At 49.6% G+C, this 71,492-nt stretch overlaps 5 protein-coding genes across 9 annotated transcripts in view; all 5 read right to left on the bottom strand.

Annotated features, from left to right (window-relative positions):
• Positions 1-13,038, bottom strand: part of LOC133357485 (von Willebrand factor A domain-containing protein 5A-like) — a 40,323-nt gene extending 27,285 nt beyond the window's left edge. For 2 of the 4 annotated variants that reach the window (XR_009756972.1, XM_061575439.1), the window contains exons 1-3: positions 12,921-13,038; positions 5,081-5,175; positions 2,657-2,862 (exon numbers count right to left, since the gene is read on the bottom strand). Coding sequence is in view for 3 of the 4 variants with exons in the window: in XM_061575439.1 (XP_061431423.1) it covers positions 2,657-2,862; positions 5,081-5,123 (249 nt within the window). In the remaining variant the exon portion in view is untranslated. Of the gene's footprint in view, positions 1-2,656; positions 2,863-5,080; positions 5,176-5,454; positions 5,478-8,320; positions 8,342-12,920 lie in introns of those variants that run through there. The other 2 variants (XM_061575440.1, XM_061575441.1) reach the window with 2 other exon arrangements.
• Positions 13,039-22,780: 9,742 nt separating this feature from the next.
• Positions 22,781-28,013, bottom strand: LOC133357514 (uncharacterized). The gene is made up of 2 exons (XM_061575480.1): positions 27,101-28,013; positions 22,781-23,283 (listed from the first exon to the last, which is right to left on the bottom strand). The coding sequence occupies exons 1-2, from the start codon at positions 27,965-27,967 to the stop codon at positions 23,269-23,271; spliced, it is 882 nt and encodes a 293-aa protein (XP_061431464.1). The 5' UTR covers positions 27,968-28,013; the 3' UTR covers positions 22,781-23,268.
• A 2,692-nt stretch (positions 28,014-30,705) lies between these two features.
• LOC133357525 (14 kDa phosphohistidine phosphatase-like) lies at positions 30,706-37,832 on the bottom strand. Of its 2 annotated transcripts, none has more exons than XM_061575496.1 (4): positions 37,734-37,832; positions 34,703-34,853; positions 32,163-32,287; positions 30,706-30,928 (listed from the first exon to the last, which is right to left on the bottom strand). In XM_061575496.1, exons 2-4 carry the CDS (start codon positions 34,836-34,838, stop codon positions 30,836-30,838), a joined length of 354 nt encoding a protein of 117 aa, XP_061431480.1. In that variant the 5' UTR covers positions 34,839-34,853; positions 37,734-37,832; the 3' UTR covers positions 30,706-30,835. The 2 variants fall into 2 exon arrangements, with proteins under 2 accessions (XP_061431480.1, XP_061431481.1); XM_061575497.1 differs by having other exon boundaries at positions 32,181-32,287.
• A 4,691-nt stretch (positions 37,833-42,523) lies between these two features.
• On the bottom strand, positions 42,524-53,038 carry LOC133357518 (mpv17-like protein 2). The gene is made up of 5 exons (XM_061575486.1): positions 52,834-53,038; positions 49,862-50,023; positions 46,261-46,337; positions 45,085-45,213; positions 42,524-43,363 (listed from the first exon to the last, which is right to left on the bottom strand). The coding sequence occupies exons 1-5, from the start codon at positions 52,997-52,999 to the stop codon at positions 43,211-43,213; spliced, it is 687 nt and encodes a 228-aa protein (XP_061431470.1). The 5' UTR covers positions 53,000-53,038; the 3' UTR covers positions 42,524-43,210.
• Positions 53,039-56,407: 3,369 nt separating this feature from the next.
• Positions 56,408-70,095, bottom strand: LOC133357501 (T-complex protein 1 subunit eta-like). Its single transcript, XM_061575465.1, has 12 exons — positions 69,975-70,095; positions 67,094-67,247; positions 66,220-66,326; positions 65,571-65,696; positions 65,137-65,189; positions 64,149-64,320; positions 63,417-63,581; positions 62,749-62,937; positions 60,783-60,880; positions 59,113-59,245; positions 57,923-58,129; positions 56,408-56,890 (listed from the first exon to the last, which is right to left on the bottom strand). Exons 1-12 carry the CDS (start codon positions 69,975-69,977, stop codon positions 56,666-56,668), a joined length of 1,632 nt encoding a protein of 543 aa, XP_061431449.1. The 5' UTR covers positions 69,978-70,095; the 3' UTR covers positions 56,408-56,665.
• Between the last annotated feature and the right edge of the window lie 1,397 nt (positions 70,096-71,492).

Here is a 71,492-nt window from a genome sequence, read left to right as displayed (position 1 = left end):
TTTAGATCGCGTTATTTATAAATGTGTCGTAACCCTCCACCACCCGACACGGCCAATCAGTAAAAAAGTGTCACATTGACAAAAAGACAAATAGTTCACTACTTTAGCCCACCGGTGCGTTGACACTTTTTTACTGATTGGCCGTGTCGGGTGGTGGAGGATTACGACACATTTATAAATAACGCGATCTAAACCCAAAAACGTTGATTATGAATAATATTGGTCGCGAAAGCCTACGTGTTAAACTGAGGGAGGTCCAGACCTCCCTTTCCCTGGTGACAGACTCTAGCATTACTACACACTACTACACTTTACATTACTATACACCATGTACGCTATACATTACTATACATTGCTTTACACTACTTAACTTTACATTACTATACACTACACTACTACACTTTACATTACTATACACCAAGTACGCTATACATTACTATACATTGCTTTACACTACTACACTTTACATTACTATACACTACACTACTACACTTTACATTACTATACACCAAGTACGCTATACATTACTATACATTGCTTTACACTACTACACTTTACATTACTATACACTACACTACTACACTTTACATTACTATACACCAAGTACGCTATACATTACTATACATTGCTTTACACTACTACACTTTACATTACTATACACTACACTACTACACTTTACATTACTATACACCAAGTACGCTATACATTACTATACATTGCTTTACACTACTACACTTTACATTACTATACACTACACTACTACACTTTACATTACTATACACCAAGTACGCTATGCATTACTATACATTGCTTTACACTACTACACTTTACATTACTATACACTACACTACTACACTTTACATTACTATACACCAAGTACGCTATACATTACTATACATTGCTTTACACTACTACTCTATACACTACACTATACACTACTATACAAAGACTCTACCCTTGCTGGGTAATTCCCAGGCGTTCCCAGGCCAGCCGAGCGACGTGGTCCTGCCAGCGTGGTCCTGAGCCGGCCCCGGGGTCTTCACCCAGTGGGACTTGCTGCCCGATAGACTTCCAGGGGGTTCCTGTTTCCTCTTCATATTCCCATCGCATGGCTGTCACTCATTAACCCCATTCATTCAATCCAATTTTGCTTTCACCAAATTCACGCATCGCAGGTCCGCCCCCCTATTGCTTCCTCTCGTCTATTTCACTCGCCTCATCTCCGCCATTACGTTCACACACACGCGTTGTTGCGCCATTGGTAATTCTCTTAAAATACATTACGTTACGATGAGAATACATCTGCAAGTCTGTGCTCGCAGATTAAAAACTCATTTCTTCAGAACTGCTTTTTCATGTTTAAGTTTTGTTGTCCGTCCCCCCCACCCCCCGCACCTCCGGTTTAGCAGGATTTTCTATGCACAGCATCAAAGAAGTTCAACACACACACATACATAGACTCAACTAAAGACCATGGGCCTGTCTTCGGGTGGAGCAGAGAAACCTGCAGTCTTGTTGCAGCCTCATGCTCCACAGGCAGCGAAGAGGAGTGAGTAAGTAAGTAATACATGCATGCATGCTTACAGGCATTACCATCGGCTTGGAGTTTTTGCGCCTTTGTGTGTGAAGAAGACCACACCCCGGACGTGTACGAAACCACACCAGTAGCTTGACGATGTACATGTTGAAGAGTAACCTCGAAATTCGTGCTACGTGTTATGTGTGAAGTGGGGTTAATGAGTGCGTAATTGAAAATTATTTGAACGAGGAAGGGGGTTAGATTTTGGTGGTATAATTCAAAGGTCCCCCCATGCAGCTTTTTAACAGACTGTTAGCGAAGCGCTTATTCAAACCGGCATAGCATACGAGGGCATGGTGTGGCCAGCTGCCCGGCAGCCTTTGTCTCCCCAGTGCAGATAGTTACACGCCATGCCAGGTGCTTATTTCAAGTCAACCTAGGAGAGAAGTAAAGTCCAGTTTGGATATTCGCCAAGCGGGAATACAATTCGGTTCGCAGGGTTCGTTGCGCTGTGCACTAACCGCACCCTACCACTCCCCATGGCGTCACTCGCGCGAGCACACACGCACACAAATACAAAGGATCCCTCCCCACGTACGTAGCCTTAGGGGACTGTCGTGGCAAGCGCTGTTAGCGAGCGCACGCACGCACGCAAATGACGCAGATCCCCCGTGTAGCCCAAACACAGTTGGGCAAGTGCTGTTAGCGAGCACCTATGAAGGCCGGCACGGCACACGAGGGGGTAGGTGGCCAGCGTCACGCCCGGCCGCCTTTGTCTCCGCAGTGACGATGTTTTTATACACCGCACCAGGTAAGCATTTGAGGCGGAGTCCACCTAGGGGAGGCCCAGGACCGGTTCAAATAACCGTCACTGGTGTTGGCCGTGGGCGCGAATCGAACTGGGGGTTGCTGGGTTCGTAGCGCAGCGCGCTAACCGCTACACCAACAACAACCGCCATTCACCACTAAGTGATGGTGACGTCACCACGACGCTTGTGCCAGGCCATGTGCACCTTGAGGCCACGTGAAGTGTCGAACGCCCGCTGGCAGGAGGTCACGGGGCAGACCCAGATGCCACAGGTCGACTGACACCACCGCTCCCTACACACACACGCGCGCGCGTGCGCGAGAACGCACCTCCATTTTTTCCTTCAGCGCCGCGCTCATCTCTCTGTCGGCGATGCGTGCGCGGAACGCGTGCACGGCCGAGTCGTCGTCAAGAGGGAAGAAGAAGGAAGGCTCGATGGGGAACGCTTCGTCGTTGCGGTAGACCATGGAGGCCTTCACGTCAGCCACGAAGCCCCGCACCAACACCTTCACTGCGATGCTTTTCAGCGGCACCACTGGGGCAGGAGACCGCGTGGGGTAGTAAAAAAGTAAAAGTTAAAAGAACAATAAGTATAACCCGTAAAAACAAAGTTTTTCACTCTAAATCCTTTATATGCGTGGCGGCTATAGTCCTCTCGTCCTCTGGCTTGAGATGGTTGTCACCTATGGGTCAGATGATTGCATGGCACCATTAAGCAATTGGTAATTAAATATAATATTTTTGTCTTAAAAAGTGTAAAATTTTGGAAAAAAAATTTCACGAACATTAATTGTCACGCACAACGAGTCGGTGTGGAAAATGTCAGCTCGATTGGATCACGGGAAGTGGGTTAAAAAACGACCGAAAGATTTGCTCGGTCCTAAGCAAGCAAGCGAACTTAATATAAAGGATTTAAAAACACCCAAAACCTCAGCGGACTCATCGCCAGCAGAACCGTCACGGTCGGCAACAAGTACGTACGTAATCTATGGTGACCTTTTTTTGCGAGTACTTACGAATTCTAGATTTGAAGCTTTCGTGACTGCAAGGATTGATACTCTTAGTTCTTTCGGTAAAGTCACGTAGGAAAAAAATGAAATAAAAATTAATAAAAATAAAACAATAAAATCACGACGTTTCGGAGGCAACACAAGTCTCTGTCATCAGGTGGGACCGTCACAGCCAGATTTGCTGCATCTGGCTGTGACGGTCCCACCTGATGACGGAGACTTGTGTTGCCTCCGAAACGTCGTGATTTTATAGTACTAACGAACTTTCAGCGATATCAACAAACCACTGGTCCGTATGTCCAGGTGCCCGTTCTGTCCAAGAGTCGCAAGTTCAACGGCCGCGCAATAGATGACGGTGGTGGCATCTACATCTGCAGAATGTGACGAAGCGGTGGCATCTACATCTACTGGCGATTATACAACTTTTAAAGCCATTCCCCGTGTTTAGTGCACATGCCGTGCAGCGTGTTTGGAATTAACGGGAGTAAAGGTAGACTTACGAACAAATCGACTTACGCACGGGACCTCTGGAACCTAACTCGTTCATAAGTAGAGGAGTCCCTGCATCAAAAAATGATGAAAAAATAAGAAGAGGTTTTACCCCTTTTGGCGTTCTCTGTGCTGACACGGTGAGACTAGGCCATAAAAAAGTATAACCCGTAAAAACAAAGTTTTTCACTATAAATCCTTTATATGCGGCTATAGTCCTCTCGTCCTCTGGCTTGAGATGGCTGCCACCTATGGGTCAGATGATTGCATTGCACCATTAAGCAATTGGTGATTAAAAATAATATTTTTGTCCTAAAAAGTGTAAAATTTTGGAAAAAAAATTTCACGAACATTAATTGTCACGCACAACTAGTCTGTGTGGAAAATGTCAGCTCGATTGGATCACGGGAAGTGGGTTAAAAAACGACCGAAAGATTTGCATGGTCGTAAGCAAGCAAGCGAACTTAATATAAAGGATTTAAAAATAATGCCTCTGGTTTAGGCCAATCAGGTTCAAAGACAGTGTTTACTGTACTTTGTTTTTTTCGGTAAAGTCACGTAGGTAAAAAACAAATAAATAAAAATAACTGATTTAATTTAGTTGTTTTCATTTTAATTAATTTTGTTTTTACCTCCGTGCAGTCACGAAAACTTCAAATCTAGAATCAGAGCATATTTGTTTGCATGTTTTACCACAATGTGTAGTTAACACAGACTTGATGCCTTGCAAATAGCATTTATTTGGTGTTTGAACATCTTAAAATCTCCTGTTTCACTGCCATAAAGGGTAAAAGCTATTGTTATTTTTTGTCACCAAGTATGTAATGTGCGTACATAGAACTACTTTCGCACTGCACGTAGCCAACCGTGCCCATCGGAGGTGCGGGAAATACGGCAAGACCTCGTTTAGCGCGCCAGCAGACGCGTTCCCATAAAGTGCCGCGTCAATCGTTCAAGCGAAAACAATCTCCCCCAACAAGAATGCAACGATGAGGTTTGGCGACACAGAATGTACAACTACGCCCACGCAGTGCGACAGCGGGACACATCGCGGTGGGTACGCCACCGCGTTACTCACTCACAATTATCACCGTCGCAAACCTACCCGAGACAACTTGCAGTTGCCAACGCAACGTACGTATATGGGGAGATAGCATCTTACTACTCAAAAGCACAAGTGGGAGAATTACGCCTACTTTGCTAAAGTGCGTGACGGCTGTTTCGATGAGGTCGCAAGCTGCTCACACGGCTCACCTTTCCGCGAGGACGCATGGTGATAGACGAGGCCACCTTCCATCCCGTCAGCCAAGACGTCCCGTTCAGTGAAATATCGGCCTCCTAGTTGCACACTAAGAGAGAATACACACACGGATCAGGCGCAATGCCCGTCTTGACTTTGTTGTACATCGATCTGCATGGTCACTCTTGTGCGGTGACGTCACATAAGAGAACAGGTTCAGGTGTTAGGATGTTGTTTTAAATAATGGAAATAAGTTACACCTGGTACACCAGATTTAAAAGAATTTCTTTAGAACCGATTTTTGTGTTCAGATTGTTGTCCCCCCACCCCGCACCTCATATTAGGGCGGTTGGTTACGTACGGTGCGAAAGAAGTTCTACATACATACATCAGAATATTTATTTATCCTGGAGGAATCCCATGAGCGAGGTAGCTCTTTTTCACACATGTCCACTAGTTCACATACGGCTATCCAGGACGCTTGGCTAGGGACGATGGGTCATGACACCTGGAGGCACATTTTAAATGGCCCTATTGATTGCTATAGCAACTACCACTCAGTAAGCCCGAAATAAATTTAAAGGTGAAATGCGTTGGTATCACCTACACGTGCCGAAGGGGGGAAAAACCCCACTTGGAATGTACCCGATCCTGTCAGACATCGCGAGCCAAGAAGTGAGTAACCACCGTGCGTGAATCGTAGGCATTGTCGAGGCGATTTGCATCAACGCCCAATGCTGCTGTCTACTTCCCCATCGTTGTGAAGAATGGTCAGCTGACCTTCCCTGCCCGCACGGCACAAGGAGGGCCCCTTTATCCAACATTGGGCTGACAAACGGGCTGTACCTGCAGGCTGTGCTTATCAACTGGGATGAGTTCAGCCACGGTCTCAGTGACTTTAGGCGGATTCACGGATGCTAATAAAACGGACCGACAGAGAGTTGGGTAAGGCGGGTTGATAAGTTTAGCAAGCCTCATAATGCAGCCACTAACCCAGTGCACAGGCACTGTTCAGCTGGAGGAGTGTGTAGTGTAGTCACCGTTTACGATTCGTCTATGTTTACGTGTCCGGTGCTGTTTGTCAATCGGTGATGATAAAGCACAGTTTGTCATAAAAAATGACATTACCAGTGCCAGGTACAGGCCTAAAAAGCCCAAAAAGCCGAGCAAAACACAGCACGATTGATGGTGCAATAGATAATAGTTTCTACGTTTCTTTAATTGAGCAAAGTTATAAGAAACTGTGAATGACACAGGGCTGTATATCCAAAGCGGAATATGGTTGCCAGTTTACGAACTTCCCCGCGCAAGAAATGCAGCTTGACGCGAACGCCAAGGTCTTAAATAATGAGAAAACTCATGGTTCTTCAGGTCGGCTAGTCCCACGGAGAGTAGCAATTCCTGTTGTGCATTTACAATGTTCTGAGTGCGCAAGACTCATGGGCCAAGGGGCCGAGGTCACGGTGATCGTAAATTTGTATTAAGTCCGAAGCTAAACCCTGGATATGGTTTTAGGACCACATCGGTGTTTGACGCTCCCGTTTATTTTCTTTCAAAATTGCCCCCCCCTCTCCACGTCATCATGTGCCGAAAATGCAAATCTGTGCTTAAGTAGACCCTGCAGAAGCGGCCGTAAGAGGCCAAGGGAGGGTGATACTGCCATACGCCTGCCCCCATGCAAACTCGGGGGCTTCTCATAGTTCAACTCTTTTTGAAGATTTATGCAAATCCCCCCCCCAGCAAAAAAATTATGAAATCAATAATCCGTTTGATTCATTTTTGTTCACGTCTAAAATATTATCATTAATGTTTATTTTATTATTTCCATTCTACGTGACTTTACCGAAAGAACCAAGAAGATGAATACAGGTTTTGTTGGGTTAGATCACGTAAATGTGTCGTTAAACCCGCCACCACCAATTAGTAAGGTTTGTCACGTAACCATGCCAATTCGTTACTCGTGTAAAGACGACTTCGACGCACTTGTACGGTTACGGAATTCTTTATACTGGTAGGAACGAAGTGGACCAGACACCAATAGATTATATCGTCCGTCCGTTTGTCCGTCCGTCCGTTCGTGTAGCAACATCGCCCCCTACAGCAAACACTTGGCAGGACCCTACAAAAACCTTTTGACTCAGTGGGGCTTTCCTGGCTAAACAAGTGTAATAATACATTATGTCTATATTCTTTGGTTATTCGTTCCTACCAGCCAACCCCGCAGGGTCCTGTTCAAGGGAGCCACGTGCTTACATCAAAAATGGCGAAGACGCCACTGCAGCAGCGCCGAGTTTCTCTGCGTATTTCCTTCATACTACACGGTGCGTCCTCGCCCCTATATGCCGATCCTTCTCGCTGGCCCTAGATCACTCGGCCCTACAGGTTGACTACACGGTCCTATTACATCACCTGGCCACGCTCCTATCCTCGAACATTATCGTGGCCACTAGTCCACTCGCGCTCTGGGTTGACATACGCACATACAATACTGTGCAAATGTAATCATATAAACACGCGTATTAAAAAAAAACTCATGTCTTTACATACACACGCGCATATAGAAATGTTATAGTTGTACATACACGCGTATTAAGGACACATACCACACACAAACCAGTGTACTCATACACACACATGTATACAAAGATCCCCCGTGTAGCCTTAACAGACTGTAGGGGCAAGTGCTGTTAGCGAGCACCTGTTAAGGCCGGCACGGCACACGAGGGGGTGGGTGGCCAGCACCACGCCCGGCCGCCTTTGTCTCCCCAGTGGCAATGTCTACACACCGCACCGTGCTACAACACATTTGAGGTCGAGTCGACCTAGGAGAGGCCCAAACACCGGCTCAGTATGCTCGTGGGTGTATGACGCAAACATACGCAGATGTGGCCGTACGCCTCCACACGTATAGTGTATACAGTACATACAGTATATACTGTATATACAGTACCACAGTATATACCGTACTACAGTGTAGAAGTGCTACAGTATATACAGTGCATACAGTCCCACAGTACAGACAGTATCACTTTATACAGTACATACAGTGCAACAGTATCACAGTATGTACAGTACTACAGTATATAGTACTACAGTATATACAGCACTACAGCACGTTCAATACAGTATGTACAGTACTAGTGTACACAGCACTGCAGTATGTACAGTACAACAGTCTATACAGTACTACAGTACACACAGTATCACCGTATAATTTTTTTTGCATTTATTTATTTTTACCTACGCGACTTTACCGAAAAAAACCAAAGAGTATGGGATGGACACATCATCCCAAGACGTTCACCATCCCTCGTCTGTTTTGACCATACTTCACCACGCCGGTTAGCGCCCTGCGTGTGTGTTGTTGTTGTTGATGTTGTTGTTGGGAGCGACTGCGACACGAATCAGACCACCACCCCTCCGAGTTCGACCCCCGTTCAAGGCCAACCCCAACACAGGCCTCACACGTCACTTCAGTATCCACGGTTACCCCTTCCCCCCCCCCCCCCCCTTTAGGTCGACTCGGCCTCAAATGAGTTCCCACCTGCCCCCCAAGGCAATAATAATAACAATAACAACTCCATGTATTTTTCGATTTAAAGCTTTCGTGACTGCAGGGATTCATCTTCTTGGTTCTTTGGGTAAAGTCACGTAGAAAGGAAATAATAAAATAAAATAAAATATTTTATTATTTTATTTTAAAAAAAGAAAAATAAATGAAACAAAATAAAATAAAATATTTTATTATGTATCATTTTTTTTTATTTTTTTATTTCCCTTCTACGCGACTTTACCGAAAGAACCAAGAAGAACTCCATGCAAAGCGCTGTATACAGCAGCACTCGGCATGAAAATATAATCACATTACAAATACAGTAAAAATAAATACATCTACTAAATGAACCAAAGTGAAACTAATAAGCGGAAACGTGTAAAAATAATATATTTTAAGAGACTGGTGGGAGATCGTTCTCATATCGAGAGTAGTGGGGAGTGGCAGTCTCGGGTTACCACCTGCCATAGATCGGAATAGAAGAGGAGTCTCGACTTGGGATCACAGGGAATGAGAGAGAAAGATCTACACCATCACCCCCCCCCCCCCAGGTCCTAGACACATCGAGGGGGACAACATTCGGGGGGCAGCATGTCAACGATGTGGATACCAAGGCCGTAGCCATGCAGTCAACATTGGGGGGCCCAAATCTTCCAGGGGATCTGGGCCCCCCCCGCCCCCAGAGAAAAAAATAAAATCTAAATTTGAAAACTATTTTCCTGTCATTTCCTGCCTACAATATTTTAAAAAAATTCACTAACACGTAGGATGGATTTTTTTAAATAATAGCATTAATAATAACATTTTTGTGGTTAATGCAGACATGAATCCTTGTAAAAAAAGATTTAAGTTTTGTTGCCAGAAAAGAAAGGGAAAACCCCTATTATTATATTTAGGTACTGGCAAATGAGGTCTAATGATGTAGATGGACTTTTTATTTATTTTTTACAAGTGTCTAATAGTGTATTGTATTACTTTTTTTTACACCTTTTCTTGTTTCATTGTATGTAATGGCAGCGATTAGGGATTAATAAAGTACAACCATAACCACAATCATATAAACAGAATTCTATTTTATATCAATATATTGGAGGGGACATTGAGCATATTTGAATATTGGGAATATATTGAGTTCAAGTTCATTTATTATGTATAGCCCTGTGAGCCATTCGGCTCTTGAATCGGGTGCAACCGCAAAAAACAAAAACATAAACAAGAAAACATCTTAAAGTGAATATGTGACTAAGTGCAAACAGAAAATCCAAGAAAAGACAGCAAAATATTGCAGAAAAATCACCGTACACCAACGCTCTGTGCAAAAATCCCAGTGGGATGCAAGTCAAACAACAACAACAACAACCACAACTTATATTAAGGCCATCAGTCTAACAATATAGACCGGGACATCGGCGTGGTTCGCCGATTTGTAATTTAACGAGAGGGACTTTTCAATTGGATTCTGTGGTTGGAAACTGGAAGGAAAATAATGTCAGGGAGTCCTAAGCGGATGTGATATGATGAGGATGCGTTACGTTCAACGCCGATGAATTCGAAACCAAAGTTGTCTCGTCAAATACGACATTGACATCGTGTGCTGTAAACATTAAATAACACTGGTCAACACAATTTTTTCTGGCATAAGGTATTCCAACGGGTTTAAGGTAATTTTGGGGTGCTGAGTCCAAATCTGGCATCAGTTTTTGTCCATCACATCAGGTTTTTGAGATATCAAATATTGCATTTTCAATAAAGACTGTAGAAGAAAAATATTAAATAAATGTGGATATCTACATAAAATTATATTATAAACACACTATCCTAAAAATACAGCACCATGTTTTAACACTAAAGCAGTCACCGACTCGCAACAACTTGCAATCATAAGCGACAGAGTTAATTTCGGGTAAAATCAATGAAAATGGGGTATGCCGATAGCATAAAAATGAGATGTGATAGAGCAAATCTGAGATCAGATTTGGAATCAGCACCCTGAAAAATTTTACCCGTAAAAACAAAGTTTTTCACTATAAATCCTTTATATGCGTGGCGGCTAGAGTCCTCTCGTCCTCTGGCTTGAGATGGGTGCCACCTATGGGTCAGATGATTGCCTGGCACCATTAAGCAATTGGTAATTACATATAAAAAAAAATTCCTAAAAAGTGTAAAATTTTGGGAAAAAATTTTCACGAAAATAAATTGTCTCGCACAACGAGTCTGTGTGCAAAATGTCAGCTCGATTGGATCACGGGAAGTAGGTTAAAAAACGACCGAAAGATTTGCACGGTCGTAATCAAGCAAGTGAACTTAATATAAAGGATTTTAAAAATTAGTCTAAAACAGCTGCAAAAGTCCAGGCCAGAAAAAAATTTGTTTTTTTTTGTTGACCAGTGTTATAATTTTTCGATTTAAAGCTTTCGTGACTGCAGGGATTCATCTTCTTGGTTCTTTCGTTAAAGTCACGTAGAAGGGAAGTAATAAAATAATAAAAATAAAACACAATAAAATAATAAAAATAAAAATAATAAAATAATTCTCACGACGTTTCGGCCACAACGCAAGCAGCCGTCCTCAGGTGAAGAACAGGTCTGTCGGAAAGACAACGTTTTATTTTTATTATTTTATTATGTTTTATTTGTATTATTTTACTATTTCCATTCTACGTGACTTTACCGAAAGAACCAAGAAGACAGTGTTATAATAATTCGTCGCCACGGTCACTACATATGCAGCAGCAGCAACTCACAGACAAGAATAAGAAGCGAACAACATCATGTCCGAGGCTCATTGCCATCAACAGAGGATCCAACAACAACAACCGCAATTCGCCACTAAGTGGCGGTGACGTCACCAAGACGCTTGTGCCAGGCTATGTGCACCTTGAGGCCACGTGACGTGTCTTCTCACACACACACACTGACACACACACACTGACACACACACACACACTGACACACACACACAGACAAGACAAAGATCCCCCGTATAGCCTGAACAGACTGTAGGGGTCAGTGCTGTTAGCGAGCACCTATGAAGGCCGGAACGGCACACGAGGGGGTGGGTGGCCAGCACCACGCCCGGCCGCCTTTGTCTCCCTAGTGGCGATGTTTACTACACACCGCACCAGGTACTCATTTAAGGCTGAGTCGACCTAGGGGAGGCCCAGGACCGGTTCAGACACACACACACACACACTGACACACACAGACACACACACACTGACACACACACACTGACACACACACACTGACACACACAGACACACACAGACACACACACACTGACACACACAGACACACACACAGACAGACACACACAGACACACACACACAGACACAGACACACAGACACACACACACAGACACAGACAGACACACACACACAGACACACACAGACAGACACACACACACAGACACACACAGACAGACACACACACACAGACACACACAGACAGACACACACACACAGACACACACACACAGACACACACACACACAGACACACACACACAGACACACACACACACAGACACACACAGACACACACACACAGACACACACATACACACACACACACAGACACACACAGACACACACACACACAGACACACACACACAGACACACACACACAGACACACACACACAGACACACACAGACACACACAGACACACACACACAGACACACACAGACACACACACAATACACACACAGACACACACACAGACACACACAGACAGACACACATACAAGGTGGTAAAGAAGCTGCACATCTACAGCATGGAGCATGCAAGGAGAGGACGATTTAAATGTAAACAGCGTCACCCTTCGAGCACTCGTTCACTCCTTGCCGAAGACGACTTCCTTCACCTGTCCGCGTGCTACGTACAGCCGTACACGTGCAGTGTGATACGTGCAGTGTGATACGTGCAGTGTGTGTGTAGTGTGTGTGTGGTACGTGCAATGTGTGTGTGTAGTGTGTGTGTAGTGTGTGTGTGTGGTACGTGCAGTGTGTGTGTGTAGTGTATGTGTAGTGTGTGTGTGTGCTACGTGCAGTGTGTGTGTGGTACGTGCAGTGTGTGTGTGGTACGTGCAGTGTGATACGTGCAGTGTGTGTGCAGTGTGTGTGTGTAGTGTGTGTGTGTAGTGTGTGTGTGTAGTGTGTGTGTAGTGTGTGTGTAGTGTGTGTGTGTAGTGTGTGTAGTGTGTGTGTGGTGTGTGTGTGTGTGGTGTGTGGGTGGTACGTGTGTAGTGTGTGTGTGGTACGTGCAGTGTGTGTGTGGTACGTGCAGTGCACTACTTACCGTGAGTAGTACGTGCAGTGTGAGTAGTACGTGCAGTGTGTGTAGTACGTGCAGCGTACTACGTGCAGCGTACTACTTGCCGTGTGTGCACTGCGTGCAGTGTGTGTGTGTAGTGTGTGCGTTCAGTGTGCGTGTTTATTTATAGGAGTTTCCGTACCACGTGATGATTATAGGCGGGGCTCTGTGGGAGGCACATCCCATAGAGGGGATGGGCAGCCCTTGCAAAAAGACTTTAGACTTTTTAGTTTACTGGAGTTTATAGGAGTTTCCGGACCACGTGATAATGATTGGCATGGCCCTATGGGAGGAGGGGGGCAGCCTATAGGGGATGATTCTTATAGGGGTCGTAACCCAAATCTCAAGATTTTATTTCACAACATAAAAAAGACTAGACTTTTTTGGTTACTGTTCCAGGTAAGGAGTTTATAGGAGTTTCCGGACCACGTGATAATGATTGGCATGACCCTATGGGGGGGGGGGGGGCAGCCTATAGGGGATGGTTCTTACAGGGGCCTTAACCCAAATCTCAAGGTTTTATTTCACAAAATAAAAAGACTGGAGACTTTTTTAGTTTACTGTTCCAGGTAAGGAGTTTATAGGAGTTTCCAGACCACGTGATAATGATTGGTATGGCCCTATGGGGGGGGGGGGAAGAGCAGTCTATAGGGGATGGTTCTTACAGGGGCCATAACCCAAATCTCAAGATTTTATTTCACAAAATAAAAAAGACTATAGACTTTTTAGTTTTGTGTTCCAGGTAGCGAGTTTATAGGAGTTTCCAGACCATGTGATAATGATTGGTATGGCCCTATGGGGGGGGGGAGGGCAGTCTATAGGGGATGGTTCTTATAGGGGCCGTAACCCAAATCTCAAGATTTTATTTCACAAAATAAAAAAGACTGTAGACTTTTTTGGTGACTGTTCCAGGTAAGGAGTTTATAGGAGTTTCCAGACCATGTGATAATGATTGGTATGGCCCTATGGGGGGGGGGGAAGGGCAGTCTATAGGGGATGGTTCTTATAGGGGCCGTAACCCAAATCTCAAGATTTTATTTCACAAAAATAAAAAGACTAAACTTTTATTTTATTTGACTGTGCTAGGCAAGGCGGCCACAGATCTACGTATCTCTTTTTTTTCAGAAACTTATCATCATCATCTTGTGGGAATTTATACTATAGCAGCCAAATTACAATACTCTCAAACGCGTGGTGATGTTGATTCCATAGCTGTCAACCCCATACGGTTTATCAGCCCGTGTTCTTGTGCAAGGACATTGAGTTTTCAGGTCCATACGACGTACATCCGTTTCAACACGGGCAACATTTTTTTGTCTATTTGTTTGAAGGGCCGTCCATAAATGACGTCACGCGACTTTGAACGATTTTTGCCCCCCCCCTCCCTCTCGTCACACGGCGTCACAAAAAGTCAGACCCCCCCCCCTCAAATATGACGTCACAAAGCTCTGCCCCCCCCCCCCCCCAAAAAAATCGCTTTAAACTCTTGTCATTGTAGTGCGTATTTAATGTGCCGCTGCACTCTGATGTTGTAGGAGAAAATATTTATAAAAAATTATATTTAATTATGTAGAACGTGTTGTCTATATTTATTTAAAGTTGCGCAATTTGATGTGACGTCACATTTCTCAAACACCCCCCCCCCCTCGTCCCACATCGTCACAAATGTCTGACCCCCCCCCCCCCCCCAGGTGCGTGACGTCATTTATGGACGGCCCCTTATGTTTCTCCTTTGTGATGGAACTTTGTGGGATGAACATTGAGATTTCTGAGGGTCACGGGGTGACCAATAAGGTCTAAATTGGTCTGTAATACGGGTAGGGCACCGATAAGGGGTTGACAGGTTTGTGATCCTAAATGTGGAAGGGAAAAACCAGACAAGCTCGGAGAAAAATCCACGCGACCACGGTGAGAGAGAGACACGCAAACTCCAAATATACAGCAGCAGGCGTCGGGGTAGAGATTGAACCCACGACCTCCTGTGTACCAGGCGAGGTAGTTAACATCTCCTAGCCACCGTGATGATGATGAGAGAGAGAGACACGCAAACTCCAAATGTACAGCAGCAGGCGTCGGAGTAGGGATTGAACCCACGACCTCCTGCATACCAGACGAGGTGGTTAACATCTAAAACGACGATAAAACAAAGCACTCGACAAACGAAATACGTGGGAAGATAAGCGGTGTCATTCTGTCTTCTTGGTTCTTTCGGTAAAGTCACGTAGAAGGGAAGTAATAAAATAAGTATAACCCGTAAAAACAAAGTTTTTCACTCTAAATCCTTTATATGCGTGGCGGCTAGAGTCCTCTCGTCCTCTGGCTTGAGATGGCTGCCACCTATGGGTCAGATGATTGTCTGCAGTATTAAACAATTGGTAATTAAATATTTAATTTGTTTTCCCTAAACAGTGTAAAATTTAGGAAAAAAAATTTCACGAACATTAATTGTCTCGCACAACGAGTCTGTGTGCCAAATGTCAGCTCGATTGGATCACGGGAAGTGGGTTAAAAAATGACCGAAAGGTTTGCACGGTCGTAAGCAAGCAAGCACGCAAGCAAGCAAGCAAGCGAACTTAATATAAAGGATTTAAAAATAATAAAAATAAGATGTAATAAAATTTAAAATAAAAAAATTCTCACGACGTTTCGGCCACAACACAAGCGGTGTTATTCTGGATATATGTTCTTATTATCACGACTTACCCCTGTGAATGACTTTACAGGATATTTAACGCCGACTGTGATCGGCACGGTTGGATGTGTATGGTGCGAAAGAAGTTCAACATACATCCCTTCAAATTTCACAATCGATACATGGGTGGCAAGGGTCAAAGTTACAAATCACATTCGTAGAGGTGGATGTATCAAGTACTAATCTTCTGCATATATAGCAAGCCGTCATTATAATATATATTTGGGGGGGGGACATCACCCCCACCAATATTTAAATATGCTCAAAACATCCCCCCCAATATTCATAAATGCTCAAAATATCCACCCCACAATATATTGCTATAAAAAATATTTAAAAATAATCATTGCGATGCTATGTCAATAAAAACAACAATTTGCTAAACCTTGGCCACAATATCTGGACTTGTCTTCATATAACAATGCATAGATTTTTGTTCATATGATTGTGGTTATGGTTGTACTTTATAAATCCCTAATCTCTGTCAATAAAAGGTAAAAAAGTAAAACAGAGCAATGCAATACAATACACTATTAGACATTATTGTAAAAAAAAAGTTCATCCCATGTGTTAGTGAATTTGTTAATATTGTAGGCAGGAAATTCGTTTTCAAATTGAGTTTTTTTTTCTGTAAGATTTGGTCCCCCCCAATGTTGAGTCCTTGGCTACGGCCTTGGTATATAGTACGTACAGCATTGTGCGTACAAAACGATCCTAAATGGTTAGAAATAGAAACTCACGGTATTAATTGGGGAAGGCCAACGCGACCAGAACCTTGAACCTCCTGCATCAACAATGATGTAGCTGTCAACCCCTTATCAGTGCCCTACCTTCTCACAGACCAATTCAGATCTTAGTGGTCACCCCGTGCCCTTTATAAATCTCAACGTTCATCCTACAAAGTTCCATCACAAGGGAGAAATACAAAGAGACAATCACCACTAGTACACTCACCATTTGTACACTCACCACTATTTAACTCATCACTAGTACACTCACCACTATTTAACTCATCACTAGTACACTCACCACTATTTAACTCACCACTAGTACACTCACCACTCGTACACTCACCACTAGTACACTCACCACTAGTTAACTGACCACTAGTTAACTCACCACTACTACACCTACCACTAGTACACTCGCCACTAGCACACTCACCACTAGCACACTCACTACTAGTACACTCACCACTAGTACACTCACCACTAGTACACTCACCACTAGTTAACTGACCACTAGTTAGCTCACCACTACTACACCTACCACTAGTACACTCGCCACTAGCACACTCACCACTAGCACACTCACTACTAGTACACTCATCACTAGTTAACTCACCACTAGCACACTCACCACCAGTACACTCACCACTAGTTAACTCACCACTAGCACACTCACCACTAGCACACTCACCACTAGCACACTCACCACTAGCACACTCACCACTAGTACACTCACGACTAGTACACTCACCACCAGTACACTCACCACCAGTACACTCACCACCAGTAGACTCACCACTAGTACACTCAACACTAGTTAACTCACCACTAGTACACTCACCACCAGTACACTCACCACCAGTACACTCACCACCAGTAGACTCACCACTAGTACACTCACCACTAGTTAACTCACCACTAGTACACTCACCACTAGTACACTCACCACTAGTACACTCAACACTAGTACACTCACCACTAGTTAACTCACCACTTGTACACTCACCACTAGTACACTCGCCACTAGTTAACTCACCACGAGTACACTCACCACTAGCACACTCACCACTACATACCTGTCAACCCCTTATCAGTGCCCTACCTTATTACAGACCAATTCTGACCATATTGGTCACCCCGTGCAGTTATAAATCTCAACGTTCATCCTACAAAGTCCCATCACAACGGAGAAACACAAACAAACAAATAGACAAAAACATTATGTCACTAATAATAGTGTTTTTCTTGTTACCCGTATTGAAACATGCTGTGTGCCGTGTGGACCTGAAAACTCAATTTCCCTGCACAAGAATACGGGGTTATGTAATTAGTAGGGTACGTTGGGTCTGGATGTTGCAATCAGGGCCGGATTAATATTTTGAAGGCCCCTGGGCTACAGCTACTGTTGAAGCCCCCAGTAACATTTTCAAAAGGAAAATAACGTTTTTAAAAAATATATTTTTCCAAGGCTAACAACAAAGAAAATTCTGCATTCACAAATGAAATAACTTTTCACTTCATCTCTGGAGGCCATCCAGCTGGCGGATGCCCCTGGGCTTGCAGCCCCTAAAGCCCCCACGCCTTGACCCGGCCCTGGCTGCAATGGGATTTTTTCGGAGCACCTTGACGTAGAATCGACAGGCGGTGGGGGAGGAGGTGGAGGGGTGTAAGAATGACTCCACGACATTGAAACATTTGCATAAGGCGAGGTTGCTGAGCTATATATGTGTTTGTGACGCGGAGATGCTTCGTGAAAATTGACCTTAAAACGCTACAACCTCCAAAGAACGTCTGCCAAGAAGTCACGGGTCGTGTGAGCGTAGACCTTATATTCTCATTCCGAAGGGCTTGTCATTTGCATGCAAGTTCTCCCCCCCGCCACCAGCACCTCCGTTTAGCACGGTTGGTTACAACATACATTGACTCAGAGACTCATAGACTCGCATGGAGACCCATAGACTTTCACAGAGACCCATAGACTCACACAGACCCATAGACTCACACAGACCCATAGACTCACACAGAGACCCATCGACTCACACAGAGACCCATAGACTCACACAGACCCACAGACTCGCACAGAAACCCATAGATTCACAGAGAGACCCATAGACTCACACAGACCCATAGACTCACACAGAGACCCATAGACTTACACAGACCCATACTCACACAGACCCATAGTATCACACAGAGACCCATCGACTCACACAGAGACCCATAGACTCACACAGACCCACAGACTCACACAGAGACCAATAGACTCGTAGAGACCCATAGACTCGCAGAGACCCATAGACTCACACAGAGACCCATAGACTCACACAGACCCACAGACTCACACAGAGACCCATAGACTTGCAGAGACCCATAGACTCGCAACAGAGACCCATAGATTCGCACAAAGATCCACTGTAGTTCCACTGCTGGATTATATTTTTTCCGCCTGAGGACGACTGCTTGTGTTGCGATCGAAACGTCGTGATTTATTTTATTTTCTACCTACGTGACTTGACCGAAAGAACCAAAGAGTATGGATTCCTGCAGTCACGAAAGCTTCAAATCAAGATAATGTATAGTATAATAGTGTAGTGTATAGGGTAGTAGTGTATAGTGTAGTAGTGTATAGTGTAGTAGTGTATAGTGTAGTGTACAGTGTAGTAGTGTATAATCTAGTCGTGTATAGTATTGTATAGTGTAGTAGTGTCTAGTAGTGTATCATGTAGTAGTGTATAGTAATGTATAGTAGTGTATAGTGTAGTGTATAGTAGTATATAGTGTAGTAGTGTATAGTGTAGTGTATAGTGTAGTGTATAGTAGTGTATAGTGTAGTAATGTATAGTGTAGTAGTGTATAGTGTAGTGTATAGTAGTGTATATTGTATAGTAGTGTATAGTGTAGTGTATAGTAGTGTATATTGTATAGTAGTGTATAGTGTAGTGTATAGTGTAGTAGTGCTAGAGTCTGTCGCCAGGGAAAGGGAGGTGTGGACCGCCACTACTCAACACGCTGCCACCACGACCCTCACCAGGACACGTGGACTGAGAAACGAACGAACGTGAGCACAAGCTTCATTTTTCAAAGTATCATCCGTATGCCAGCGTTGTTCCTCTTAAAACAAACGTAAACGTTTAATTAACTCTAGAAATTAAGGGAAACATGAAAAAAATTGGAAATGGAAAGTGAACACATTCAGACGCTTTCTTCCCGACAGACCTGTTCTTCACCTGAGGACGGCTGCTTGCGTTGTGGCCGAAACGTCGTGAGAATTGTATTTTATGTTTTATTTTTATTATTTTATTATTTCCCTTCTACGTGACTTTACCGAAAGAACCAAGAAGAAGGGTAAATGATGTTTTGTTGCTACTGATGACGACGACGACGCTGTATTTTTGTGCGCAGGTGTTTTGCGTTTGGGATTGGCCAGAGTGTCTCCACTGAGCTCATCAAGCAGGTGGCACACGCTGGAAAGGGCCTCTCGGAGTTTGTCACAAGCTCTGACCGTCTTCAGGCCAAGGTGAGGCACAGAAATCGTGTGCCTGTGTATGTACGTTGAACTTCAACATACAGTAGAACCCGTCTTAACGACCACCCCTGTTAATGACTAATTGCTTTATGACGGGCCTCAATAGAACCCAATGTGTAGTATATAGTAGTGTATAGTAGTATAGTGTATAGAAGTGTATAGTAGTGTAGTGCCTCTATAGAGCCCAATGTGTAGTGTATAGTGTATAATAGTGTAGTGCCTCTATAGAACCCAATGTGTAGTATATAGTGTATAGTAGTGTAGCGCCTCTATAGAGCCCAATGTGTAGTGTATATAGTAGTGTAGTGTATAGTAGTGTAGTACCTCTATAGAGCCCAATGTGTAGTGTATAGAAGTGTATAGTATATAGTAGTGTAGCGCCTCTATAGAGCCCAATGTGTAGTGTATATAGTAGTGTAGTGTATAGTGTATTGTAGTGTAGTGCCTCTATAGAGCCCAATGTGTTCGCTTACCGACCATGTTTTATTTTTATTATTTTATTATTTCCCTTCTACGTGACTTTACTGAAAGAACCAAGAAGATGAATCCCTGCAGTCACGAAAGCTTTAAATCGAAACATTTGAGAACTTGAATATATTTATGTAAAAAAAAACATCATCTTTTTCCCCCCCAACAGATTTCCAGCAGAAACACGATTCACGCGTCAGCTGAACATTTAGTCCAACAGCTTTTTAAGGCTGGCAGAATGAAAGTCACAATCTCACTCCGACATCCAAATCTAATACTCGTAGTTTTTTCGGTAAAGTCACGTAGGTAAAAAATGAAATTAAAATTAATAAAAATAAAATAACATTTTCGTTCTTTTCTATCATGTGCACCAACAGGGGCTTGCGCACAAACACGTCCACGTCTACCCATCGTGCTCTTTTAGCCCCCCCCCCTCCCAATACGTTCCATTCATTGGCTACCACATTCTGATAAGCTCCTCCCCCCTCCTCCCCCTTAACTTGTATTTAAGAGCTTGCATCTTGGAATCCCTGCCTCACTTGATGCAGCAAATCTGGCTGTGACGGTCCCACCTGATGACGGAGACTTGTGTTGCCTCCGAAACGTCGTGATTTTTATTATTTTATTTTTATTAATTTTATTTAATTTCATTTTTTTCCTACGTGACTTTACCGAAAAAACTAAGAGTATGAATCCTTGCAGTCACGAAAGCTTCAAATCTAGAATCCAAATCTGAACTCGTCCCTTTGTCTCCGGCAACATTTAGCCTGCCGTACTTCAACGACAGATCTCGGGAGATATCCCCGCGAACGCCGACACCATCACGGTGAGATCAGTCGGTGAAGCTCAACCGGGCAGAATAGGTGCAGCAGGAGGTGTATAGACTGTGAGTAGAGTACGGGGGGGGGGGGCAAGCAGGACAACATTCTGCAGCCTCTGACCCTAAATCCTCCAACAGGGCTTGGGAGCAGACGAATGGGATTGGCTGCAGGTTCAGCCGAACACACGTGCGTGTGCGTGTGTATGTATGCAAGCCTCAACGTGCACATAGCCTGGCACAAGCGCCGTGGTGACGTCACCGCCACTTAGTGGCGAATGTTGTACGCGAGCTGGAGTGTAGCGGTTAGCACGCCAAGCTATGAACCCGGCGATGATTACCTTAACCGGTTCCGTGCCTCCCCTAGGTAGACTCAGCCTCAAATGAGTACCTGGTGCTATGTGTATAAACATCGTCACTGGGGAGACAAAGGTGGTCGGGCGTGGTGCTGGCCACACACCCCCTCATGTCCCGTGCCGGCCTTCATAGGTGCTACTCGCTAACAGCACTTGCCCCAACAGTCTGTTGAGGCTATACGGGGGATCTTTGTCTATGTATGTGGTTGTGTGTGCATCTCGATGTGTGCATTGTACGTGTTACATATGTGTGCGCGCGTGTCTGTGTGCTGTTGTGTGTCTGTGTCTGCGTCTGTAATTCTGTGTAAGGAGTGGCGTTGGCTTGGGTTTGCGCACTGTGCTACGAACCTGCCAACGGCAGTGATAATCATCCGAGCCGGTTCTTGTCCCTCTCCTAGGTCAACCCGGCCTTAAACGAGTGCCCGCTCTCTGTGTCTATTTGTTATTTGACTTCTTTCGCACCGCACGTAGCCAACCGTGCGCTCATGTCGTCGTATGAGCCCTTTGCACCGCACGAACACACCCTCCGTGCTGTACACGAAGAGAGGGGTGACGTGGAACTCACAGCCGAAGCCGACCAGTTCCTGGAGAAGCTTCTAGCGTGTGGAGCGAAACGTCGGGGGCGTCACGCCGAAAGACGCGCGGCACGACTGCAAAACGCATCGGAGAAGTTTCGTTTTGTTTTTCATTTATTTTTCATCGGAAAAGCAACTCGGGGATACGCTCATTACGTTGTCATAGACTGCCTTTATTTCCAATTGCAAAAAGGTGGACATCAACACACCTGTTAACGTTTTAGCCGTATTCTTGTACAGGGAAATTGAGTTTTCAGGTCCATATGGCGTACAGCCGTTTCAATACGGGCGCAAAAAAAAATGTTGTCTATTTGTTCGTGTTTCTTCCTTGTGATGGGACTTTGCAGGATGAACGTTGAGATGTATGCGGGCACGGGGTGACCAGTAAGGTCTGAGTTGGTCTGTAATACGGCAGGGGGCACTGATAGGGGGTTGACAGGTATGTAGTGGTGCGGGTTGGTAGAGGAGAAGTAGACAATTCCCTGTCGTGATCTTTAGCCACCTCGGTACGCCTGTTCAACGCGATTAATCAGCGCTTCATAAACGCACGCACATGCCGACGCGACAGCAGAGGTCGCAAACGGGTTTTGATTCCTTACCCGTGTTGTATCGTAGACGGAGGTACTCGGAGACGGAGGTTGAGTTAGGGGCTTCCGCCAGGGTTTATTAACACTTATCACTATCCCTGGTTCCCTCTGGTGACCCCGCTTACGTTACGGGGTCTCCCTTATATACCCTCGGAGGGGTGATGTCGCGTGCACTGCCCAGCGCGCGCGACCCCACGTCCCGTGAGGTCACCGCACCTGACAGCGCACACGACGCCACCACTCTCCACTACTCCTCTACATCACCCCCCCCCGTAAAAAAAAAACAGCCGACCCGGCTGCAATCAACCTTAGGGCAGCACGGCCCTTCAAGCAGAACAGTAACAACAAAAAAACAAAACAAATAGAGCCCGAAGGCCTCATCCGCCGGATAGCGCCGAACGGGCGCCAGGGGCTAGGCCCGCTGAACGGCCATCAGGGCCGTCACCGGAGCCGCACCCCCCTCGAGCGGGTATGCGCTGCTGGCCCGCTCCCTCGTGCGGTGTCCGCCACCCGTGCAGGTGGGCCGTCAGCGGGCAACAGGCCCACCGCCGTGGCCTCCGGTGCCTGGGGGGTCTCTGTCGGCCTCACTCGGGAGGGGCCTGGGGGCACACACACAGGTCGGACGTCACCTCCGTCAACGAGACCCGGCCGGTCAGGCACGCCGGATACATCATCAGCCGGCCGCTCCGGAATTGGGGGTGGATCCCCCAGGGTAGATGGAACATAACGTTTGAGCCGGGACGGGTGCACTATCCACTGCCTGCGACCGAATCGAATCCGGACGCATTGCGGCCGGCGGACCTCCACAACCTCCACGGGTCCCTGCCAAGGGCGATGCAATTTGGCCGATGTGCCAACGGGGACCTGGGGACAATGCAGCCACGCTTTTTGACCCGCTACCCACGGGAGGCCAGCTGCCTGGTGTTTTGGCAGCCGCTCATTAGCCGCCTGCCGGCTTGCGGAATTCTCGGCAGCGGCCTGTCGCGCCTCGCGCAGCCGGTCAAGTGCGACCTTCAAAGGGGTCGGCACCGACGACCCCTTCTTGGAGGAGCCAACGTCCATCTGGACGTGCACCGGGGGCTCCGGTTCCCTACCGTACATTAAATAAAAAGGCGAAAATCCCGTGGAGGCATGAGGGGCCAACCGATACGCCGCCAAGACCCCCGGGACGAACAGGTCCCAGTCTGACTGGGACGTGTTCACCTGGTGGCACAGCATGGACGTAAGGGTGCGGTTCAAGCGCTCTACCATCCCATCTGACTGGGGGTGGTAGGGCGAGGTGCGGATTTTCTTGGTGCCAAGGAGGTCACACACCTCCTTGAGCAACCTAGACGAGAAATTCCGCCCCTGGTCAGTCAACAATTGTTCCGGCGCGCCCTTGTCAAACACGTATCCCTGGACGAAGGCCTCGGTGATAGAAGAGGCCAACTGATCGACCAAAGGCCATGCCATGGGCCAACGTGTGAGGTACTCAACGCCCACCAAGAGGTATTTGTGGCCCCGTTGGGATGCAGGGAATGGCCCCAAAATGTCGAGCGCCACGAGCTCATTAACGCGAGAAACCCGGATGGACTGCAGCGGGGCCCGGTCCTGGACAACTGGGGCCTTCCTCCGCGCGCAGTCGTGGCAACCCTTCAAAATCAGTGCTACGTCACCCTCAACACCCGGCCAGTAATAGTCCCGCTTAAGGGTCAATAAGGTCTTGTGGTAGCCAAGGTGCATAAGCTTCTCGTGAATGGCTCGGGTTAATTTACCACGCAGGCTAGTGGGCACAACCACACAATAGCGTTCCAATTGGGCATCCCAACGCATGAGTAGTCCGTCATGCACGGCGATCGCCGGGGCAGCCGACGAAGCTAAGCTCCGGGCGTTATGTCCGACACGGCGCCGTAGCTTCAGCAGAGAGGAATCCTCCATCTGCAAGCCGGACCATACCTCCCGGGGAAGTCCAAGGCCGAAATCTGCGGTCGACGCCGCACCTGGAGGGGTGTCCGCCTCGGCCGACGCGACCAACTGGGCCGCGGCGTCCCCTGGGGCCTTGCAACGGCTAGAGCCCAGGGCGCAAGCACACCCGCCGCCTGCCGGCAATCGGGATAAACCGTCCGCATTTCCATGCTGTGTCCCCTTCCTATGGATTACATCAAAAGGGTAATCCTGGAGCACTTCGAGCCAGCGAGACAGCTGACCCGAGGGCTGACTAATCTTCAGCGAATATTGCAGGGCCGCGTGGTCGGTTCGGACCGTAAACAGCCTACCGTACAAATATGGTCTATACAACTGAACAAAATAAACTATGGCCAAAAGCTCCCTCCGGGTCACACAATATCGCTGTTCCGTCGAGGACAGAACGCGACTGCCATAGGCTACCACCCTCTCAACCCCGTCGACCACCTGGGCCAGGACAGCCCCAATTCCCGTGTCGCTGGCATCGGTATCGAGCAGGAAGGGTTTCGTAAAATCCGGGTACCCCAAGGGCGGCGCATCCGCCAAGGCCGTGCGAAGCGCCGCAAAAGCCGCCTCCTCCTCCGCGCCCCAGTGAAACCTTTGTCCTTTGGCGGAAAGGGCGTGCAGTGGCTTCGCAATTGTCGCAAAATCGCGGACAAACCGGCGATAGTACGATGCGAATCCAACGAAGCTACGCACCTCCGCGACAGATGTGGGAGTCGGCCACGTCCGGACACAAGCCGTTTTATCCGGGTCCGTGGCGACACCTGACGTGCTAACAATGTGTCCCAAATACCTCACCGATGGTTGTAGCAAGTGGCATTTCTGGGGTTTGAATTTCAAGCCAGCAGCACGCACTTTGACGAACACCGCCTCAAGGCGTTGCAAGTGCTCGCCAAACGTACGGCCAAAAACAATAACGTCATCCAAGTAGATTAGACAAGACTCCCACTGCAGCCCCGCCAAGACCATCTCCATGAGACGCTGGAAGGTGGCCGGGGCCGAATGGAGACCCATAGGAAGCCGATTGAACTCGAACAACCCCTGGGGCGTGCGGAACGCTGTTTTGGGTCTAGAGGCCTCATCCAGTGGCAATTGCCAGAAGCCGGAGAGCAAATCTAAAGTCGAAAAGAACCGCGCGCCCGAGAGGGCGTCCAAGGAATCATCCATGCGAGGCAATGGATATGCATCAGCCACCGAGATCTTGTTCAATCTACGAAAATCGACGCAGAACCGGAGACTCCCGTCCCGTTTCTTGACTAGCACAATGGGGGCACCCCAAGGGCTAGTAGATGGGGAGATGATGTCCGCCGCCAACATTTCCTCGACAGCCGAGCGGACATGATCTTTTTCCGCTGGGCTAAAGCGGTGGGAATTAAGTCGAATGGGGGCCGCGTCGCCCGTGTCTATGTGGTGGTCCAAAAGAGTAGTGCGACCCAGATCAAACTTACTTTGGCTGAACACATCGGTGAACCGTTCGATGAGGTCGCGGAGTTGCCGACGTTCCCCGAAGGACAACGAGGCATTCTCGTCGCACAACGTGGCGATCCATGATGCGTCGGGGTCCCCCGTGCGCATCACGCCCGCCACGACCCCTCCATCCGGGGCAGCGCTCTCGGGTGGAGGAGCCGGGGTTGCGTGTGCCAGGACGGCGCCGGCCGGGACTATGACCGGCAAGGGTCCCGAATTGAGGACCTGCAAAAAAAGGTCCTGGCCCCCCGACACGGCTGTCAAGGCGCCCACCAACCCCTTCGTCCTTGAAAAGTAGCTTGACGGGGACAGGAGGATACCCGTCTCCGTGGAGCCCATTTCGAGCGGTTTGCGCAACCTAAGGGGTATCAGGATTTGTGACGCCGGTGGTACGGTCACCGGCACTTTATTCAAGGCCCGTACACCGGCGACCAAGGGAGACAGGACGGTAGGTGATTGTAGGAATTGCAGCCGCCTCCCTGACGGCATTTCCACACAGCCCTGGTCAACGAGAATTCGGATGGGCATCCTAGACAAAAAGTCGGTCCCCAAGAGGCATGGCACTGCCAAGGTCCTGGAGACCAAAATCGGCCCGGCCAACTCAATCTCGTCAACCCGAACCGACGCTACAACGTGGCCCAGGATGCCCAAACTGCCGCCGTTCGCGGCGACACAAGCCCCGCGAACCGGCCTTAATGGACCCACGCTGCGGGGTAGCAGCCCAAAAATGGCCTCAGAAATAATGGTGGCCGACGCCCCCGTATCCACCAGGAGGCGAACGTGCACCCCTTGCACATATCCTGCCACCGCTGAGGAGCCGGCAGCTGCCGCCACCATCCTATGCGCAAGCGCATCCCAGTGGCGGGTCTGTCTGGGCCATTGAGGGGGTGATGACGATGGTGCACCCGACCCTTCGAGGACAACCCCATGACGATGGGCCCTAGCCCCGCTAGATGCATGAGGTGAAGGGAGCGGCCGCGCAGATGATGCGTCGCGACTCGCCTGGGGCCCCGAACCCGATGCCAAGGAGGGTCTGGGAGAAGGTGGAGTCCCTTTTCCAAAGGCCCCCGGGGCATTCCGGCAGCCCCGCTCAATGTGGCCCCGCTGACCACAGCGGAAGCAGGCCACCGTGTCCGCCTCCTGTGGACGGGAAGGTCCCGGCCGCCCCCGCTGCTCCGGACGGCGACCACCCGTCCCCCTTCCTCGACGATCGGGCATCGCCAGGGCCGCGAGGGTGTCCCCCCCGTCCGGCGCCAGGATCCCCGCACACGCCGCCATCTGAGGCCGTTGGCGGAGGGAGAGGTGCGCCTGAATGTTTTCTGCGACCGCCAAGGATGTGATCTGCCGATCATTGTTGATCGACAGAGCAATTCCTAGCTCCCTTGCCAGGTCAAGCAGCTTCCCCAAGGCCATAGAATCAAGTGCCCTGCCGTACAGGTCAGGGTATGCAGCCTGCGCCAGGGCCAGGAGCGAGCAGCGGAAGGCCAGCGGCAGTTCCCCCTCCTCCCGCCGCCGCAATGAAAACTTTAGCTGCGCGGTGGACGGCGGCTCAAAAACGTTGGCCATTTGGATATAGGCCGCCGGGAGTGTAGCCCGATTGGCCGGATGGATGGACTTGAAGGCCTGCAGAGCCCTTTCGTCCAAGCAGGTCGGAAGCGCCGGCAAGGCCTCCTCCATGGACCAGCCGACCGACATGTATGCCGCGTCGAACCGGTCCTGGAAGGCCGACCAGTCGCCCCCTTGCGCGACAAACGGCGCAACGTCGGGTAACCTGCGCTGCCATTGGCCGCGCGGCGCCGCGAGGTGTGGAAGCCAAGCGGCACCTGCGGGCCACCCAGCGGACGCGACGTGTTGCGGCGGTGGCAGCATTGCGGCTCCCGCGGGCCACGCCGAAGACGCGGAAAGGTGCGGTGGTGCTGCGGCCCCATGGGCCACGCCGTAGGCGCAGCGAATTGTGGCTGAGTTGCGGCCCCCATGGGCCACGCCGTAGGCGCAGCGAATTGTGGCTGAGTTGCGGCCCCCATGGGCCACGCCGTAGGCGCAGCGAATTGTGGCTGAGTTGCGGCCCCCATGGGCCACTCCGTAGGCGCAGCGAATTGTGGCTGAGTTGCGGCCCCCTTGGGCCACGCCGTAGGCGCAGCGAATTGTGGCTGAGTTGCGGCCCCCATGGGCCACGCCGTAGGCGCAGCGAATTGTGGCTGAGTTGCGGCCCCCATGGGCCACGCCGTAGACGCAGCAAAGTGTGAAGGCGCCTGCGCTTTCGCGACCCACCGGTCAGCGGCGGCGTACGAAGCCACGGCGTCGTCCCGCGACGCGGCGAGGGACCACGGCGTTGCAGCCTCAACGGGCCACGCCGAAGACGCGGCGGTGTAATTCGGGCCTGCAGCGGCCCCCGCGGCCCACCCCGCCGGCGCAGCGAGGTGCGGGACAGCGGCCGCAGCCGCGGCAACCTCTCGCGATGCGGCGAGGCACCACGGCGTTGCGGCCTCCCCGGGCCACGCCGTAGACGCGGCGGTAAAACACGGAGCCGCGGTGGCCCCCGCGGCCCTCCCCGCCGGCGCAGCGAGGTGCGGGACAGCGGCCGCAGCCGCGGCAACCTCTCGCGACGCGGCGAGGCGCCACGGCGTTGCAGCCTCCATGGGCCACGCCGAAGACGCGGCAGAATAACACGCAGCTGCGGCGTCATCCATGAGAAGGGACGCAGGCACGGCGAGGTGCAGAGCCGCGGCATCGCCGGTGTCCGGCCCCGTGAGCGCAGCGACAGGTTGAGCCGCGGCAGCACCCGCGGCCCATTCCGGCGGCACAGCGATGTACGGGGCAGCAGCAGCCGCCGCTGCCCACCCCGGCGGCCCGGCGAGGACGGCACGCGCGTACTTACCCTGGGCCCCCCCGGCGGGCGCCGCTTGATGTAGAGCCGCGTCGTCGCCGGCGGCTGGTCTCGCAGGAGCGGCGTGCCGAGAAATCCCGGCCGCGTCGGTGGAGAGACGCGGCGTCGCGGTCGCCATGGCAGCCGTAGCAGCGGCCGCATATGGCTCCCGAGCCAACATGGCCGCCGCGGATTGCGTCGCAGCCAACATGGCGGCCATTTCCGGTGGAGCGGTCGCTGGGGCCCCCCCGGCGGGTGCAGCTTGATGTAGAGCCGCGTCGTCGCCGGCGGCTGGTCTCGCAGGAGCGGCGTGCCGAGAAATCCCGGCCGCGTCGGTGGAGAGACGCGGCGTCGCGGTCGCCATGGCAGCCGTAGCAGCGGCCGCATATGGCTCCCGAGCCAACATGGCCGCCGCGGATTGAGTCGCAGCCAACATGGCGGCCATTTCCGGTGGAGCGGTCGCTGGGAAAACTGCGGCGCTTTCAACGTTGGCAGTTGACAGTTGCTCCCGTCCCGCGTGCGGGGCGGTTGGCTGCGTCCGCGCCTCCACCTTGGCCAACCTGGCTGTCAGCTGCCCCACCGCCTGCAGGAGCTGCTGCAGCAGAGCTGCGGGGACGCTCTCCGTCTCTGGCGGCGGCGGTGAGCTGGCACTCCCCGCAGCCGACTCCTCCCGCTCCGGCCCGCTCGTCTCCACGGGAACCGTCACCGGGGTCCCGGGCTCCGGGGTCACTGCTGGAGCCTCCTCTCCGCCTTCGGCACCCTCCAAGTCATGTGCCGGTGGGTTCCTACGCCGTGCGCCCGCTTTATACATGTTGGCGACGGTGTAAACTTCTGACACCAGTTGTTGTATCGTAGACGGAGGTACTCGGAGACGGAGGTTGAGTTAGGGGCTTCCGCCAGGGTTTATTAACACTTATCACTATCCCTGGTTCCCTCTGGTGACCCCGCTTACGTTACGGGGTCTCCCTTATATACCCTCGGAGGGGTGATGTCGCGTGCACTGCCCAGCGCGCGCGACCCCACGTCCCGTGAGGTCACCGCACCTGACAGCGCACACGACGCCACCACTCTCCACTACTCCTCTACACCCGTACCCGGCCGCACCAGGGTCGCAAACAGGTACCCGTACCCGGCCGTACCCGTACCCTACCCGTACCCGGCCGGGTACGGGTAGGGTACGGGTATCGGGTACCCGATTGCGACCTCTGGGATGAAGCCATGTTGCAGGCGCGGGTGGGTTGATTCTAGGAACTTGAATTGTGAGAAGAGACAAGACGTTGGGAAATGAGTGACAAACGGTGACTCACCAGTGACTCACGGCCTACCCGTACCCGGCCGCACCAGGGTCGCAAACGGGTACCCGTACCCGGCCGGGTACGGGTAGCCGGGTATCGGGTAGGGTACGGGTATCGGGTACCCGGTTGCGACCTCTGCGCGACAGCAAACGGGGAGAAGTGCATTGAAAATGCAAAACGTCAAAGTGTAACGAGAAAGAAAGGCCGTTTCAGGAGTGGTTGAGTACGGGGCAGCGGATGCTTAAGCGCAATGCCTTTTCTTGGTTCTTTCGGTAAAGTCACATAGAAGGGAAGTAATAAAATAAAAATAAAACATTATAAAATAATTCTCACGACGTTTCGGCCACAACGCAAGCAGCCGTCCTCAGGTGGAGAACAGGTCTGTCGAGAAGACACCAGCGAAAAGTCTTCTCGACAGACATGTTCTCCACCTGAGGACGGCTGCTTGCGTTGTGGCCGAAACGTCGTGAGAATTATTTTATTATGTTTAATTTTTATTATTTTATTACTTCCACTCTACGTGACTTTACCGAAAGAACCAAGGAGATTTACCACTATCACCGGGGGGGTTCCACGTTAATAGCCCTCATCGGAATGAGTGATGGTGTAATCCGGATACTTGGCCTTCAGCTTCTCCGTGGTCACCGAATGGTCAGCTTTCCCAAATCCCTGTGCGCACAGGGGAGACACAATTACAGGAGTTGCGCGCAAACGGTCAAGACCCTACACCATGAGGCCTCCTTTGCCAGTACCAAAATACAGGTAGTCCCCGACTTACGATATTTCGATCTTACGATATCGATATGACAAAATTGTAAAATATTTTATCAGAGTTATGTTTTTTGTTTGCATTATGACTGCAGGTATTGTGGTCTATGCAAACATGACTCCTTGTAAAAAAAAGGTGTCAGTTTTGTTGCCAGATAGAAGGGTAAAAAAACAATTATCATATTTTTTACTGGCAAATGAGGTTCCAATGGTGTAAATGTTCACCAATCTGATCGGTACAGGCTGATGAAGTGGGGAGAGGGCTCAGAATCGGTTCGGAAAACCCACCACCATCGGTGTAAGCCGTGGCAGGAAATCAAACTCGGGTGGCCAGGTTCACAACCCCCACAAAACCGCTGCTCTGGGCCAGGCCACGCTGGTGAGTAGGTGGGAGCCCCAACAGAACGGCTGCCAACGTACGGAGCCTAGAGATCGTCACACGAAGCCCTCGTCAAGTGGTCACGCGTACCGGGACGTTCAGGAGTCCATCGCCCGGGTAAATAACCACCCATTGAGCCACCACAGCGCTTCGTCAAGGGCGGCCCGGCGAGCAGACAAACACGGCAAGCAGAGATCACGGATTCATCTTCTTGGTTCTTTCGGTAAAGTCACGTAGAAGGGAAATAATAAAATAATAACAATAAAACATAATAAAATAATTCATCTTCTTGGTTCTTTCGGTAAAGTCACGTAGAATACCGAAAGAACCAAGAAGATGAATCCCTGCAGTCACGAAAGCTTTAAATCAAAATAAAATAATTCTCACGACGTTTCGGCCACAACGCAAGCAGCCGTCCTCAGGTGAAGAACAGGTCTGTCGGAAAGACAGCGTCCGACAGACCTGTTCTTCACCTGAGGACGGCTGCTTGCATTGTGGCCGAAACGTCGTGAGAATTCTGTTTAATTTTTATTATTTTATTATTTCCCTTTTACGTGACTTTACCCAATGAACCAATAAGATGAATCCCTGCAGTCACGAAAGCTTTAAATCGAAATTCAGACATCACGGGTTGGGGAAACTGCCGCGAACACGGCAGTCAAACCTGGCGGCGCGCGCGGACCCCCCCCCCCTCCCTCCCCCCCCCTTCTTAGCGTGGCCGCACGGGGAGACGCGGTTGGTCTGGCCGGGACGTACTATAGAGTGGCCGTACACCTTGATGGTCTTGGTGGCGGAGTCGTGCTGGATACGACCGCCACCCAGGCACTCGCAGTCCAGGCCCAGCCTCTCCACCTCGGCGCTCAGTTTGTCGTAGATGTCCGCTGCACGGCGGGGCGGAAGGGGGCGGCACCCGGCACGGAAATTAGAATCGTCAAGACGAACCGCTGCCCATTAAAACCGTCTACGAAGAAAAAAGATCCCCTGAATAGCCTCGACAGACTGTTGGGGCAAGTGCTGTTAGCGAGCACCTTTGAAAGCCAGAACGGTGCACAAGGAGGTGGGTGGCCAGCACCACGCCCGACCGCCTTTGTCTCCCTAGTGCAAATGTTTTTTTTACATAGGACGGGTGTATTGCAGTAGATCGCAATGTGTTATATAATACTACCGTAGACTATAGGAGTGTAGTATGTACAATGTAAGAGTGGATATAACATACCTGTCACCCCCTTATTAGTGCCTATCTTATTACAGACCAATTCAGACCTTATTGGTCACCCCGTGCCCCTTATAATACTCAGCGTTCATCCTACAAAGTCACATCACAAGTGAGAAACACAAAACAAATAGACAAAATATGTTTTTGGCCGTATTGAAACGGCCGTACGCCGTATGGACCTGCAAAAATAAATTTCCCAGTACAAAAATACGGGGTAAACCATATGGGTTGATATAAAGTCTATATAAATGTACACAAATGTGTAATAAAGTACGGTAGTGCACAGTAAATAATTCGCTATTCACCGGTAGCATCCGGGTCAGATAGAACACTAGATATTTTATTAACACTATATAAATAAGTCTAGATTATTAACACTATATATAAATAACACTATTTAGAACACTAGATATTGCTTTGGACTCGTTTCTTGCGCCTGGTGATAGAGTTACACGCCGTCAAACCCATCGCTCGCGTGATGGCAGGGGCGGTGATTTGACTCCTCGCTTCTCGCCCCGTGCGTGTAGCGAAAGTACGAGTCACAAGGTGTAAGTGTGAATCGGGATCGGTCACGTATGTGCGGGTCCGCGTACTCTGACACCTTACTCTGTAAGTACAAATTGTATAAGTGCATTAATTCCCGCGCAGTGGATGGACAGAACCTGCAATCACCTGGCTAGATACACACCCAGGATCCGAGACATGCATGGCGGGACAGGCTTAACGGAGTATACTCTTTGGTTCTTTCGGTAAAGTCACGTAGGTGAAAATAAAAATTAATTGGAATGAAAACAACTAAATTAAATCACGACGTTTGGGGCGCAACACAAGCGTCCGTCATCAGGTGGTGACAACCAACAGCGAAAACACTCGCTGAGGTATGCCAAAGAGATAATTTAATTGAGTTATTTTCATTTAATTTATTTTTATTTTCACCTACGTGACTTTACCGAAAGATCCAAGGAGTATGGATCACGAAAATAGAAAATCGAGAATTAACGGAGTATTTTGTAAAATAGATTGTAAATTAGTGTAAAACTATCGAACAAAAAAGGAAATAGGCCAAACACTCCCAATATAGGAGGACACTTGTGAAAAAGTCTCATAATTGAGTGAGGCTTTCCCTGAATCAAAAAAGGCATCATTAGTAATGTTATACGTTGTTGAATTCAAATCATGAAGACTGAATAACTGAAGCAGTCTGTGCATTAAACACACACACCCACACTTTCGGAAGACCTGCTTCAACTAAAGTTAGCAAGGTCGCGAGTGTCAGTATATCTTTAGTCTTGCCTAAAATAACCCCCCTCGCCCGCCGCGTAGCATCGCAATCACTTTGGGGAGTGCCACCACGTTCACGAGCAGAAATCTCACAGCTCCAGTGAGTTAGAGGCATGCGAATTGAAGCTTAAGAACCCCCCTGGGGTCAGGTGCATCAAATATTCAAATCAATGTCTTGCTTTATTTCGTCACGTAAAAAAAATCGGTGTGAGCCAGAGGTCGCAAACGGGTTTTGATTCCTTACCCGTACCCGTACCCGGCCGCACCAGGGTCGCAAATGGGTACCCGTACCCGACTGGGTACGGGTAGCCGTTCCCTACCCGTACCCGTACCCTACCCGAAATGAGTGACAAACGGTTACTCACCAGTGACTCACGGCCTACCCGTACCCGTACCCGGCCACACCAGGGTCGCAAACGGGTACCCGTACCCGTACCCGGCCGGGTACGGGTAGCCGGGTATCGGGTAGGGTACGGGTATCGGGTACCCGGTTGCGACCTCTGGTATGAGCCAAGTGAGACATCTCCCTTCGGAGGCTGGACTTTGCAAACCGGCCACCTGCATCTGACTAACGTTGCAGGTTAACGTTTCCGATTGATGGACGGTAGGGGTGGCGCGCAGTGGTGCCCTCCGCATCCCGGGTTCGAATCCCGACCCGGGCACCTTTCTGCACGGAGTCTGCACCTTCCCCCCTGCCCTGCACGTGCTTCCTCCGGGCTCTTCCGTTTCCTCCACCGTAACGCAAGCTCGGTCAGCAAGGGGTGGCGGCACGGGGTCGCAACGCGACGGCATTCCTCACCGTGGAACTCTGCCGAGGGGAAGCCTCGCACCACGTCCTTGTGCACCGCCCCATCCTGCGCGTGGACACGCACCAGGACGTACTTGTAGATGGCGTCGTGGGACACCTCCACATCCTGCACGGCGCTCAAGGACATCTCCAGTGGGTGGTGCTGGCCGCGGACAACGAAGAGAAGGGGGAGTGGGGGAACCCAGAATAAAATACGCTCGACCACGGTGAGAGAGAGACGCAAACTCTAAATATACAGCAGGCGTCAAGGGTCGGGATGGAACGCACGACCTCCTGTACACCAGGCGAGGGAGTTAACATCTCCTAGCCACCGTGATTATGATGAGAGAGAGAGACACGCAAACTTTATATATACAGCAGGTGTCAGGGTCGGGATCAAGTCCACGACTTCCTGTACACCAGGCGAGGGAGTTAACGTCTCTTAGCCACCGTGATGATGATGAGAGAGAGAGAGACACGCAAACTTTATATATACAGCAGGTGTCAGGGTCGGGATCGAGTCCACGACCTCCTGTACACCAGGCGAGGAAGTTAACGTCTCTTAGCCACCGTGGCGACCTCCACTAGCCCCACAGTACACAAAGACAAAGACTCCCTCCCTCTCCCCGGTATAGCCTCGACAGACTATTGGGGCAAGTGTAAATAAAGCGAGCGAGTGAGCACGTATGAAAACTAAACTATGAAGCAATTTTATTTTATTTTACCAGGTAAGGCGCACTGAGCTGCTACATATCTTTTTTTCAGAAGCGACCTGGCGACCACAAATGATAGCTCAACGAAGTTGGCTCATCATCAGGTGGAAATGTACAGCAGCCAAACAATCCAAGCGCACGTTGATAAATGCGGAGGGAAGAACCAGAGGACCCGGAGAAAAATCCACGCGACCACGGGGAGAGAGACACCGCAAACTCCAAATATACAGCAGCAGGCGTCAAGGGTCGGGTTCAAACCCACGACCTCCTGTAGACCAGGCGAGGTAGTTAACATCTCCTAGCCACCGTGATGATGATGAGAGACACGCAAACTCCAAATATACAGCAGCAGCAGGCGTCAAGGGTCGGGTTCGAACCCACGACCTCCTGCATACCGGGCAAGGTAGTTAACATCTCCCTACCGTGAAGACCGGCACGGCGCAAGCGGTGCTCTTTTATACACCGCACCAGGTACTCATTTAACTGAGTCGACCGAGGGGAAGCCCGGAATCGGTTCAGATTCACGTCACCGATGCTGGTGACGTGGCCTCTGGATTTGAAGTGCATCGCTGTGGCAGCTTCCACATACTCAACTAAAGAAGCACACAGCACACACAGTACATTATCACAGTACACACATCACCAATGAAATACACCGTACACACACAGCACACACAGTCCATTATAACAGTACACACATTACCAATGAATGACATCGTAAGCACACATCACACACAGTACGTTAACACAGTACACACAGCTAATTATCACAGTAGACCACAGAGTGCACATAGGCAGAACACAGAGGCAGTACGCAGGGATACAAGACACATTCAGTACACAGCACAGACAGTACAACATCATAGAGTACACACACACCAAACACAACACACACACCGCACCCACACAACAAACACACACCAAACACAACACACACACCAAACACAACACACACACCAAACACAACAAACACACACCAAACACACCAAACACACACACACCCACCAAAAACACCACACACACACCAAACACAACACACACACACCAAACACAACACACACACACCAAACACAACACACACACACCAAACACAACACACACACCAAACACACCCACCAAACACACACACCCACCAAACACAACACACACAACAAACACACACAACACACATACAAAACACAACACACACACCAAACACAACACACACACCAAACACACACACACACACCAAACACACACACACACACCAAACACACACACACCCACCAAACACACACCAAACACACACAACACACACACCAAACACACACATACAAAACACAACACACACACCAAACACACCACACACACAACACACACACCAAACACAACACACCAAACACAACACACACACACCAAACACAACACACACAAAACACAACACAACACACACAACAAACACAACGATCAATCCCGTGTAGCCTCAACAGACTGTAGGGGCAAGTGCTGTTAGCGAGTAGCAGCAGCAGCACCTATGAAGGCTACCGGCACTTTGACACACGATGGGGTGGGTGGCCAGCACCACGCCCGGCCGCCTTTGTCTCCCCAGTGGCGATGTTTTTTACACCGCACCAGGCACTCATTTGAGGCCGAGTCGACCTAGGGGAGACCCAGGACTCAGCGTGTACAGACAGTACACACTGACAGGATATATACAGTACACACTGTATAGAAGGTACACACTGTGTAGACAGTACACACTGTACAGACAGTACACACAGTATTATAGACAGTACACACACTGTATAGACGGTACACACAGTATTATAGACAGTACACACTGTACAGACAGTGCACACAGTATTATAGACAGTACAAACTTTATAGACGGTACACACACAGTATTATAGACAGTACACACTGTACAGACAGTACACACTGTATATATAGTACACACACAGTATTATAGACAGTACACGCACAGTATTATAGACAGTACACACTGTATAGACGGTACACAGTGTATACGGTACACAGTGTATACGGTACACATACTGTACAGACAGTACACACACAGTATTATAGACAGTACACACACAATACAGACAGTACATGCACAGTATTATAGACAGTACACACACAATACAGACAGTACACACACAGTATTATAGACAGTACACACACAATACAGACAGTACACACACTGTATAGACAGTACACACACTGTGTAGACAGTACACACACAGTATTATAGACAGTACACACACAATACAGACAGTACACACACACTGTACAGACAGTACACACACTGTATAGACAGTACACGCAGTGAGACAACACGTGTCTCTCACCTCTCAGAGTTCGCAGCGGCCGATTCCGCACTAAGGGACCGCGGCAAAGCGGCGTTCAGCTCGCAGGGACCACGTGGTAGGAGGGGCCACGTGGGGGGGGGGCGGGCCACGTGGGGGGGGCGGGCCACGTGGGGGGGGGCGGGCCACGTGGGGGGGGCGGGCCACGTGGGGGGGGCGGGCCACGTGGGGGGGGGGGGGCCACGTGGGGGGGGCGGGCCACGTGGGGGGGGCGGGCCACGTGGGGGGCGGGCCACGTGGGGGGGGCGGGCCACGTGGGGGGGGCGGGCCACGTGGGGGGGGGCGGGCCACGTGGGGGGGGGCGGGCCACGTGGGGGGGGCGGGCCACGTGGGGGGGGGCGGGCCACGTGGGGGGGGCGGGCCACGTGGGGGGCGGGCCACGTGGGGGGGGCGGGCCACGTGGGGGGAAGGCGGGGCCACGTGGGGGGGGGGCGGGCCACGTGGGGGGGGGGCGGGTCACGTGGGGGGGGGGGGGGGTGGCCACGTGGGTGCCACTCACCGCTTCACGAACAAAACCGACTTGCTCCCCGCCTGATGATGCCGGTTGTAAATGACGGCCGGCAAAACGTCGTGCGATTCGGGGCCACGTTATGTACACGCGACACTGACCACACTACCGTTTTCTTGGTTCTTTCGGTAAAGTCACGTAGAATGAAAATAATAATTCTAGATTTGAAGCTTTCGTGACTGCAAGGATTCATATTCTTAGGTTTTTTCGGTAAAGTCACGTAGGTAAAACATTAAAATTAATAAAAGTAAAATAAAATAAAAAATCACGACGTTTCGGCCACAACGCAAGCAGCCGTCCTCAGGTGAAGAACAGGTCTGCTTGCGTTGTGGCCGAAACGTCGTGAGAATTATTTTATAATGTTTTATTTTATTATTTTATAATTTCCATTACTACGTGACTTTACCGAATGAACCAAGAAGATGAATCCCTGCAGTCACGAAAGCTTTAAATCGAAATGTCACGACACAACATTTGTGTTTACGCGACTCTAATTCCCCCCCCCCCCCCCCCAAAAAAGAAACTCTATGATGGATGATATTGGTCGCGTGCTTAATTTGTGTTTTCGATTATTTGCCTTCTAAATAAACAATCTTGCCGTGTCTCGCAACCCGGGTTAACGACCACTGGTGTAGTGTATAGTGTAAGTGTATAGTAGTGTAGTGTATAGTCGTGTAGTGTATAGTGTATAGTAGTGTAGTGTATAGTATATAGTAGTGTAGTGTATAGTGTAGTGTATAGTGTAGTGTATAGTAGTGTAGTGTATAGTGTAGTGTATAGTGTAGTGTATAGTAGTGTAGTGTATAGTGTAGTGTATAGTAGTGTAGTGTATAGTGTAGTGTATAGTAGTGTAGTGTATAGTGTCCCGGCGCGTGGCACGCTGCCGTCACCACGATCTCCTTGGCCTACTCTTCCACGTGGGCCACACATCTCGGAGTTACCCACACTTCACCACACCACAAGCGACTTGATGAGCACCTGCGGTGGTGGTGACATGACCCGTTGCGGGGAGCGGTGGTGCAGCGGTTAGCGCGCTGCGCTGTGAACCCGGCGACACGGGTTCGATTCTCGCTCACGGCCAACACCGATGACGATTATCTGAAGCGGTCCTGGGCCTCTCCTAGGTCGACTCGACCTCAAATGAGTACCTGGTGCGGTGTGTAAACATCGCCACTGGAGAGACAAAGGCGACCGGGCGTGGTGCTGGCCACCCACCCCTCGTGTACCGTTCCGACCTTCATAGGTGCTCGCTAACAGCACTTGCCCCAAATCTGTTCAAGGCTATAGGGGGGATCTTTGTCTTTGGAGCGAAGTTTATTGATGGGCTATGGCGTGGCGTTACCTCGTGTGTCACAGATGCCACTCGACCAAATGAATTCTCATGAATGAATTCTAACAATACGTTCCCTCTGGGGTAACAGCGGCATTACAACTGTGGCCACCACCACTGTGCGTTCAACGACATCGAGAAGCCGTTTTGAAACGGATAAACAATCTACTTACGAACGAGTTAGACTCAAGAGGTACTGTTCGTAAGTCGAATTGTTCGCAAGTTCAACTTCACTCCTGTTGATTCCAAACTTTGTACGGCGTGTGAACTAAACACAGGGAATGGCTTTAAATGTTGTATAATCTCATGTAGATGTCACTGGTTCTTCACGTTCTGCAGATGTAGATGCCACTGGTTCTTCGCGTTCTGCAGATGTAGATACCACTGGTTCTTCGCGTTCTGCAGATGTAGATGCCACTGGTTCTTCGCGTTCTGCAGATGTAGATACCACTGGTTCTTCACGTTCTGCAGATGTAGATGCCACTGGTTCTTCGCGTTCTGCAGATGTAGATACCACTGGTTCTTCACGTTCTGCAGATGTAGATGCCACTGGTTCTTCGCGTTCTGCAGATGTAGATGCCACTGGTTCTTCGCGTTCTGCAGATGTAGATGCCACTGGTTCTTCGCGTTCTGCAGATGTAGATGCCACTGGGTCTTCGCGTTCTGCAGATGTAGATACCACTGGGTCTTCGCGTTCTGCAGATGTAGATACCACTGGTTCTTCGCGTTCTGCAGATGTAGATGCCACTGGTTCTTCACGTTCTGCAGATGTAGATGCCACTGGTTCTTCGCGTTCTGCAGATGTAGATGCCACTGGGTCTTCGCGTTCTGCAGATGTAGATACCACTGGTTCTTCGCGTTCTGCAGATGTAGATGCCACTGGTTCTTCGCGTTCTGCAGATGTAGATACCACTGGTTCTTCACGTTCTGCAGATGTAGATGCCACTGGTTCTTCGCGTTCTGCAGATGTAGATGCCACTGGTTCTTCGCGTTCTGCAGATGTAGATACCACTGGTTCTTCGCGTTCTGCAGATGTAGATGTCACTGGTTCTTCACGTCCTGCATATGTAGATGCCACTGGTTCTTCGCGTTCTGCAGAAGTAGATACCACTGGTTCTTCACGTTCTGCAGATGTAGATGCCACTGGTTCTTCGCGTTCTGCAGATATAGATGCCACTGGTTCTTCGCGTTCTGCAGATGTAGATGCCACTGGTTCTTCACGTTCTGCAGATGTAGATGCCACCACCGCCATCTATTGCACGGCGATTGAAATTACAACTTTCGGTCTGAACGGGCAATCAAAAAATGTCTAAGAATAGGTTTTACCCTTTATGGAAATAAAACAGTTGCGTTAAAAAGTTAAAACACCAGGCAGAAACCTTTTGCAAGGAATCATGCACCGTTTTGTATTTTAACATCTTAACACAACTGTTTTATTGCCAGATAGAGTAAAAGCCTATTCTTATACTTCGATACTTGCAACGGAGGTCCCATGATGTGTCGTTTGCGGTGACGAACCTCACCAATTGGCTGTGTCGGGGGCGGCGGTGGGTTAACGGCACGTTAATATTCACGCGATCTCACCCCAACACACAAAACCCCCCGCCCCCCCTTCACCTTTACTTTGAGCATGCCACTCATTGACATGCTAATTTCTCTAACCCCTCCCTCTCTCTCCGCCCCCGCCCCTCTCTCTATTTAAGGCCTCGATACAGAGGCGTGGTTTCTCTGTGTGCCTATTTACGTCTCTCTATGTATCTCTGTGATACCTGTCTCTACTTATATGTCTGTCTATATGTCTCTGGTTCTGTGTTTTATCTCTCAAATTTAGCATTCTCAGGAAGAACGTAATCAACCAGGTAGGGTGTTGACTGTTATGTTATCCGACTCTCTGTTGTATTACAGTACATTTCTAAGTATACTAGATTTGTGTTTCTATTTCATTTATACCTGATGACGATTGCTTGCGTTGCAATCGAAACGTCGTATGCTAGTATTTAATTTATTATTTTCTCTTTATACTTGACTTTACCGAAAGAACCAAAGAGTAATTCCTGCAGTCACGAAAGCTCCAAATTAAGTATTTACTTTGAGTGTTCGTGCGTTGACAAGAAACCGGAGCACCTGGGAAGAGAGCCCCGCCGCACGACGCTAAGACGAGAAAACACCGTCACACGGTGGAGTCAACGATTGACCTTGCCCCCCGCTGTCTCCCCCGACGTCTGCGCAGTCGGGGATTTTCGCAACATTCTCTGCGTGCAATTCACCAACCCTGGCTGCTGCCTCCAAAAGATCAGAGGGGCATTAATTCTAGATTTGAAGCTTTCGTGACTGCATGGATTCACAGCCACGACAGCTGTATCAGCTGTCGTGGCTGTGACGGTTTCACCTGAAGACGGAAGCTTGTGTTGCCTCCGAAACGTCGTGATTTTTATTTTATTTTACTTTTATTAATTTTAATGTTTTACCTACGTGACTTTACCGAAAAAACCTAAGAATATCAGAGGGGCAGCCTCGTGGGCATAGCCACCACCCGCACGGCGACTCACGATTTTCCCACGTGAGCTCTGTAGCTCGTGTTTCAGAAGCGACCTGGCCACAAATGATAGCTCAACGAAGTGGGCTTATCGCGCGGGAACTCACAGCAGCAGGCAAAATAGCTCGAAATGCGCGTCTGATTCTGAATGCAGAGGGTAAAAAAAAAAAAAAAAAACGGAGGGGCCCCCGACAAAAATCCACACGATCACGGTAAGAACGTTGCAAACTCCAAATACGCAGACATCGTGAGGGTCGGGGCTCGAACTCACGACCTCGTGCATACCAGGCGAGGGAGTTAACATCCCGCCCGCAACATGGCGCACTGTAGAAATGTTCTGTACGGTAAACACTGTAGCGTTGGCACTGTAACGTTCTAGAATTGACTCGGGCGTGACGGATGGTTCCAGGGGTGGTTTATTTTGAAACCTCTCCGTTGATAGTTCTTTTTTCGTGTCTTTAAAATATAACAATCGTATTGTTATCCTTTGCAGTCTCCGTTCGGTACACATAAATTAATATATATATCTACATTCCTGAAGAGTGGCGTGCAAATACAAAAAAAAAATCAAATCCCCAAATATATTTTTCTCATCTCAAGTTTCGCTTTCGAATGAAGAAAAGATAAAAAAAATTAAAAGCCACATCATATAATCGTTCTTTTGACACGAATGCGACATTAAGGCGAACGATCCGGGGAAGATGCCGGTTTTCGTTGGAGCGCCTCTCCTCCTAAGCACGCCGTCGTGTGCGATAAAAAAACGGAATGCAGAGAGATATTTGGCCAATCGACAAAAAGAGTGGAGCACTCCGCACGACGCTGCACCAACCAATGGGATTACTGCATCCGTGGCTCGCTTGAGAATTATTCGACGCGGCGATTAACCCTCCAACGGATCGAAACGCCAACAGGGGGGCGGATTGACCGCGAGCGGAATCGATACAACGGACGCCTCGATTCACGATCCGCAAGGCCACGAAACGGGCAGAGAAACGCCCCTACGGACAACTACACGCCCACTTCCCTTCCATATACGGGCCGATGGGCGATTTTGCACCACCCCCCGCCGCCCCCCCCAGCGACGACTAAACCTCCCGCTTCAAGCTCGGCATGGCCGCCTCGGCAAGGGGCGGCCTCTCCACGCACAGCTCGGTCGCTGCGCACGCGGCAGAGGCGGCCTCCCTCCGCTCGCCGACGTCTCGCTCGGCCGGCGCTCCGCCCGCGTCCGTCTTGTCGTCCTGCAGAGGTCAACAGGTCAAGGGGTCAGCGAGAGCCTCACGCTCTCCTCGGTGGCGCCTTGCCAACGTGGGCCCCCCCCGCCCGCCCCACCCCCGCCTTGCTCGGTCTCCCGTGGATGTCGTAGCGTGGACGTCGCTTTCGCGCTCTCCTCTCGGTTTTTCTTTTTAAAATCCTTTATATTAAGTTTGCTTGCTTGCTTACGACCGTGCAAATCTTTCGGTCGTTTTTAACCCACTTCCCGTGATCCAATCGAGCTGACATTTTGCACACAGACTCGTTGTGCGTGACAATTAATGTTCGTGAAAATTTTCTTCCAAAATTTTACACTTTTTAGGACAAACATATTATATTTAATTATCAATTTCTTAATGGTGCAATGCAATCATCTGACCCATAGGTGGCAGCCATCTCAAGCCAGAGGACGAGAGGACTCTAGCCGCCACGCATATAAAGGATTTATAGTGAAAAACTTTGTTTTTACGGGTTATATTGCTGTACGAAAGAAGCTACCTCGATACAGAGGTACAGATCGAAACGTCGCACGTCGAGTGGCTCGTAACGTTGGTGCCGCCAAGATGCGTTCCCAGCCTTCGTAACTTACCATTCATGTGTATTGTAAACAGACAATGTATATTTAAATTGCAATTCTATACCGTACAGTATTAAAATATAACAAAAAACTGACATTAGCACAAGAAATGTTGAAACACTCAAGAATCCACGTCTTGTTATGTTTTTCGGATTTATATATATATGGTACCATTTAGCCTGACAAGCCCAAGATAAACAAGATGAGTTCTACGCCTCTGACTGCTGCCAATACCAACACAGCCGCCATTCGCCACTAGGTGACGGTGACGTCACCACGGCGCCTGTGCCAGGCCAGGTGCACTTTTGAGGCCATCGCGTACCTGTCAACCCACACGGCTTACCCCGTATGCTTTTTCAGGGAGATTTAGTTTTCAGGTCCATACGGCGTTACAGCCGTTTCAACACGGGATTTATTTGTGTCTCTTTGTTTGTGTTTCTCCCTTGTGATGGAACTTTGTAGGATGAACGTTGAGATTTATAAGGGAGCACGGGGTGACCAATACGGTCTGAATTAAATACCTATTCACATACCTGTCATCCCTTATCAGTGCCCTACCTTTCGATTTAAAGCTTTCGTGACTGCAGGGATTCATCTTCCTGGTTCTTTCGGTAAAGTCACGTAGAAGGGAAGTAATACAATAATAAAATAATAAAAATAAAACATAATAAAATAATCATAAAATAATAATATAGCAATAATATAAATAAAATAAATTTTTTATTATTTTATTACTTTATTATTTCCCTTCTACGTGACTTTACCAAAAGAACCAAGAAGATGAATCCCTGCAGTCACGAAAGCTTTAAATCGAAAGGTAGGGCACTGATAAGGGATTGACAGGTATGTGAATAGGTCTTTAATAAAATAGAGGGCTCTGATAAGAGGTTGACAGGCATGTGAATTGGTCTGTAAGAAGGTAGGCACTGATAAGGGCTTGACAGGCATGCTATCACGTGACAGTGTTGATGATTCGGCACCGACTGGAGGTCTACGGGACAGACCCCCAGCTGGTGCCATGGGGGTTGACCGACTGAGATGACTGGCAGATGCACCCAGCTGTGCCGCCCCTTCAACTTTGCCAACTGTGACACCGCCACCACCACCAGCATCAGCAGCAGCAACCCTCACCCGGTGCTTGAGGTAGGAAAGGAATGTGTCCCATCCCAGGGTGATCACGTTCACGTAGATGACCCGATAGGACGACGGGACGTAAAAGAAGTTGACCGCTTGCGCCGCGGGCCAGATGGTCCAATCCATCTGGCAAAAAAAAAACAACAAAAATACAATAAAAAAAACAATCACCAAACTACGGGCGCAAAAGTCTCTACCGGCACGCGTCGCGACGGGGCCCTGCGAGATCCGACCGTGTCCGTCGAGTGCTCGCTGAGCTGCGTTGGATTCGGGATGCAGCTCATTTATTTAGAGCTGTTGTTTGTGTGTTTTAGTTTGTTTGTTTGTTCTTCATCCCGGCAAACTCTGATTAGCGAGGTTAGCTACGTACGGTGCGAAAGAAGTTCAACATCGTACATACATAGATTGACACGGAGACCCATGGACTCACGATGAGTTCTATGGGTCTCTGTGTGAGTCTATGGGTCTCTGTGTGAGTTCTATGGGTCTCTGTGTGAGTCTATGGGTCTCTGTGTGAGTCTATGGGTCTCTGTGTGAGTTCTATGGGTCTCTGTGTGAGTCTATGGATCTCTGTGTGAGTTCTATGGATCTCTGTGTGAGTCTATGGGTCTCTGTGTGAGTCTATAGGTCTCTGTGTAGTCTATGGGTCTCTGTGTGAGTCTATGGGTCTCTGTGTGAGTCTATGGGCGTCTGTGTGAGTCTATGGGCCTCTGTGTGAGTCTATGGATCTTTGTGTGAGTCTATGAGTCTCTCTGTACGAGTCTATGGGGGGTCTCTGCGTGAGTTCTATGGGTCTCTGTGTGAGTCTATGGGAGGATGCGGAGAAAAATCCACGCGACCACGGGGAGAGAGAGAGACACCGCAAACTCCAAATATACAGCAGGCGTCAGGGTCAGGATCGAACCCACGACCTCCTGTATACCAGGCGAGGTAGTTAACATCTCCTAGCCACCGTGATGATGATGAGAGAGAGACACCGCAAACTCCACATATACAGCGGCAGGCGTCAGGGTCAGGATCGAACCCACGACCTCCTGTACACCAGGCGAGGTAGTTAACATCTCACCACCGTGGCACCTATTGCCGTTGCCTTTAGTGGAACACATTCACGTAGAAAGCGCGGCGTGTGAGGGCGGTGGGGGTGGGGCTCTGATTTACGAACCCAATACTCACCATATACATCTCCCAAAACTTGTCTGCGAACTCGTGGGCGGAATGTTTAACGCTCTGGCCCTCCAGAGCTCCCATTCCTGCACGCGGGGACGGCGGAGGGATAGAATTTGAACATCGGGAAGTCTCCCTTCAGGATTCATATTCTTAAGTTTTTTCGGAAAAAAGTCACGTAGGTGAAAAATGTAAATTAATAAAAGTAAAATAAAAATCACGACGTTTCGGAGGCAACACAAGCTTCCGTCTTCAGGTGGAACCGTCACAGCACGATGGCTGTATCAAGTGAGAGAAATTCCAAGAAAACAGTCCTTGTATATATACTGGTTGAGGGTGGGAGGAGCCAAGGTAGGCCCTGGATATTATTTTTGTGAGGTTCGCAGCGGCTGAAGCACGCTGTTAGGAATGAGCCTTTGTTTTGTAAACTAGGTGCGGCTGATGTAAAGGTGCGTGTAAATGGGACTGAGCCTTTTTGTTATGTAGAGGTGATGCGGCTGAAATCGCTGCCAGGAAATCAGTCTTTGTTGTGTAGAATGGTTGACTGAGCCTTTTGTTATGTAGAGGTGTTGCAGCTGAAATCGCTGCCAGGAATGCTCCAAATATGTGTAGTTAAATCTGTTTTGCATGGCTGACAGACTTCACCTGGCTGACACTACGGAATCAAACTCAATCTCGAATTGAAGCTTTCGTGACTGCAGGAATCCATACTCTTTGGTTCTTTGGGTAAAGTCACTTAGGTAGAAATCAAACTCGTGATTTGGTGGTGATGACGGTGCTTTGGGGCAAACGCGAGAACGATAAAATGACTCTCCTTTTTATTTTACCAGGTGAGGAGCCGCATGGAGCTGTAAAAGCTCTTTTTACACGCTTTTATTTAACTCACTCTGTCTGTTGTTGTTGTTGTTGTATCCTCAAATCTTGTAATTCAATTTTAACCCACAGCAAACTTGGTATACTAATGTCATACTGATGACAATACTACATTATATCATTAAAAATAAAAAATATATATTTTTAAACGATCTTTTTTATATGTTATGTTTCGGCTTGGGTCTAATTGTCCACGCTCAACTGACGTTGGCTGTAAATCACCACGGCCTCTTGCGTTATGGCAAGCTTCGGGGACACTTCCTGGAGTCGTGGAGTTCTTACATTACTAGTATGGTACATTTCATTAAAGCGTGTTTTAAAAAAAGTTTAAAAAATACTACTTATTCAGAAGCGACCTGGTCATCGGAAATGATGGCTCAACCCAAGTGGCTTGGCATCGCGTGGAAAGTTATAGCAGCCAAATGCTCCGAAGCGTTTGCTGTTGGTTTGAAATGTGGAGGGAAATACCGGAGGACCCGGAGAAAAATCCACGCGACTATGGGGAGAGAAGGAGACACCGCAAACTCCAAATGCACAGCAGGAGTCACAGGGTCGGGATCAAACCCACGACCTCCTGCACACTGGGCGAGGTAGTTAACATCTCGCCAAAACAGGAGAATATCTTTTATTTTTCGATTTAAAGCTTTCGTGACTGCAGGGATTCATCTTCTTGGTTCTTTCGGTAAAGTCACGTAGAAGGGAAATAATAAAATAATAAAAATAAAACATAATAAAATAATTCTCACGACGTTTAGGCCACAACGCAAGCAGCCGTCCTCAGGTGAAGACCAGGTCTGTCGGGGAGACAGCGTCAGACGCTGTCTCCCCGACAGACCTGGTCGAAACGTCGTGAGAATGATTTTATAATGTTTTATTTTTATTATTTTATTATTTCCCTTCTACGTGACTTTACCGAAAGAACCAAGAAGAGGATAATATCTCTACAGCTCTGGCTGTTGCCTGACGAGGCTTGTTGCAATTACTGGCGAAACGTCACGGTAATTGAATTGTAAATGTTGTGGGTTTACTCTCCAACACACCGGCGTGCTGTGCTAGTAAGGAATTGGCATACTCTGTTTACGTGACAAAGCTTACCGATTGGCTGCGTCGGGTGGTGGCGGGTTTCACGACACGTTTGTATTTACGCGATCTAACCCAAAAACCTCTATAATGGATCTCGCCACCATTTGTGTGGGGCTATTTCGCGTGTGGCCTTAAAAGAACAAAAATAAGTAATAGGCATCATTCAGGGCAAAGGCTCTCTGGTGTGCTATGAAGAAGGGCTATCGCCCGAAACGTTGCCTATTCTACATTTTTACTCCTAAGGCCACAGTGTTATTGACGGACGTGTTGAGTTGATTTGTGATTAATATCCGATGCTGCGGGATTGCGTAGAACTTCAGGGACATCTCGTTTAGCAGACTGGCTTTTTGATCGGTGACATAACCCGTAATATAGTTATTTTGGGTAAGATCGCGTAAATATGTGTCGTTAAAACCGCCACCACCCGACACAGCCAGTTAGTAATGTGTCACGGAAACAGAACGTGCCAATTCGATTCTAGTACAGCACACAGGTGTGTTGGAGAGCAAAGCCACAACATTTACAATCAGAGTACGACGTTTAGCCAGTAATTACAACCGGCATTATCAGGCAACAACCAGATGTTTAGCCTTCGCGTTAAACTGACATGTCCCGGTTTGATAGGAACGACGAGCTTGGTGTTAGAGGCGCGGGTCACTCGCACATTTGTCACCTCGATGCCCATGGGAAGGAAAGTTTGGCAACACGTGCGGTGATCCACCAACCGTATGCACAAATGTGGAACATTTTAAACTCTCCAGTAGCGTGCGACTGTTGTCATCCAGAATAAGACCGCACAACATCCCACAAATACGAACGAGACATCGCAGCGATGATGATACACACGACTCCCTGCTTGATCCTGACGCGGTTGCCTGGGCTTTACTACCTGAATGTGAGATTGTGGTCGTCGCTCTGCGTCTACATCAGCAGCCGTACTACAAGCAGCGACGTGAGCAACAGACGACAACGCGTAGTAGGAGGCTTTCGCGACCAATATCATCCATAAGAGGTTTTTTTTGGGTTAGATCGCGTAAATATATAAATGTGTCGGTAAAACCCGCCACCACCGGACACAGCCAACACACCGGTGTGCTGTACTAGTGACGAATTGGCCACGTTCTGTTTACGTGACGACCCCTTACTAATTGGCTGTGTCGGGTGGTGGCGGGTTTTAACGACACATTTAAATACTTAACCCAAAAAAAACCTCTTATGAACAAACTACAAATTCACATTCGAGTGGTCAAGCTAAGATAACCGCATCAGGAGCAGTGGTTTAATGCAGCATCGCCGTGATGTCTTCGTATTTGTGGATCCGGAGCAATTTGCTTCGTTCCACGTTGTGTTCTGGATGACCACAGTCGCACCACGATCGGACTTTTTTCCCGCCATATTTGTGCATCAGGTATCCGGATTTACTCCCACGGTTTGTTCAGCGGATGCGCATTCGGGTGGGACCATGACCTCCGTGGAAGATCAAATCCAGGGGGGGTCTTTTTGCACAAGCTGGGCCACTGGCAAGACCGCCCTCGCGACTAGCAACCGGCCTCAGAGGCGTTTTGTTTACAGGTCAACGCTCGCCGGTCAACGCTCGCCGGTCAACGCTCGCCGGTCAGCGCCCGTCGGCATTCCCGCGGCGCGTCAAACCCACCGAAAAAGAAGAGAGCCGCTAACGGCGGCGAGGCGATGAGCTGGTCGGCGAGGATCTTCTTGGCGACCACTTTCCTCGTCCTCTCCGGCAGGAACTTGTCGAGGTAGACGTACCACAGGTGGAGGATGGGTCCCATCACGATGCCCACGGAGAACATGCGCGCTGCGCCGGTGGAGGGGGAGGGGGGGGGCACAAGGTGCACACGCACGGACACACGCACAGGGCAGGGGCGGATGAAGTGGCGTGAGAGAAGAAGGGGCAGGGGGCGTCCGCGGCGTCGGGCAGCCGCGGAGATTTTTTTGCGGCTGGATTTTAAGCAGCTACCTCCGGGCCTCCCGATCGGCGGTCACCACCACCGACGACGACTATGACAAACTTTTGTTCGATGCTGACAGCGACAAATGGAGCGACGTTCTGGTGGGCGCGGGGCGGGAGCGGTGGGTGCTAGCTCATCGTGCAGATTGCGTATCGCCGGAGCCAAGCCACTTTTTGTTTTTCTTTACCGAGGCAAACGCGTTGTGACGCGGGGGAACAGGCGCCACCGTCCCGGACGAGGTTGTGGGGGGACGTACGTGTGATGGACGCCGCGTCAAGTTGTCTCGGAGCGACAGCGGGAAAAATTGTTACAGCCACGCTGATGCTAAACTTGACCACACACGAAAAGCGTCAACAAAGCTATACTCTTAGGTTATTTCAGGTAAAGTCACGTAGGTAAAAATAAAAAAATTAATGAAAATAAATCAATTAAATCACGACGTTTCGGAGGCAACACAAGCTTCCTTCATCAGGTGTAAAAAGGCACAGCAAAATAACATTTATCATCGGAGTACACCGGTTTGTGTTGTACTAGTATACTGCACTATACACTACACTATACACTGCACTATACACTGCACTATATACTACACACTACACTATAAACTACACTATAAACTACACTATACACTGCACTACACTACACACTACACTACACTACACACTATACACTACACTACACACTACACTATACACTACACTACACACTACACTATAAACTACACTATAAACTACACTATACACTGCACTACACTATACACTACACTACACACTACACTATACACTACACTACACACTAGACTATACACTAGTGCTGTACTAGTATACTACACTATACACTGCACTACACTATACACTACACTATACACTACACTACACACTACACTACACACTACACTATACAATAGTGCTGTACTAGTGACGAATTGGCCACGTTGTTCACGTGACAACCCTTACTAGTTGGCTGCGTCGGGTGGTGGCGGGTTTGACGACACATTTATATACTTATGCGATCTAACCCCAAAAAACCTCTCTTATGGATGATATTGGTGGCGGTAGCCTACTGCTGCTGCTGCTGCGTGTTAAACTGCAGAATGTGCATCAGCTCCGCCCTCCAGACATTAAACCCCGGAGTTGTGATGTAACCCTTCAGTCAGAGGTCACTCACAACCACGTGGTGGCTGTCCGTGTCCCCACGTGTCTCACAATGTCCCCGTGTGTCTCTCTGTGTCTCACGATGTGTCACACAGTGTGTGTCTCTCTGTGTCTCACAATGTGTCTCACTGTGTGTCTCACAATGTGTCACACAGTGTGTGTCTCACTGTGTCTCACAATGTGTCACACTGTGTGTGTCTCTCTGTGTCTCACAATGTGTCTCACTGTGTGTCTCACAATGTGTCACACAGTGTGTGTCTCACTGTGTCTCACAATGTGTCACACAGTGTGTGTCTCTCTGTGTCTCACAATGTGTCTCACTGTGTGTCTCACAATGTGTCACACAGTGTGTGTCTCACTGTGTCTCACAATGTGTCACACAGTGTGTGTCTCTCTGTGTCTCACAATGTGTCTCACTGTGTGTCTCACAATGTGTCACACAGTGTGTGTCTCACTGTGTCTCACAATGTGTCACACAGTGTGTGTCTCTCTGTGTCTCACAATGTGTCTCACTGTGTGTCTCACGATGTGTCACACAGTGTGTGTCTCACTGTGTCTCACAATGTGTCATACAGTGTGTGTCTCACTGTGTCACACTGTGTGTGTCACACTGTGTGTGTCTCACTGTGTCTCACAATGTGTCTCACTGTGTGTCTCACGATGTGTCACACAGTGTGTGTCTCACAATGTGTCTCACAATGTGTCTCACTGTGTGTCTCACGATGTGTCACACAGTGTGTCTCACAATGTGTCTCACTGTGTGTGTCTCACAATGTGTCTCACGATGTCACACAATGTGTGTCTCACTGTGTCACAGTGTGTGTCTCACTGTGTCACACAATGTCCCCGTGTGTCACCCTGTGTGTCACACAATGTGTCTCACGATGTGTCTCAACAATGTGTCACACAATGTGTCTCACAGTGTCCCCGTGTGTCTCACAATGTGTCTCACGGTGTGTCTCAACAATGTGTCACACTGTGTCTCACTGTGTCACACAATGTCCCCTTGTGTCATCCTGTGTGTCACACAATGTCCGTCTCACACAATGTGTCTCACCATGTGTCACGCTGTCACACTGTGCGTCTCACTGTGTCTCACAATGTCCCTGTGTGTCTCACAATGTGTCTCAGCAATGTGTCTCAACAATGTGTCTCACGCTGTGTCACACAATGTGTCCCCGTGTCCCCCCGCCCCGTGTCTTACTGGTAGATTCCAAGTGCACGTGTCCCCAGTGAACCCCTGCGTCACCCCCTGTCTGTGTCCCACGTGTCCCCCCCTATGTCTCACCGTGTCCCCACCGTGTCCCCCCACATGCCCCACTGTGTCTCACCGTGTCCCCACTGTGTCCCCACCGTGTCCCCACCGTGTCCCACTGTGTCTCACCGTGCCCCCACCTTGTCCCCACGTGTCCCACTGTGTCCCACTGTGTCCCCCTATGTCCCCCCACGTGTCCCACTGTGTCCCCACATGTCCCCCCACACGAACACCCCACGCGTCTCACCGGTTCGCACCCAGTCCCTGCGCTCGCGTCTCCCTGCGCGCGTCTCCCTCCACTGCTGCACCGCGTCTCCCGTGGCCATCAGAGCCCCGCAGCTCGCAGTGTTCGCCACCAGGAACCCGCGGCCCCGCAGCAGCCGCGGGACCAGAGACCCCAGCTGGCGCAGCATGGGGGGGCGGTGGTGGTGGTGGGCTGGGGGGTTGGTGGTGGGGGGCTGGGTGGTGGTGGTGGGGGGCTGGGGGGCTGGGGGGTTGGGGGGCGGTGGTGGTGGGGGGCTGGGTGGTGGTGGTGGGGGGCTGGGTGGTGGTGGTGGGGGGCTGGGTGGTGGTGGTGGGGGGCTGGGTTGCCCTGGGATGTAGAGAGGAGAGACCCTGGGATGTGGAGAGGCCGGGGTCCCCACGCGATCGAACGAGTCGGAACCACGAGGGAGGAAGGAGGAGCCACGAAGAGGGAGGAGGAGCCACGAAGAGGGAGGAGGAGCCACGAAGAGGAGGAAGGAGGAGCCACGAAGAGGGAGGAGGAGCCACGAAAAGGAGGAGCCACGAAGAGGAGGGAGGAGGAGCCACGAAGAGGGAGGGGGAGCCACGAAGAGGAGGAAGGAGGAGCCACGAAGAGGGAGGAGGAGCCACGAAGAGGGAGGAGGAGCCACGAAGAGGGAGGAGGAGCCACGAAGAGGGAGGAGGAGCCACGAAGAGGAGGAAGGAGGAGCCACGAAGAGGGAGGAGGAGCCACGAGGAGGAGGAGCCACGAAGAGGAGGGAGGAGGAGCCACGAAGAGGGAGGAGGAGCCACGAAGAGGGAGGAGGAGCCACGAAGAGGGAGGAGGAGCCACGAAGAGGGAGGAGGAGCCACGAAGAGGAGGGAGGAGGAGCCACGAAGAGGAGGGAGGAGGAGCCACGAGCAGGAGGGAGGAGGAGCCACGAAGAGGGAGGAGGAGCCACGAAGAGGGAGGAGGAGCCACGAAGAGGGAGGAGGAGCCACGAGGAGGAGGGAGGAGGAGCCACGAAGAGGAGGAGCCACGAGGAGGAGGGAGGAGGAGCCACGAAGAGGGAGGAGGAGCCACGAGGAGGAGGAGCCACGAAGAGGGAGGAGGAGCCACGAAGAGGGAGGAGGAGCCACGAAGAGGGAGGAGGAGGAGCCACGAAGAGGGAGGAGGAGCCACGAGGAGGAGGAGCCATGAAGAGCGAGGAGGAGGAGCCACGTGGAGGAGGAGGAGCCACAAGGAGGAGGAGCCACGTGGAGGAGGAGCCACCGATGAGGAACGAAGAGCCACAAGGAGGGAGGAGCCACAAGCAGGAGGAGGAGCCACCGATGAGGAACGAAGAGCCACAAGGAGGGAGGAGCCACAAGCAAAGAGGAGGAGCCACGTAGAGGAGGAGCCACGAAGAGCTAGGGGGAGGAACCACAAGGGGGAGCCACGAGCAGGAGCGAAGAGGAGCCACGAAGAGCAAGGGGGAGGAGCCACAAGGAGGAGGAGCCACAAGGAGGAGGAGCCACGAGTGGGCAGAGTGGAGGATTGTCCTTCCAGGGAGTAGGAGTGGTGCCACTGAGACCACTGGCCAAGGCCTCAAAGCCACACAGAGACAAAGGGGGCGTCCATAAATGACGTCACGCACCTAGGGGCGGGGGGGATGGGGAGTCAGACATTTGTGACGATGTGTGACGAGGGGGGGGGGGGTGAGGAATGTGACGTCACATCAAAATGCGCAACTTTAAATAAATATAGACAACACGTTCTACTTAATTAAATCGACTTTTTAATAAATGTTTTCTCCTACGACATCAGAGTGCAGCGCCACATTAAATACGCACTACAATGACAATACATTTCGATTTAAAGCTTTCGTGACTGCAGGGATTCATCTTCTTGGTTCTTTCGGTAAAGTCACGTAGAAGGGAAATAATAAAATAATAAAATAATTTTCACGACGTTTCGGCCACAACACAAGCAGCCGTCCTCAGGTGAAGACCAGGTCTGTCGAGGCGACAGCGTCTAGGGGGGGGGGCAGAGCTTTGTGAAGTCATATTTAAGGTGGGGGGGGGTCTGACTTTTTGTGACGTCGTGTTACGAATGTGGGGGGGGGGGGGGCGGTCACAAATCGTTCAAAATCGCGTGACGTCATTTAGGTACGGCCCTTTACTCTACACCCAGAATTTCCGCCTCCCCCCTCCCTATTGCTCGTCGTTTCGCAAACACCCCGTCGCTTTTATTAAATCCTTTATATTAAGTTCACTTGCTTGCTTGCTTAGGACCGTGCAAATCTTTCGGTCGTTTTTTAACCCACTTCCCGTGATCCAATCGAGCTGACATTTTCCAACACAGACTCGTTGTGCGTGACAATTAATGTTCGTGAATTTTTTTTCTCCAAAATTTTACACTGTTTAGGACAAAAATATTATATTTAATTACCAATTGCTTAATGGTGCAATGCAATCATCTGACCCATAGGTGGCAGCCATCTCAAGCCAGAGGACGAGAAGACTCTAGCCGCCACGCATATAAAGGATTTATAGTGAAAAACTTTGTTTTATGGGTTATGCTTATTACCGATATCGCCACCCGATTTGAATCGCCTCCCCTCGCCCATCTCTCAGCCTTCGCCACCACCACTTAACCACAACTGCTACCCCCCCTTCCCCCCCCGAACATCGCTTCGATATACGTCGCAACCTTTCAGGAACGCATCCCCCGACGTAAAATGGGTTTTGGCGAATGGGCAGGGCGTAGAAGTGGATTGTATACCGTTGTTCTGTCCCACACACAGCCTGTGGTCACCGATGCGAGCAGGAGCTGTTCCCTGCCCTGTTGAACATCCCACACTGGGCGAAGACCCCTGGGGCCGGCCCAGGACGCGTTGGTTGGGACCACGTCGCTCGGCTGGCCTGGGAATTCCCCAAGAGCGAGAGTCTTGTAGTGTATGTGTAGTAGTGTACAGTCATGTATAGTGTAGTTGTGAATAGTAATGTATAGTAGTGTATAGGGTAGTAGTGTATAGGGTAGTGTATATTAATGTATAATAGTGTATAGTGTAGTAGTGTATAGTAGTGTATAGTGTAGTAGTGTATAGTGGTGTATATTAATGTATAGTAGTGTAGTAGTGTATATTAATGTATAGTAGTGTATAGTGTATGTGTGTAGTAGTATATAGTAATGTATAGTGTAGTCGTGAATAGTAATGTATAGTAGGGTATAGGGTAGTAGTGTATAGTGTAGTGTATAGTAATGTATAGTGTAGTCGTGAATAGTAATGTATAGTAGTATATAGTGTAGTAGTGTATAGTGTAGTAGTGTATAGTGTAGTGTATAGTAATGTATAGTAGTGTATAGTGTAGTCGTGAATAGTAATGTATAGTAGTATATAGTGTAGTAGTGTATAGTGTAGTAGTGTATAGTGTAGTAGTGCTGAGTCTGTCGCCAGAGAGGTGTGGACCACCACTACTCAACACGCTGCCGCCACAACCCTCACCAGGACAAGCGGATTAACGAACAATATTTGGTGCATTCTGGCTGACTTTTAGCTTCGGGCAAGACCACGTAAAGAAGCATAAACAAAGAACGAAACAACGCTCGACAACGATTCAAACAAACAGTACTTCTTTATTGATTTCACGAGGACTCGACAGTTCTTGACGCTCGTTAAGCAGGTTACGCGGAGAAAGCGTGGGACAGCCATTGGACGACGCGGGTGTGTGTGTGTGTGCTAGAACTTCTACGTGGGTATACTGGGCATGCGCGCGCCTTTGCTGTGCGCCCAAAACGTCGAGCTGCCCCCCCTTACTTCAGCACATCGACCTGGGCCCGGCGATCAACCACCGCCACCGCCGCCGCGGTGAACTCAGTGCGCGTGCGGGCGGCCACGGCCGGCGCCTCCGCCTCCTCCGCCGCCCTCTTGCGAGGAGCGCGGGTTCCGGATCGTCTCGTCCACCGACAGCACGAGGCACGCAGCCTCCGACGCGGCCGTCAGGGCGTTGATCTTGACGACGGCCGGCTCCCACACGCACGCCAGCATGTTGTCGGCGACGTCCTCCGTCGTCACGTCCACTCCGAACCACAGCCCGCCCTGGGGGTCGCGGAGAGACGCGTGCGCGTGGTTATTTATTATTCAATTTTTATTTTCGGAAGCGATACAAGAGGCGTGAACTACACGCGAGTGTTTGTGTTATCACGCAAATGACAAAACGCATGCGCTTTTTAATGACGCGGAAAGACTTGTATGTTGAACTTCTTTCGCACCGTGCGTAGCCAAGAGACAACAGCCAAAGAGACACCGAGATAAGAGACTCAAAGACAAAGATCCCCCGTGTAGCCTTAACAGACTGTAGGGGCAAGTGCTGTTAGCGAGCACCTATGAAGACCGGAACGGCACACGAGGGGGTGGGTGGCCAGCACCACGCCCGACCGCCTTTGTCTCCCCAGTGGCGATGTTTACACACCGCACCAGGTACTCATTTCAGGCTGAGTCGACCTAGGGGAGGCCCGGGACCGGTTCAGATAATCGTCACTGGTGTTGGCCATGAGCGGGAATCGAACCCGGGTCGCCAGGTTCATAGCAGAGGTCGCAATCGGGTACCCAATACCCGTACCCTACTCGGGTACGGGTACCCGTTTGCGAACCTGGTGCGGCCGGGTACAGGTAGACCGTGAGTCACTGGTGAGTCACCGATTGTCACTCATTTCCCAACGTCTTGTCTCTTCTCACAATTCAAGTTCCTAGAATCAACCCACCCGCGCCTGCAACATGGCTTCATCCCAGAGGTCGCAATCAGGTACCCGATACACGTACCCTACCTGATACCCGTACCCGGCCGGGTATCGGGTACGGGTACCCGTTTGCGACCCTGGTGCAGCCGGGTACGGGTACGGGTAAGGAATCAAAACCCGTTTGCGACCTCTGGTTCATAGCGCGGCGCGCTAACCGCTCCCCAGAGACACGCACACAGACACAGGGACAACAGTCGGAGAGACACTGAGATAAGAGTAACAGAGTTGGGAGACGCAGACAACACACACACTCAAGACACGGCCGAGCAAAGCCAACGATGAGGACTGCGAGTAACACCAAAAGAGGGGGGGAGCGCACGCACGCACGTACCTGGGCGTGCTTGGCCCGCAGTTTGTTGAGAACGTTTGTAGCGTCGAAGCCGGCGTTGTCGCACAGCTGGCGCGGAATCACTTCGAGGGCGCGGGCGTACGCGCCGAGCAGCAGCTGTTCCTTGCCGGGTATGGTGCGGGACACGTCCCGCAGGTAACGGGAGACCTCCATCTCCACCGCGCCACCGCCGCCCACCACTGAGTCGTTCTACACGTAGGCAGGCACGCACGCACGACAACAAGGTTTTTTGTTGTTGTAGCAGTAATTCGATGAACACGATGAACATATATTTTTTATTAATTTTGATGTTTTACCTACGTGACTTTACCGAAAACACCTAAGAATATGATTCCTTGCAGTCACGAAAGCTTCAAGTCTAGAATTAATATTTTCTGCCACCCTCCCCCACCTCCCCGGGACAACCGGGCTATGCCGAGGCCCGCGCCGAGCCAGTACTAACGTGCCAAAGGAATCTGAAAGGGCGGGTCGGCCCCTTCAGAAAGCAAAACGTTGCTCACCGATGGTTATGTTTGGTTTGCGAAAGGGGATACACGTTGGGGCGCGAGGAATTGCAATCGCTTCCACGTACGTATGTTGGAACTTCTTTCAGCGTACATAGTCACCCGCGCTAATCGGAGGTGCGCGGGGAAGGTCAAAAAAACTAAACATAAAAAAGCAGATCTAAAGAAATGACTTTCAATCTCGTGTGTGAACATCTTAAAACACCTCCTGTTAAATTGCCAGAAAGGGTAAAACCTATTCTCATTTTTCATAATTTTTAGCACTGGTACTCAAATATAGATTGAGTGCAGGGACTGAACTTTCAGAGATACGGACAAAACCTGCTCCGTATGTCCAATTGCCTGTTGAGACTGAGAGTCTTAAGTTCAACTGCCGCGCAATAGATGGTGGCAGTGGCATCTACATCTACTGGAGATTATACAACTTTCAAAGCCGTTCCCCATTTTCAGTGTACACGCCGTACAGCGCGTTTGGAATCGACGGGAGTAGAGTTGGGACTTACGAACAGACCCCTGGAACCCAACTCATTCGTAAGTAGAGGAATCTCTGTATCTCATATAACCCTTTGCTCCGGCACCTTGAGATGCACTGCATGATACCGAGGCGCGGTATGAATATTAAAATGACGACGACGATGATTGTCTGGCTATGCGAGGCACGGAGCGTACCTTGATGGCTCTGCGCACGATCATGATGGCATCATGCAGAGAGCGCTCCGTCTCGTCCATGAACTGCTCAGCTCCTCCGCGCAGGATTATTGTGCAGGTTTTAGCCTGCGGGCAGCCCTTGAAGAAGTTGTACCTTCACACACGAGTGAAAACACACGCGCATATATAGTCTTTTTTGATTTAAAGCTTTCGCGACCTGTCAGGGATTCATCTTCTTGCTTCTTTCGGTAAAGTCACGTAGAAGGGAAATAATAAAATAATAAAAATAAAACATTATAAAATCATTCTCACGACGTTTCGGCCACAACGCAAGCAGCCGTCCTCAGATGAAGAACAAGTCTGTCGGGAAGACAGGTCTGTCGGGAAGACAGCGCTGTCTTCCCGACAGACCTGTCTTCCCGACAGACCTGTCTTCCCGACAGACCTGTTCTTCACCTGAGGACGGCTGCTTGCGTTGTGGCCGAAACGTCGTGAGAATTATTTTATTATGTTTTATTTGTATTATTTCCCTTCTACGTGACTTTACCGAAAGAACCAAGACATATATAGTCTATTCTCCAGTAACGCAGTAGTTGCATTCCTGAAGAACACTGCGTTACGGAAAGATCGCGTTATAATCTATAATAGAGGGGTAATTTACACTCGGCGATAACATACGTGAGATGCGTACGTGGCAATGGGTAGCGTCTAGAAGTATCCAGCAGCATCCCAATGCCTTGTGCGACGCTACGTCGATGCGGCCGTTACGACCGCTTATTCTCACTCGCGCGACGTAGTTCCATTCACTCGATCGCGTTGTATCCATTTCGCATCCGCGTTATAAAAAAAACGTGTTCCCCAACACATTCATCATCGCGTTTTAGCAAATTCACGTCGGGAAAACAACACGCGGCTTTACAGGAGAACGGACTGCACATGGAAATAAACATGCCCACGTACTCGTGGTGAAGGGATGCTGCAGTGTGTCAATAGTTCAGTGTTAATGTCCAACTTTATTGAGGGATTACTACTACTACTACCGTGTGATGTTACCCTGGTGTGGTCTGGGACCGTTCTGTTTCCATTTTTGCTGCCCGTGCCAATCTCGATAAACCGGACTTATAGAATTTATTTTTATTTAGTGACATGCTTACCATTTTCGCTATTTTGAACTCCGTGTTTTTGTGCATTGTCTGTTGTTGTAACTTTTCTGGCCTGCCCTATACAAGACATCGGTGAAAAAGAGCTTCAAAGATACAGCTTTGTTTGGGTTAGATCACGTAAATATAAATGTGTCGTTAAACCCGCCACCACCCGACAGGTAAACAGAACATGCCAATTAGTTACTAATACAGCACACTGTGGATTTGCTCTCCAACACACCGGTTTGCTGAACTGTTAACAAATTGGCACGTTCTCTTTAACGACACATCTATATTTACGCGATCTAACCCAAACAAAACTATATTATGGATGACATTGGTCGCGAAAGCCAGCGGCGGACTGACAAGAGGGCCGATCCTGTACTCGCTTGCCGCGCGCGACACGATGCAGCCCGCCGCTGTACGACATCACCACGATGCGATTCCCCCGGACCACGACGAAATGACGCGAGTTACACAGCACGTTCCGCCGTGTCCGTACGCGGTCGAACACCGCGCCACCGTGCCGCCCGTTCCACGCTTCCTCACCTGTCCCCGCCGATCTGCAACTCTTCGAAGAGCTCACATCGTCCCAGAACATCGTCGGTCATGGAACTGACGCTGGTCTGGATTGAGCCGCCACAAGCCTAAGCAAGGAACCAAATAAGTATAACCCGTAAAAACAAAGTTTTTCACTATAAATCCTTTATATGCGTGGCGGCTAGAGTCCTCTCGTCCTCTAGCTTGAGATGGCTGCCACCTATGGGTCAGATGATTGCATTGCACCATTAAGCAATTGGTAATTAAATATAATATTTTTGTCCTAAAAAGTGTAAAATTTTTGAATAAAAATTTCACGACCATTAATTGTCACGCACAACGAGTCTGTGTGGAAAAGGTCAGCTCGATTGGATCACGGGAAGTGGGTTAAAAAACGACCGAAAGATTTGCACGGTCCTAAGCAAGCAAGTGAACTTAATATGAAGGATTTAAAAAAGCACATGGTGGTGACTCGCAGGATGCGCCAAAGCTGAGTATTTAAAAAAAATGCGATGGCTTTAGTTTAACTTTGTGCCATTAATATTACAAACACGTTCACATTCTCAAACACAATGTGACCAAAGCAGATTTTTTTTTACCAGGTTTTCATTTAGAGATGCAAAATGACAATTGGTGAAAACTATCCACATCGAAGCTACATTAAGACGACATATTTCAAAAGAATGGATTATAATAATTACATCTACAATAACAAGGTATTACAGAAAATTGATTGAGGTACTCATTCACAAAACATTCATATGTAAACAAGTTACCGGTACCAAATAATGTTATGGACATCAAAACCTTTTAAGTTTCCAGTGTCCACGATGGCGCAATAAAACACTCAAAAAAAGTTAAAAGCTTGGTTTATGAAAAACAAAAGAATGTTAATAAAATGATAACATTAATCTTTGTGCAATTTGAGAGGTCATTGATATACACATTAGGTAAAACGCATTGTTTACAATCCCGTACCCGTACCCGGCCGCACCAGGTTCGCAAACGTATACCCGTACCCGTACGGTGACCCGTACCCTACCCGATACCCGGCCGGGTACGAGTAGCCGGGTATCGGGTAGGGTACGGGTATCGGGTACCCGATTGCGACCTCTGGGATGAAGCCATGTTGCAGGTGCGGGTGGGTTGATTCTAGGAACTTGAATTGTGAGAAGAGACAAGACGTTGGGAAATGAGTGACATACGGTTACTCACCAGTGACTCACGGCTTACCCGTACCCGACCGCACCAGGGTCGCAAACGGGTACCCGTACCAGGCCGGGTACGGGTAGCCGGGTAACGGGTAGGGGTACGGGTATCGGGTATCCGATTGCGACCTCTGGTGCATCATCATGAATTACCAGATCCCCCGTACAGCCTTAACAAACTACTGGGGCAAGTGCTGTTAGTGAGCAGCACCTATGAAGGCCAGCACAGCTCGCAATCGGGATGGGATTGGTCAGCATCACACCCGGCCGCCTTTGTCTCCCCAGTGACGATGTTGTTTACACATCGCACCAGGTACTCATTTGAGGCTGAGTCGACCTAGGTCTGTGTCTGATAGGATGGGGATGGTTTAGTTTCATTTGTATGTGATTGGGTGATTTTGTTTCCCTTACTTGTACTTTCCACTCCTGTCGTGTTTTTGTACTGTTTGTTGTTGACTACGTTCTTACCCCGTTGCCCTGACTGAACATCTGTGAAAAAGTGCTTTATATATCACTAATCGGATTCCTCCTCCGGTAATAATATTCCGATTCTGTCTAGGCCCAGAACCGGTTCAGACAAACGCACACGGTGGCCGTCCGCGAGCGGTGAATCGAAAACCCGTACTGCCGGGGTACGTGGCGCAGCGCGCGCCAAATCACTTGCACCGAATCGCTTGCGTCACCGCCAACCCCCCCGCCAGCGACGACGCTGCGGTTCGTGTGGCTTGTCAAGGCGAGCGCTCGCGCGTCGACGGGGGCGCCCATACCATCATGGTGCGCTTCAGGTCCTCCTCGACCACGCGGCCGGCGCAGAACATGTCCCTGTCGGCGAAGTACTGCGTGGCGACGTCGCCGATGGGCAGCTTGGAGAGGACGACGCGAGCCCCCGACGCCTCGATCTTCGCCAGCTTGTCGTACAGGATGCCCCACTCGGCGTCCACGATCGCCTGGTAGTCCTGGCGGGCGGACGGACAGACGCGCGGACGCACGGCAATGCGTGTACGTGTGAACGTGTGTTGAACTTCTTTCATGCGGTACGTGGTCAACCGACACTCGGTGAGGCTTTCCTGATGTAAACAAGCGTAAAAGTAACACAAACTCGGGTATATGCCGCCCTAGAATCATCCGAGTATGTACGTATGTTGAACGACTTTCACACCGTACGTCGCCATCCGTGCTTATCGGAGAAGGTGCGGGGTGGGACGACAACTATGGGTCTTCTGTGTGAGTATATGCATCTCTGTGTAAGACGATAGCGCGATATAGTACGGAGAGAAAACAAACTGGTAATTGGGTAGGAGAGGCACAATTATTTCCGGCTATGAGATTTTATCTTGATTTTGGGAGAAAATTGTTCAATTTCCGACGTACGGGTCAAGGATCTACGGAACCCTAACCCTTCCGTAAGCCGGTGGGGGGGGGGGACCGCCTTTACCTGGACGTTGGTGACGCGCACTTCGGCGTTCTCGCGCTCGGCCTTGAGCTCGAGCTCGACGTTGAGCAGCGCGATCTTGGGCTGCGCGTATGTCTTGGGCTGCATCTCGAAGCCGGCGTAGGAGAACGTCTTCTTGAACGCGACGCCGGCCACCAGGTGGGAGTCCTGAAAGGCGCGACGAAACGGTCGATGTTCAAGTGGCATAGGCAGGATACCGTCGTAAATACGAGCACTACTACGACTACGATCGCTGCAGCAACAACTGTTGACCATCCGAAGGCAGGGAGCGGGGGGGAAGCAAAAAGAAAATCGCTGAAAATATCCATTGTAGTTCTGATTTTAATCGCATTCAAAATGAGCACAAGTACCATTTGTGCGTCGGTTATTTTGGTCAAACAAACGGTGCAGAACGCGCGGTCAAAGCGGCGAGGGATTGATGATTGTCGTCATCATCATCACTGCTTGTGTCTCGAAGTTTTGGGCAACCGTTTGATCAACGTGGCCAGTTTTCAAACAGGGCAAGTCCCCAACAGCAGCACTCAACTATTATCCAATATTCGATCATCTTTACGAAGATTATTGTGACCGCCCTCGTCACCCTCCCCCCGTTACACGACAGAGTTCTAAAAATGCATCAAAGCTTGGGGGAACCTTCGTCGGGAAAGCGTTTAAAAGCGAACACCGCGATGCGTATGTGTGTGTACGTGTGCACGCGTGCAGTAGCAGCAGTACCTCGAGACCGCCTCCCTGCACCTTCTTCATGCCGATCATGTTGAGGGGCATGAGCTCATCCAGCATCGACACGGCGTCCACAACCATCGCTGCGAAGAAGTCCTTCTGCTGCGAGACCAGCTTGGAGCTGAGCGCAGTGGCGGCGCACTTCACGAGCAGAGCACGGAGCTCTCTGCGACGAAAGACACACACGAGATCGTCATCACCTTACTCATCATCGTCGTCATCTATGTATGAATGTGTGTGTTGAGCTTCTTTTGCACCGTACGTAGCCAACCGTGCCCATCGGAGGTGCTGGGAGCACAAACTAAACACAAAAAGCAAGTTTTAAAGAAAGTAGTTTCCTAGTTTTGGAGGGAAGGGCATTCCAAATGGCCGCAGAAGCGAATCCAATAGCGGACCATCATCGCAAATGTGTGGAGGTGTTAATCGTTGAGCGTCGTGGTGGCGCACTTCATGAGCAGAGCCCCGAGCTCTCTGCGACGCAAAACACACAGGAGATCCTCGTCGTCATCATCGTTATCGTCATGAATAAATATGTGCGCTCAACTTCTTTCGCACCGTACGTAGCCAACCGTGCTAATCGTAGGAGGTGCGGGTGGACAAACTAAACACAACTTGCAAGTTTTAAAGAAATTAGTTTTCAATCTAAGAGTGCACAGCTACAGTGGCTTCGTAATATTGGAAGGGCGTTCCAGACGGCCGCAGAAACGCATCCGAAAGCGGACCATCATTGCAAACGTGAGGAGGAGCTAATCGCACTAAATTAGAGGTGTTAATCGCAAATCTGATTGGCACGAATGGCTATGTAGAGTCCGAAAGAAGTTCAATATACATGCATACAAACTGACATCGCGAACATCATTATATTGACATTTAATTTTGTATCTTACCGTGCAAAACTATATCGCGGCAACCCTGCTTTATATGGTCCGGTGATAAAATAATTACATTTTCTTAAAGTGTAAATCAAAATCAAACCACGAACCCTTTATCTTCCTTCTTGACCGGCACAGATATTTCTTTGATCTTTTCGATGGCCTGAAAGGTGCAAATGATAAGTTAAGAACCACACACACACGCAACGCAGGCAGGACATTCACGACGATCACTCACGTGAGTGAGAGTGGCGTTTTCCGGAGAAAATTAGATGCATAAGTTCACAGACGCGTTTAGATTTCAATGCCTAATTACTGAACGACTTTTAGAGAAAGCGAGCACCAACATCTTCCCCTCGATTCGACATCTCACGTGTTATCGCGGACTGCGCTTTAACCTACATCATTAATTTTAACGCCATTTTTCCACAACGTGGTGTTCTTTAGGAACGCAACCACCACCGCGTTATAGGGGAACAGACTACTCCGAAGAGCTGTGCTCATAGGTTGGCAATGTAACGTTGTTCGACGCTCCCAAACGCACCAGGCCGGTGGCCTTGCGGAAGGCGCGCGTGATGATCTGCGGGTGCATCCCCTCCTCCACGTACTGCCGCACTTGCTTCAGCAGCTCGGCAGCAAGCAGAGTCACCGACGTGGTGCCGTCGCCCACCTGAGCGGGAAAGCCACGCACGCGCACACGTCCGTCAGCTTGAGACACCGGAGATTGCAACAACACGCTTAGAGCAATGCTCTAAATGTGTATGGTCAAGTCGGTGACCACGTGGTACAGGTTAGAGCAGTGGTCTTCAGTACGAGGGCCGCGGGCCACTGGCGGGCCCCTGGTGGCCTTTAGTGCAGCCCCCCGACAATACACAAAGAGTGAAAATACCCCCCATCATCATCATCATCGTGCTGTCACAAACCCAACAATGGTTTCAAATGTGTGGCGGCCCTCACACTGATGATGTCTTATCGGCGAAAGTGGCCACCCCCCTCTTGAAAATTAATGAACACTGAGTTCGTGATGCAACAATAATTGATTCCCATCGCTCCGATGATTCAGTGTGGACACAGATTAATGCATGGTACTCACAAACTATGAATTTACTCAGCCTCCAGTCAGCCAGATTGGCCAAGTAGTTGTGTGCATGCCGCAGCGCACACACACACACACACAACACCACACACATCACCTCTGCATCCTGAGAGCGAGCAATGTCCACCAGAGTCTTGCCAGCGGGGTGGACAACCTCCAGAAGCTTCAGGATTGTGGCTCCGTCATTGGAGATGGTGGATTTTCCTGCACAACACACAAGAGACGGTGATGTTATAAGCATTACAAAAAGTTGTACCACTCCCCTGGCATTGATTCAGCAAATCCTTTTTCAGAAGCGACCTGGCCACAAATTATAGCTCAACGAAGCGGCTTATCATGTGGAAATTTAAAGCAGGAAAATGCTCTAAAGGCACGTCGATTCTAAATGTGGAGGGAAAAACCGGACACGGAGAAAAATCCACACGGCCACGGGGAGAGAGACACGCAAACTCCAAATATACAGGTATCAGGGTTAGGGTTGAACTGACAACCTCCTGTATACCAGGCGAGGTAGTTAACCGCCACTGTGGTGCCTGCTCGTGTATAAGTGCAGGGAAGAAATCTGAAAGCATTCTGAATCGTCTACAGAGTTTGGAGATGAGGGATTTGGGAAGATGAGGGAGATACTCTTAGGTTTTTACGGTAAAGTCACTTAGGTAAAAAATTTAAATTAATAAAAGAAAAATAAAACAAATTAAAAAATTCACGACGTTTCGGAAGCAACACAAGCCTCCGTCTTCAGGTGGAACCGTCACAGCCACGACAGCCGTATCAAGTAAAAATGTTTTACCTACGTGACTTTACCGAAAAAACCTAAGAGTATGAATCCTTGCAGTCACGAAAGCTTCAAATCTAAAAGATGAGGGAGATTTGGGGGGGGAGGGGTTGGTAGAAGGATAGAGTTGCAATGCATTGCCTCCACGTCCCCTGCTGGAGCCACACCAACGTCCCCCGCACGTGCCCCTGCGTACCGCGATCATCGATGATCAGCTTGTCCATGCCCCGCGGGCCGAGCGTGGTGCGAACCGCATCGGCGACCACCAGGCACGCCGTGATGTTACTCAGCAGCTGCGGAATCCCCTGGGACGTATCCGTGCCCTCCTTCAGCAGAATGATTGGCGTGTTCTGGCATCGTTCACACACACACACGCGCACGGTCATCATTCAAGTTTAAGTTCATTTATTAGGTATAGCCCTGTGAGCCATTCGGCTCTTGAATCGGGTGCAACCGCAACAAACAAAAAACATGAACAAGAAAACATCTTAAAGTGAATATGTGACTGAGTGTAAACAGAAAATCCAAGAAAAGACAGCAAAATATTGCAGAAAAAAACACCGTACACCAACGCTGTGTGCAAAAATTCCAGTGGGATGCAAGTCAAACAACCAACAACAACCACAAGACAACTTAGATTAAGGCCATCAGTCTAACTCTGTACTACAACAAACAAACATGGCAAGTAAGGTTGTTCATAGATTATCAGCCCTGGGTAGGCATTTGCACGCAAGCCATCCACTAGACGAAGCTCTATAGAGGCCGTAAAGGGAGTATTTGGCCTACTCTTTCACTCTGGTCAATCGTCTTGGAAGAGGTGGGAGTACCCACACTTTACTCCACCACACGCGACCTGCCGATTGACAATATGTGGTGCACCCATGTCTACTGCCGAGTGGATAGAGGCTTGGCGGGATGCAAGAAACGTTCCCACTGTTACAACTTCCGCGCCGGGAGATTGAATCGGCGACCTCTGGATTGCTCACCGTGACGATAGCCACACCTTTTCGTAAGCGCCAACATAACATTTAACCCTTTCACTGCGCTAGAATGAATGCGCTTCGAGAAAGCATCCACTCCTCGCAACATGAGGTCGAGGGGGTCCCGAATGCTTACGATCCACTACGGCCATGGACACATTCATTATGAACGCATGATGAAGACATCTGTGGAAAAAAGAGCTTGATACAGCTCATCGGATTCCTCCTCCAGTATTATCCATCTAGTTTTGGTGATCTGTGCCTACCGACTGGCACTCTGTACGCTGTGTGTAACGCTGGGTAGGTTTTGGGGGAGCGGTAGTGCAGTGGTTAGCGCGCTGCGCTATGAACCCGGCGACCCGAGTTCGATTCCCGCTCACGGCAAACACCAGTGACGATTATCTGAACCGGTCCTGGGCCTCCCCTAGGTCGATTCAGCCTCAAATGAGTACCTGGTACAGTGTAAAACCATCGCTACTGGGGAGACAAAGGCGATCGGGTGTGGTGCTGGCCACCCACCCCTTCGTGTGTCGTGACGGCCTTCATAGGTGTCAATCCATATGGTTTACCCGTATTCTTGTAGAGGGACATTTAGTTTTCAGGTCCATACGGCGTATAGCCGTTTCAATACGGCCAAAAAACATGTGGTCTATTTGTATTGTGTTCTCCATTGTGATGTGATATTGTAGAATGAACGTTGAGTTTTATAAGGGCACGGGGTGACTAATAAGGTCTGAATTGGTCTAATAAGTTAGGAACTAATAAGGGGTTGACAGGTATGGTAATCAAATGATTTAAATTCCCGATATGCTAATCTAATCATGTTACAATCAATTATATATATCGCTTTGGGCGAAATAATGTACAGAACGAATTCTACCGAACGAGGCTGTACTGGACTGCGATCGGACATTGATTGTATTCACGATTTATATTTATTGATTGTATTCACGATTTATATTCATAGATTGTATTCATGATTTATATATCTTGATTATATTAATGATTTATATCTATATTGTATTCACGATTTATATCCATTGATTGTATTCACGATTTAAATATCTTTATTGCGTTCACGATGTTTGATTGTATTTACGGTTAATATCTCTTGATTGTATTCACGATTTAAATCTCTTGATTGCATTCACGATGTAATATCTATTCACAATTTATCTCTTGATTGCATTCACGATGTAATATCTATTCACAATGTATCTCTTGATTGCATTCACGATATAATATCTATTCCACCTTCTAGAAGCTTCCTCCAGCAGTGGCGTGAGAGAGCAATTGCAGAGCCGCGCCTATTACTGTATAAATAAGTTAATGACTATTCGCCAACGTTACCTTATGAGGCGAATTTGGGTAAAAGCGCTACGTAAATATAAGATAAAAGATAATTCTGCCAAAGATGGTAACGCAGATGAAACGGCACGAGCGAGACATTGATGAATCGATTAATTGGATCGGAACGTGCGCGAACACAAATCGATTACTAATACAACTCTCGCGTATTTTAAAACGCCGCTATCGCTCTCATGCTCGCGGCGTGAACAAAACTTTGAAGAGGGAGGAGGGGTAAAAGACGGAACATGACGAGAATAATTAAAAACCAGCTGCGAACAAAACTAGAATAAAAATAAGCTGGAATCGCGACGAGGGGGGAATCGATTCACGGGGGAAGAATCGATTCGCGTCAACCGTCAAACCTCCCCATTCATCGCGCAGTTCGCCTCAGAATGTCTCAGAATTAAATAAAAAAAACTCGCCGCGTCTCTCTCCTCTCTCGACGTAATGCGAGAGCCCGAGGACGGCGAGAGCGACTTAGCGAACACAATGCGAACCCCCAAACACACGAGCAAAGCGCGCCCGTTATAATCCACACAACCAACCGGGCTCTATCCGAGCACCAGGCCTCGGGCTTCCCCGCACCTCCAACGCTGCGAGGCCTCCCTCGTCTAGAACCCGAGCGCGTCAACGCCGCCTCCCTGCGTGGCGGGGGCCGTGTGAGGGCCCCCCGCGATTCGCGAATGCTTTGCGGGCGCTTGTAGGCCATGCTGGGAGAGGTGGGGGAGCCGAGGCACACACACTCACCATGGCGGCAGGAGACGCGCGCGGCACGAGGAGACGAGAGGCTGGGAGGGGCGGGGCCAGCGGGTAAAGGGGGCGGGGCAAGAGGGGAGGTGGGCGTGGCTAAGGGGAAAGGGGCGTGGCTAAGCTGGGAGTGGGCGTGGCAAGAGGGGATGGGGGCGTGGCTAAACTGGGAGGGGTAGGGTCATGGGTGAAGCGGCGAGAACTTAGGGGGAGGGGCCAACTGGGGAGGGGCGTGGTCAGCGGGTAAAGTGGGCGGGGCAAGAGGGGAGGGGGCGTGGCTAAACTGGGAGGGGTAGGGTCCATGGGTGAAGCGGCGGGAACATAGGGGGAGGGGCCAACGGGGGAGGGGCGTGGTCAAGGGTAAAGTGGGCGGGGCAAGAGCGGAGGGGGCGTGGCTAAGCTGGAAGGGGGCGGGGCAAGAGGGGATGGGGGCGTGGCTAAACTGGGAGGGGTCGGGTCATGGGCGAAGCGGCGGGGACATAGGGGGAGGGGCTAACTGAGGAGGGGCGTGGTCAGGGGTAAAGGGGCGGGGCATATGGGACGGAGGCGGGGCCATAGAAGAGGGGCAATGGGGGAGGGAGGGGGGCGCTTAAGCGTCACGTGACGAGAGAGAACGGGCCGCGAACGTTCTGGAAGCCCCCCCCCCCCGATCCCCACCCCACCCCCCACTGTGACGCAACTTCCGTAAGGAAGCAACCGCCATCTTACTCAGGGGGTTGCCGGTGTCCAGGCGCGTTTCTTTAGCCGCCATCTTACTCAGGGGGCCACGAGTATGTTTTTATTTTGTCACAATCTTTATTTATGATGGAGAAATTCGATGAGCTATGAAGCTCTTTATGTCCAGTAAGGGGCGGATCACAACGTAATAACAACAAACAAAACAACAACAAAAACAGAGTACAAAGTATAGGAAAGGTTATAAAATCACGATTTTTTTTATTTTACTAGGTAAGGCCCACTGAACTTATTAGCTTCTTTAGAAGCGACCTGGCCACGAATGATTGCTCAACGAAGTGGCTTACCATGGATACAGTCCAGTTGTGGTTGACAGCTAATACGTTAGTTAGCAAGGCAGTCCTGGTTGCACAATCGCAAATAACAACACAACACGTTCATCAACAACACTGTGGCATTAAAAGGAAACATAAATGAATGGACGACGCTTCGGCCGATGAACCTTCTTCAAGGCGAAGGATTTTGGTAGATACGATGCAGGGAAGAAGACGCGCATCAGATGCGCTGCTGCTCTAAAGAAGCCCATCAGATGCGCTGCTACAAGGAAGCGCAGACTGAATAAACCTTCGAAACGCGTCAAACTTCGCGACAGGGTCAATTAAGCACCGACAAACAGATTTGCTGATTACATTATCTTTTTTATTTCACACTGCGTTATGACGACCCGGTGCGTTATGCTGCACCGGTGTACCGCCGATACGCCCATTTGTCATTCGACGTCAAAGCGTCTACCACCATTCCAGTGTCAACTCTGTCACGGTGCTTGCATTTAACAAAAACTAC

The sequence above is a fragment of the Lethenteron reissneri genome, chromosome 58 (genome assembly GCF_015708825.2).
Source record: "Lethenteron reissneri isolate LAM-NWPU_2019-01 chromosome 58, ASM1570882v1, whole genome shotgun sequence".
In the NCBI taxonomy this organism is placed as follows: Eukaryota; Metazoa; Chordata; class Hyperoartia; order Petromyzontiformes; family Petromyzontidae; genus Lethenteron; species Lethenteron reissneri.
Note: the sequence above shows the minus strand (reverse complement) of the source record. Positions and strands in the feature narration are given on the sequence as shown.

Coding starts and splice junctions, on each gene's coding strand:
- LOC133357514 (XM_061575480.1), bottom strand. CDS start 27,967: ATGCTGCCACCGCCGCAACACGTCGCGTCCGCTGGGTGGCCCGCAGGT.
- LOC133357501 (XM_061575465.1), bottom strand. Junction 64,321..65,136: donor GTCAAGAAGGAAGATAAAGG/GTTCGTGGTTTG, acceptor CTTTCGTCGCAG/AGAGCTCCGTGCTCTGCTCG. Junction 59,246..60,782: donor TTGCAGATCGGCGGGGACAG/GTGAGGAAGCGT, acceptor TCGTGTGTGAAG/GTACAACTTCTTCAAGGGCT.
- LOC133357518 (XM_061575486.1), bottom strand. CDS start 52,999: ATGCTGCGCCAGCTGGGGTCTCTGGTCCCGCGGCTGCTGCGGGGCCGC. Junction 45,214..46,260: donor AGTTTTGGGAGATGTATATG/GTGAGTATTGGG, acceptor TTTTTTTGCCAG/ATGGATTGGACCATCTGGCC. Junction 43,364..45,084: donor TTTCCTACCTCAAGCACCGG/GTGAGGGTTGCT, acceptor TGACCTCTGCAG/GACGACAAGACGGACGCGGG.
- LOC133357525 (XM_061575496.1), bottom strand. CDS start 34,838: ATGTCCTTGAGCGCCGTGCAGGATGTGGAGGTGTCCCACGACGCCATC. Junction 32,288..34,702: donor CCCCTCGGCAGAGTTCCACG/GTGAGGAATGCC, acceptor CCCGCCGTGCAG/CGGACATCTACGACAAACTG. Junction 30,929..32,162: donor AGGTGTACGGCCACTCTATA/GTACGTCCCGGC, acceptor CTGTGCGCACAG/GGATTTGGGAAAGCTGACCA.